Source organism: Symphalangus syndactylus, chromosome Y, assembly GCF_028878055.3.
Source record: "Symphalangus syndactylus isolate Jambi chromosome Y, NHGRI_mSymSyn1-v2.1_pri, whole genome shotgun sequence".
Taxonomy (NCBI): Eukaryota; Metazoa; Chordata; class Mammalia; order Primates; family Hylobatidae; genus Symphalangus; species Symphalangus syndactylus.
In genome coordinates this window covers 8,870,898-8,938,164 of record NC_072448.2, presented here as the reverse complement: position 1 = coordinate 8,938,164, position 67,267 = coordinate 8,870,898, and the positions used below count along the sequence as shown (strand labels likewise).

Below are 67,267 nucleotides of genomic sequence, written 5' to 3'. Positions count from 1 at the left end.
AATCTAAGTTCCCATCAATCAATGCGTGCATAAACAAAATGTGGTATATATACACCATGGAATACTACTCAGAGATAAAAAGGAATGAAATAATGTCTTTTGCAGCAACTTGGATGAAGCTGCAGGCCATTATCCTTTTTTTTTTTTTTTTGAGATGGAGTTTTGCTCTTGTTGCCCAGGCTGGAGTGCAATGGTGCAATTTTGGCTCACTGCAACCTCTGCCTCCTAGGTTCAAGCGATTCTCCTGCCTCAGCCTCCCGAGTAGCTGGGATTACAGGCATGCGCCACGACGCCCAGTTAATTTTTTTGTATTTCTAGTAGAGACGGGGTTTCTCCATGTTGGTCAGGCTGGTCTCAAACTCCCGACCTCAGGTGATCCACCCGCCTCGGCCTCCCAAAGTGCAAGGATTACAGGTGTGAGCCACTGCGCTTGGCCCTGTAGGCCATTATTCTAAGTGAAGTAACTCAGGAATGGAAAACCAAATATCGTATGTTCTCATCTGTAAGGAGGAGCTAAGCTATGAGAATGCAAATGCACAAGAATAATATTATGGAACTTGGGAGGCCGGGCGCGGTGGCTCACGCTTGTAATCCCAGCACTTTGGGAGGCCGAGGCGGGCGGATCACGAGGTCAGGAGATCGAGACCACGGTGAAACCCCGTCTCTACCAAAAATACAAAAAATTAGCCGGGCGTGGTGGCGGGCGCCTGTAGTCCCAGCTACTCGGAGAGGCTGAGGCAGGAGAATGGCGTGAACCCGGGAGGCGGAGCTTGCAGTGAGCCGAGATCGCGCCACTGCACTCCAGCCTGGGTGACAGAGCAAGACTCCGTCTCAAAAAAAAAAAAAAAAAAAAAAAAATATTATGGAACTTGGGGACTTGGGGGTAAGGGTGGAAGGTGGGTGAAGATAAAAGACTACATATTCGGGCTGGGCGTGGTGGCTCATGCCTGTAATCCCAGCACTTTGGGAGGCCGAGACAGGCAGATCACCTGAGGTCAGGAGTTTTTGAGACCATCCTGGCCAACACGGTGAAACCTCATCTCTACTAAAAATACAAAAATTAGCTGGGCGTGGTGGCATGCGCCTGTAGTCCCAGCTACTTGGGAGGCTGAACCAGGAGAATTGCTAGAACCTGGGAGGTGGAGGTTGCAGTAAGCTGAGATCACGTCACGGCACTCCAGCCTGGGTGACAGAGTGAGATTCCATTTCAAAAAACAGACAAACAACAACAACTACATATTGGATACAGTGTACATTGTTCAGGTGACAGGTGCACTAAAATCCCAAAAATCACCACTAAAGAATTTATCCATGGAACCAAAAACCACCTCTACCCCCAAAACAATTGAAATTAAAAAAAAAAAAATCTGTCACGCACCAGGGGATGTGTGAGCAAAGGCAGGAAGGAACAGAGCCCTGGGAAGGAGAACGGATCACCGCGATGACAGGGAGGGCAGGATTCTATCAATCCATGTCCAGGCAGGCAGTGGTGGGACGGGCCATTCAGGGGTGAGGAGGCCATGGTCAGCAGCTTCTGTGCTGGGCCTTGGGGCCACAGAGAGCTGAGCTGGGGTGACATGCAGAGCCTGGGCTTGTAATCAGGTGGTGCAGCCGCTGGGAGGGGTGTGCTGCCGCCTGAGGGGCTCCGAGGAGACTAGAGGATATGAATGAGATTCCTGGGAGTGGCATAACAAATAACCACAAACAGTGGTATAGAACAACAGGAACTGATCGGGCATGGTGGCTCACACCTGTTATCCCAGCCCTTTGGGAGACCGAGGTGGGCAGATCACCTGAGGTCAGGAGTTTGAGAGCAGCCTGGCCAACATGACAAAACCCGTCTCTACTAAAAAAAACAAAAATTAGCCGGGTGGGTAGTGCGCATCTGTAATCCCAGCTACTTGGGAGGCTGAGGCAGGAGGATCACTTGAACCCAGGAGGCAGAGGTTGCAGTGAGCCGAGATAGCATCACTGTACTGCAGCCTGAACAACAGAGCAAGACTCTGTCTCAAACACAAAACAACAACAGGAATTTATTCTCTCCCAGTTCTGGAGAGCAGCAGTCTGAGATCAAGGGGTGGGCAGGGCTGTGCTTCCTCTGGAGGCCCTAGGGGAGGATCCTCCCTGCCCCTCCCAGCTCCTGGGGGCTCCAGGCGTCCCTGGGCTTGTGGGCGCATCACTGCAGTCTCTGCCTCCGTCTCCACTGGCCTCCTCTGTGTCTGTCTTCATCTCCTCTTGTTATAAATACAGCAGTCACTAAATCAGGGCCCACCCTAGTGACCTCAACTGCAAAGACTGTTGTGAGCTGAATTCTGTCCTCTAAATTTATCAGTTGACGCCCTAACTCCCAGGACTGCAGGGTGTCACTGTGTTTGGAGATATGGTCTTTAAAAAGGTGATTAATATAAAATGAGATCATTACGGTAGGTCCTAATCTGATATGATTAGCGGCCTTAGAAGAAGAAGATATTGGGACACAGACATGAGCTCCCTCCAGGAAAGTCCCTCCTGCCCCTCCTAGCTCCTGGGGGCTCCGGGCGTCCCTGGGCATGTGGCTGCATCACTCCAGTCTCTGCCTCCGTCTCCACGTGGCCTTCTCCTCTGCATCTGTGCCTCCTCTTCTGTCTGTTACAAAGATACCTGTCATTGAGTGGAGGGTCCACCCTATGCCATGATGATCTCATCTTGATTGGTTGCTGTAGTTGCTATTGTTTTGAGATGGAGTCTCGCTCTGTTGCCGAGGCTGGAGAGCAGTGATGTGATCTCAACTCAAAGCAACCTCCCCCTCCCAGGTTCAAGCGATTCTCCTTCCTCAGCCTCCCAAGCAGCCGGGACTAGAGGCGCCTGCCACCATGCCCAGCTGATTTTTGTATTTTTAGTAGAGACAGGGTTTCGCCATGTTGGCTAGGCTGGTCTCGAACTCCTGACCTCAGGTGATCCACCCGCCTCGGCCTCCCAAAGTGCTGGGATTACAGGCGTGAGCCACCACGCCCGGCCTTCATCTTGAGATTCTTAACTCAATCACATCTGCAAAGACCCCTTTTCCAAATAAGTTCTCATTCGCAGATTCTGGGGATGAAAACATGGACATATCTTTTAGGAGGACCACTGTACAGCCCACTGCAGTTGTATCCAGTTGCTTCCAGAGGCTCTAGCGGAGGCTCCTTTTTGCCTCTCCCAGCCCCTTGTGGCTCCAGGAGTCCCTGGCCTTGTGGCCATCTTATGTCAGTCTCTGCCTCCATCTCCACATGACCTTCTCCTCTGTGTCTCCGTCTGTGTCTCTTCTTCCGTCTCTTAGAAGGATGCCTGTCATTGGATTTAGGGCTCACTCTCATTCATCTTAACAAATGCATCTGCAAAGACCCTATTTCCACATAAGGTCTCATTCTGAAGTCCCTGGGAGACAGGAGTTTGGAAGGGCCACGGTTCACCCTGATACAAGTTTTACTGTCAAATTTCAGTCCCCTAGATTGGCCAACACTATTTACAAACTCACAGGGCTGAGTCCCTCTGATATAGTCTCCAAAAATCAACTCCCAGGGGAGAAAGTGGACATCGAAGGGTAAAGAGGACTATAGTCCAGGGATATAGATTAAGCACAAAAATTACATGTCAAGGGCCGTCCCTCCTTTAAAGTCACAGGACAGGGCTGGGTACAGTGGCTTACACCTGTAATCCCAGCACTTTGGGAGGCAGAGGCAGGTGGATCACAAGGGCAAGAGTTTGAGATCAGCCTGGCCAATATGGTGAAACCCTGTCTCTACTAAAAATACAAAAATTAGCCAGGTGTGGTGGCATGGGCCTGTAATCCCAGCTACTCGGGAGGCTGAGGCATGAGAACCGCTTGAACCCGGGAGGTGGAGGCTTCAGTGAGCCGAGATCATGCCACTGCATTCCAGCCTGGGCGACAGAATAAGACTCCATCTCAAAAAAAAAAAAAAAAAAAAAAAAAGTCATAGGACTAAGAATGAAAAGCCCGTTCAACTGGGGTTCTATCTTCTAGTACTGCTGTGCCAGGAAAATTCAACTCTTGAAGACAGGTAACTATAAAAGGCATTGACTTCTGCCTCTGATTCCTAGAATGTTGCTGTTCTGCTTTAAAAGTCAAATTAAAGCCATTTTGTCTGAAAGCCTTCTCATATGCTTTTTGGAATAAATGGAGTAAGAATAGATAAATACAGAAATAAAACATTATTCTGGCAGAGGACTGATTGTATTCCAAATTATCCTCAAGAAGAGTAAATAAAATATAGAGATGAATTTGGCAGACAATTTTCTTCACATGACGTTTCAATGTTTGTACGGTTTTGAACTGGGAGTTTTCACGTGAAAACATGGGGCTTAATTTCTTACTGTCAGCATTTTCTGTTGGGAGAGATCACTTTTCTTCTCGTCTGTCTGCGGAGATGCTGTTGTACTGCATGTCACTGTTGCACTGCATGTCACTGTTGCAAAATTCAGCCTCTTTTTTGTTTAATTTACAGAAGAGTGCTTGAAATATTCTTTATACTTAACATATAAAGAATATTTTTAATGTACAGAAAAAAATTTAAAGAAAATGTAGTCAGGGGAGGAAAAGTATGGGAAAAAAAAGAGCATAAGAAGCAAAATATTGCAGCCAAAAGTCACAGAAAATGTTTTGCGATGGAAACCATTTCCTTTTTAGATGCCACTGCAGGGCTGGGCACGGTGGCTCACGCCTGTAATCCCAGCAATTTGGGAGGCTGAGGCGGGCAGATCACTTGAGGTCAGGAGTTCAAGACAAGCCTGGCCAACATGATGAAACCCTGTTTCTACTTAAAATACAAAAATTATCTGGGCATGGTGGTGCATGCCTGTAATTCCAGCTACTCGGGAGACTGAGGCAAGAGAATCACTTCAACCCAGAGGCGGAGGTTGCAGTGAGCTGAGATTGCGCCACTGTATTCCAGCCTGGGTGGCAGAGCGAAACTGCGTCTCAGAAAAAAAAAAAGGAATATTTTTAATGTAAAGAAAAATTTAATGTAAAGAAAATATACGCAGGGGAAGGAAAGTATGAGAAAAAAAGCATAAGCAGCAAAATATTGCAGCCAAAAGATATCAACATTCAGACCATAGCAAACTTTATATGCTACTTCCTAATAGGCTTACAATCATTTTTTTTTAAAAGATCATTGAACTCCCATGAAATTCCTTATCACCCCTTTGACTTGGACATCTAATCTGTTTTTTAATATTTCATTTAAAATAGGAAGTTTGTCACCTCCTGGGACCACACATTCTACCTGTTCAATGTTTTTGACAGGTAGGCAGTCAGGAAACATTGGTTAATAACCATGCATGGGGAATACCGTTACTCAAGTCATCTCGCTTCTTTGCCTTTAAAATTACCTTTTCTGGGCCGGGCGTGGTGTCTCACGCCTGTAATCCCAGCACTTTGGGAGGCCAAGGCGGGCGGATCACGAGGTCAGGAGATTGAGACCATCCTGGCTAACACAGTGAAACCCCATCTCTACTAAAAATACAAAAAATTAGCCGGTGTGGTGGCAGGCACCTATAGTCCCAGCTACTTGAGAGGCTGAGCCAGGGGAATCGCCTGAACCTGGGAGGCAGAGGTTGCAGTGAGACGAGGTTGCACCACTGCACTCTAGCCTGGGTGACAGAGTGAGACTCCATCTCAAAAAAAAAAAACAAAAAAATTTACCTTTTCTTTCTTGCTACTCTCTCTGCTGAAAACATTTAGAGGTGAATCACACAAAACTGTTTGAACCAATTGATGACTTTAAAAATTCCTATTAGCAACGACAACGTTTGCTCAAGACAAATTAAGAACCAACATCTAGGTTAAATTATCTTTTCTAAAGGGAAATTAAGTTTTAAATACATATCTGCCCTCGGCCAGGCGCGATGGCTCATGCCTGTAATCCCAGCACTTTGGGAGGCCGAGGGGCGTGGATTGCCTGAGGTCAGGAGTTCAAGACCAGCCTGGGCAACACGGTGAAATCCCATCTCTACTAAAATACAAAAAATTAGCTGAGTGTGGTGGCACGCACCTGTAATCTCAGCTGCTCAGGAGGCTGAGACAGGAAAATCACTTGAACCTGAGAGGTGGAGGTTGCAGTGAGCCAAGATTGCACCATTGCACTCTAGCCAGGGCAACAGAGCAAGACTCCATCTCAAAAAAATAATAAAAAAAAATCCTCACACTGGGATGAGACACCCAACACCTGGAAGACATTGGGTCTCACCAATTACATAAAAGATCACGTGTCCTTCATACCTCATGGCAAGCTGTTTGGGAACCAAAGGAATCCAATAAGCCTGACACATGTCTATTGCTCTCCTTGGAAGAAAACATTTTGCAAAGTCAGGGGGAAATTTCAGATTTTATCTACTTATTGTGATGACCAAACATGATCAAAAGCAACCAAACATGATCAACTTCCTCTTTTTTTTTTTTTTTTGCATTTGCAATTCTTCCTTAACAAGAACATGGTAACTGCAGGTATATAACAGGAAGGCAACCACTGGGGGCTAGTTCCAAATACATGGGCCTAATAAGGAATGGAAAAGCCATTTCTTCTCCAGGAAGGTAACTGCCATTTTTAACATTTTTATCTCATTTTCCCCAACCTCCCTGCTATGGACCATGTTCAGATCCTCATCAGCCTGGGCTCTTCCAGCAGCTTCTCAGCATTGCTCTCCAAGGTGTGGTCCCTGGATCAGCAGCACCAACCTCCCCTTGGTGCTTACTGGAGATGCAGAATCTCAGGGCTCATGTCCCAGGCCTCCTCAATCAGAGTCTGCATTTCAGCCAGACTCCCCAGTGATTCCTGCACCCAATAGAGACTGGGAGTCCTGAGAGCTGTCCTGGTGCTGTGGAGTCCAAAGTTCCTGAGGCTCACTGCATAACAGCCAATCATTCAAGAGACAAAAAGTTAGAGCAAGAAAAGCATCTTTATTTGGAGAGCCAGCAAGTCAGGAAGATACTGGACCCATGTCCTAACGAACCATCTTTAAAGGCATGAATCTCAGGCTTCTTTGTACATTGGGAAGGAGAACAAGGAGGAGACTGAGGTGAGAGGGGTGGCTGGTGACCACAGACACTTGGGCATCAGCAGGGGCCCAAAGAGATTGCAAAACTTCTTTGTCCTTGCTCAGGTCACAGTGCTCCTACAAATCTTCAACATAACATTGTTACTTGTGTGCATGCCCTTCTTATCTCCTCAGAGGTTAGTTTTGGAAAGGAACTCTTATCATCCTTGCTTTCCAGTTAAACTGTAATCTAGGTTCTTTCCATGATTAACTTGGCCCATGTGCAGAAGTGCCTAAAAGCAGTTAGCTTGAGGAGTCAGAAGCAAGATGGAGTCAGCTATGTTCGATTTCTCTCCCTATTACACTGGCAACCCATTCTATCCTCTTCTGAGAGGCTGAGTGTTTCAAAATGTGGGCCTCTCAGTGGCTTTCGGGATAAAATCTAGGTGTCTTTAGAACTAAGCAGGGTGCAGCCCTCTGCTCAGAACCGTGCATGTGTGGCATGGTATCCTCACTCTCTCCTTACAATAAAGGTAGACAAAAAATAAAAACAGTGCTTTTCTCTCTACTCTCACTCATTAAAACAAACAAAATGAAAGAGAGAGAGAGAGAGAGAGAGAGAGAGAGAGAAAGAAAGAAAGAAAGAAAGAGAAAGAGAAAGAAAGAAAAAAGAAAGAAAGAAAAAGAAAGAACGAACGAATGAACACAGAAAGAAGGAAGAAACAGAGGGGGGTGAAGGAGGAATGGAGGGAGGAAGGGAGGAACGAAGGAAGGAGGGAAGGAAGGAAGGCAGGCCGGCCATTAAGGAAGGAAGGAAGGAAGGAAGGCAGGCCATTAAGGAAGGAAGGAATGAAGGAAGGAAGGCCGGCCATTAAGGAAGGAAGGAAGGCCGGCCATTGCTGGCACATGGCACCTGCTCCCCTCTGCAATTTCAACTCCTATCACCTAAGAAAACATCCCGTCCACATAATTCCTAAAACATAGAAGTCCATTTTCAAATCACGAAGTAAGTAAATGTTTCTACGGGAAGGCCATCGTTCTTCCTTTTTCTCTAAACACGGCGCCAAAGTAAGTATTTATCTTTCTCAGGGGAGAGTCCTTCTCCTATAGCCTGATCCAATGAAGGCTTTCCCTCTGGGTGAACTCTGTGGGGCTTTGTTTCTTTGTTTTGGGGCCTCTGAAAAACAGACGCATCATGCAATGAATTTACAAAAGCAGCAGATAAAACCCACCCACGCTGTCTCGCAGCCCTGCTCTCTTCCAGCTGCCTGTTTTGTCACTAGAACAGACTCTGCAGGCCACGGGGCTCAGGGGGCTTCCCACTGCGTTCTTGCCTTTGGCAGATGTTTTTGTTTTTACTTTCTCAGCAGATGTTTTCTTCGGCTAAACTTGGCTTAGACAAAGGATGAGGAGCTGAAGTTGAGTAAGGATTACTGTTGTGGTGTGGGTGTTTTAAAAACTATGACAGAGGCTGGGCGCGGTGGCTCACGCCTGTAATCCTAGCACTTTGGGAGGCTGAGGCGGGTGGAGTTCCAGACCAGACCGGGCAACAACAGTGAAATCCTGTTTCTACTAAAATACAAAAAATTAGCCGGGCGTGGCAGCATGCACCTGTAGTCCCAGCTACTCGGGAGGCTGAGGCAGGAGAATTGCTTGAACCCAGGAGGTAGAGGTTGCAGTAAGCCAAGATCGCATCACTGCACTCCAGCCTGGGCAACGGAACGAGACTCCATCTCAAAAAAAAAAAAAAAAAAAAACTATGACAGAACTGAAAAGTTTTAGATCAGGTGGCAAGTTTATATTTTCAAAGCTACATGCCATTTGCAATGGATAATTTTAAGACATAGCACAGAAATAGAAGAGTAACTGCAGAAATAAAAATAGTGTATGTGTGTTTAGCCTAGCCAGTCACAATGATGAGGACTATTTTCTTTTTGTCATTGACAAATAAAAATTAGATATGCTTCTGATATACAACATGATGTTCCATTCATATACTGAAATATGTATCCATTATGGGATGGGTAACTAAAACTAATTAACATATTACCATACATACTTTTTTTTTTTTTAGACGGAGTCTGGCTCTGTCACCCAGGCTGGAGTGCAGTGGTGTAATCTTGGCTCACTGCAACCTCTGCCTCCTGGGTTCAAGCAATTCTCCTGCCTCAGCCTCCCAAGTAGCTGGGACTATAGGTGCCTGCCACCACGCCTGGCTAAATTTTTGTATTTTTAGTAGAGATGGGGTTCCACTGTGTTAGCCAGGATGGTCTCAATCTCCTGTCCTCGTGATCCACCCCCCTCACCCTCCCAAAGTGCTGGGATTACAGGCGTGAGCCACCATTCCCAGCCCATACTTATTTTTTTAATGTGGTGAAAACAGTTAAAATCTACTGTCTTAGTGGTTTTCAAGTATGCAGTACATTGATATTAACTACAATCACCACATTGTGCAATATTATCTCTTGAATTTATTCCTTAGGTCTAACTGAAATGTTCTGTCCTTTTATTATAATGCGGTGGAAGGTATCTGAGTTACCAGTGGTGAATCCATACAGGCCTGCAGCCACTGGAATTCTTGCCTCCTCAGACAAAAGAATTTGACTGAGGGCCATAAGGCAGAGAGAGAGACCCAGGCAAGTTTCAGAGCAGGTGTGGAAGGTTTTTGTTTTTGTTTTGAGACAGAGTCTCACTCTTGCCGCCCAGGCTGGAGTGCAGCAGTGTGATCTCGGCTCATTGCAACCTCCACCTCCCGGGTTCAAGCGATTCTCCTGCCTCAATCTCCCAAGTAGCTGGGATTACAGGTGTGCACCACCATGCACGGCTAATTTTTGTATTTTTAGTAGAGACGGGGTTTCACCGTATTGGCTAGGCTGGTCTCGAACTTCTGACCTTCTGATCCACCCACCTCAGCCTCCCAAAGTGCTAGGATTATAGGCATGAGCCACTGCGCCTAGCCGAGTGGAAGTTTATTTTAAAAGCTTTAGAACAGAAAAGAACGGAAGTACACTTGAAAGAGACCCAAGCAGGAGCCCTGAAGAACAAGTGTGGTGCTTAACTTTATAGGACCTTATAGGCTGGTCCACTTCAAGCATCTTGTATCCCTTTCCCATGATTCTTCCCCTAGGGTGAGCTGCCCACATACACAGTGCCCTCCTTATGCTTGAGCATGAGGTTTAGGAAGTTGTAGCGTGCCGCTCTTCCTGTTTCCAGTGGAGTAACCTCAGAAGGTCATATTCCGCCATGTTTTCTCCTAATGTGCATGCTTAGGAAGTTGTGTCTCCACGGCACTTGCACTCAATGAACAATTGAGTGTGACAGGTGTGGAACATCAGGAAATGGTCTCTCCCTGCCACGGGCTGCCAAGTTATCTTTTTTTTTTTTTTTTTTTTTTTTTTTGACACCGAGTCTCACTCTATTGCCCAGGCTGGAGTGCAGTGGCACGATCTCAGCTCACTGCAACAACCTCCGCCTCCCGGTTTCAAGCAATTCTCCTGCCTCGGCCTCCCGAGTAGCTGGGATCACAGGCATGCACCATCATGCCTGGCTAATTTTGTATTTTTAGTAGAGATGGGGTTTCACCATCTTGGCCAGGCTGGTCTTGAACTCCTGACCTCGTGATCCACCTGCCTTGGCCTTCCAAAGTGCTGGGATTACAGGCGTGTGCCACCGTGCCCAGCCGCCAATTTATCATTTTTTAGAGAGGCAATGCGATCATCGCTGAACCATCACCTGGCATTGCTGGTGGGTGGGAGAAAAGCCCTCTCCTGCCCGCCCATGCCTGTCTAGTGGCCTGTAATACTCTGACCAACATCTTCCTATGCCCCACCCATGCCCATCCCCTGGTAACCACCACTGTGCTCTCTGCTTCTGTGAAATCAAGGTTTCTAGACTTTTACATAGGAATGAGATCATGTGGTACTTGTCTTTCTGGGCCTGGCTTATTTCACTGAACATAATATCCTTCACATTCACCTGTATTGTTGCAAATGACAGATGTTCTTTTTTTTTTTTTTTTTTGAGACGGAGTCTCATCCTGTTGCCCAGGCTGGAGTGCAGTGGCATGATCTTGGCTCACTGCAACCTCCACCTCCCGGGTTCAAGCACCTCCCTGCCTCAGCCTCCCAAGTAGCTGGGATTACAGGCACCTGCCACCACACTTAGCTAATTTTTGTATTTTCAGTGGAGACAGGTTTCACCACCTTGGCCAGGCTGGTCTCCAACTCCCGACCTCAGGTAATCTGCCCGCCTTGGCCTCCCAAAGTGCTGAGATTACAGGAGTGAGCCACCGTGCCCAGCCGCTCTGACACTCTTGAATCACCCACACTCATGGGCCATTGGACCCTCCCTGCAGGGCCACACCTTGGGCTCCCATCCCCCTGTGGCTCACTGCTCCTTCCCAAACACCGCACCTGCAAAGGAGGATGCAGGCACACGTGCAAATCATGAAGGTTTCCGAGAAGCAGGATCTGTCCCTCCTATATCACCAATGTAAATTGCAAAGTCAATTATTCTGCCAACACATATAATCTATTGATGTCTCAGAATATAATGAAGAGCCTCAAATAATGCCTCTGGCCCTAGTGGGTATTGATACAGGGTGTTTGTTTAAGGTGGGGGTAGTAGGTGGGCAAAAGACAGAGAAGGGATTTGGGAGGTGGGGCTGGAACTCTGCATAGTTCAATCACTCTCTGGTCTGCTGTCATATCCAGGGTCTGGGACGCTTGTATGAAAACATGGTCAGCCAGGCGTGGTGGCTCACACCTGTTAATCCCAGCACTTTGGGAGGCCGAGGCAGGTGGATCACCTGAGGTCAGGAGTTCGAGACCAGCCTGGCCAATATGGCGAAACCCCGTCTCTACTAGAAATACAAAAATTAGCCAGGCATGGTGGTGCACACCTGTAATCCCACCTACTCAGGAGACTGAGGCAGGAGAATCGCTTGAATCCGGGGGGACAGAGGTTGCAGTGAGCCAAGATCACGCCACTGCACTCCAGCCTGGGCAACAGAGTGAGACTCCAACTCAAAAAAAAAAAAAAAAAAAAAAAGAATAAAAAACGAAGAGCCTCACATAATGTGTCTGGCCCTAGTGGGTATTTCTACGGGGTGTTTGTTTAAGGTGGGGGTAATAGGTGGGCAAACGAGAGAGGAGAAGGGATTTGGGAGGTGAGGCTGGGACTCTGCATAGTTCAATCGCTCTCTGGTCTGCTGTCATCCCCAGGGTCTAGGACGTTTGTGTAAAGGCATGGTCAGCCAGGCGAGGTGACTCACGCCTGTAATCCCAGCACTTTGGGAGACCGAGGCGGGCGGATCACCTGAGGTCAGGAGTTTGAGACCAGCCTGGGTAACATAATGAAACCCCGTCTCTACTAAAAATACAAAAATTAGCTGGGTATGGCGGCGGACGCCTGTAATCCCAGCTACTTGGGAGGCAGAGGCAGGAGAATTGTCTGATCCCGGGTAGTGGAGGTTGCAGTGAGCTGAAATCGAGCCATTGCACTCAAGCCTGGGGGAGAAAAGCAAGACCCCTCTCAAAAAAATTTTAAAAAGGCAAAAAAAAAAAGAAAGAAAAGAAAATAATATCTCTGAGTGTGGGGGTGCATGTCTGTCATCCCAGCACTTTAGGAGGCTGAGGTGGGAGGATCACTTGAGCCCAGGAGTTCAAGACCAGCCTGCGCTACATAGTGAAGCCCCATCTCCAGGAAACATTTAAACATTAACCAGGCTGGGCATGGTGGTTCATGCCTGTGATCCCAGCACTTTGGGAGGCTAAGGTGGGTGTATCGCTTGAGCTCAGGAGTTCGAGACCAACCTGGACAACATGGTGAAACCTTGTGTCTTTAAAAAATAAAAAAAAAAATAGCCGAATGTGGTGGCTAGTGCCTGTGGCTGCAGCTACTTAGGAGGCCAAGGTAGGAATATCGCTTTAGCCCAGGAGGCAGAGGTTGCAGTGAGCCAAGAGATTGTACCACTGCACTCCAGCTTGGACATGAAAACCTGCATGAAACCCTGTCTCAAAAAAATATAAAAATTTAAAAAATTAGGCAGGCATGGGGGTGTGTGTGTGTAGTCCCAGCTACTCAGCTACTCAGGAGGCTGAGGAGAGAGCATGGCTTGAGCCCAGGAGGTCGAAGCTGCAGTGAGCCATGATCACTTCACTGTACTCCAGGCTGGACAACAGAGTGAGATCCTGTCTCAAGAAAAGAAAAGAAGGGAAAAGAAAAGGGAAGGGGGACGGGAGTGGAGGGGGAAGTGGAGGGAAGGGGAGGGGGCAGGGGAGGGGAAGGGGATGGGGAAGGGGGCAGGGGAGGGGAAGGGGAGGGGGAAGGGGAGGGGGAAGGGGAGGGTGAAGGGGGGGGAAGGGGAGGAAGGGGAAGGGGAGGGGGAAGGAGGAAGGGGAGGGAGGAGGGGAGGGGGAAGGGAAGAGGAATAGGAGGGAAGGGGAGGGAGAAGGGGGAAGGGGAGGGGGAAGGAGGGGGAGGGGAGGGGAGGGGAGGGGGAGGGGGAAGGGGGAAGGGAAGGGGGAAGGGAAGGGGGAAGGGAAGGGGGAAGGGAAGGGGGAAGGGGAGGGGAAGGGAAGGGGGAAGGGGAGGGGAAGGGAAGAGGAATGGGAGGGAAGGGGAGGGGGAAGGGGGAAGGGGGAAGGGGAGGGGGAAGGGGAGGGGGAAGGGGAGGGGGAAGGGGAGGGGGAAGGGGAGGGGGAAGGGGAGGGGGAAAGGGAGGAAAGGGAGGAGAAGAGAGGAGGGAAGGGAAGGGAGAAAGAAATGAAGCAAGAAACAAAGGAAAGGGGGAGGGGTATAGAAGGGGAAGGAGGAAGGAAGGAAGGAGAGAGAAAGAAAAGAAAGAGCTTGATCATGGCTGATGTCCACATTGATTGAGATCCACAGAGAACAATGGGCCATCCTGATAATATAGACAATTGTCATTTCTCTCTCATATCACCACGGAACTAGAAATACGCTTTCTGGAGGAGCGAAGGTGCTTGAGAAATGTGGAATCCCGGCACTCGCAATGAGAAGCTTTCTCAGAAGCGAGCTCAACAATGTGCTCATCTGTTTTGTTTTTGTTTTTTTTTCCGAGTTATGGGTGATGGGCTTTGTAAACAAAAAAAAAGAGAGAGAGAGAACGCAACTGTGAATAGAGAGATTGAATGTGTCTGATGCAAGGTTGTCGCAGTTCCTGTTTTCTGGTTAGGCCTGCATTTCCTTATGAATCGCAGGGAATGGAGAACTTTTCTGGATAATAATGGCTTATTCTATGCAGAGCAGGACTTGAGATGTTACGATAAATGTATAATTTCTCAAAAGTGGTCTACTTGAGAACACAGTTTCAAGGAGTTCCTCTCCATATTTGTTCCTGGGTAAAGTAGCTCTTCCTAAGGCAATTCAGCTTTCAATTTATTTGAATCAGCACTTCAGCTCAGGCCAGCAATGTCCTTATGCTTTCCAGCCAGGATGGTCCCAGGATGCCTCAGACACTGAGACAGAGAGGAGTGTGAAATGACTGTCACTGAGGGGTAAAGTAGAATCTGATATGAGAAAAAAACAGAGATATGTAGAAATCACAAAAGCAGCATACTATATTTCCAGTGCAATTCCATTTTAGGTGAATATAGAAAATAATTGCAAAATTTCACATATGCCTTCATTAATTTCTGCTATACTAATTTTCACATATGCCCAAGTTAATTCATACTAATTTACACTAACTACCATCAAGGCCATACAATGCTGCCCAAGGTAAAATTTACCCACTGTCAGAAGCAAATGTGCTGTTTTAAAACGAATTCTACAGTCAAGAGATCCCCACTAACCACACTTCTTAAAACCAGATGAGCAAGTTCTATCAGATTAACTCTGGAGCTTAAAATCCAACTACACAGAGAACTTTTGAAAACCTTGAATGATTAGTCCCACCTGCTGGAAGTGGTTCCCTTCACCGGGACAACTGCTAAGTCATTGTTTTATTTAGTGTAATGGAAACACAGTAACGTATTAGATATTCATAAGATTAAAATATTTTGAGGCAGGTCCAAGGAGCACAGTAACGCTGAAGTGGTCATGAGCATAAAGGATATTTCATCTGCAACTCGTGTACAGTGATAGGAAAGTATTTGTGATAATGGTTGGTGAGAAATCTACAGGCAATGCTGAATTGCAGTTACAAGTGAGTGAACGCAGAGATGCAGACTTGGTCCCATCTGAGCTGATGGAGCCCTGGAATTTCACTCACAGACCTCTGGGTTCTCTCAACATATACCAAGGCAAAGAACAAAACCTCCAACGATAGGGTAACAGAAGAGGGAACGAGTGGCCAGCCTTGTTCATTTGAGATACCATTTAAATAACAAACTTAAAGCAGAAATAATTAAAATGAAATTGCATGTGAAACTGCTCCTCTATATGCTTATTCTTGGTTTCCCTTGTTCCTCTTTTATTTATTTTTCATTATTATTACTATTATTATTGAGACGGAGTGTTGCTCTGTCACCCAGGCTGGAATGCCGTGGCGCCATCTCGGCTCACTGCAACCTCCACCTCCCAGGTTCAAGTTATTCTCCTGCCTCAGCCTCCCGAGTAGCTGGGACTACAGGTGCCTGCCACCACGCCTGGCTAATTTTTGTATTTTTAGTAGAGATGGGGTTTCACCATATTGGCCAGGCTGGTCTCAAACTCCTGACCTTATGATCCGCCTGCCACTGCCTCCTAATTTTCATTATATTTTTAATCAGTAATAATTGCATATGTCTCTGGGGTGCAATGTGATGTTTCTCTGTATCTTTCCTATTGGATTCATCCTCAGCGTCAGTGCAAAAACCATCATGTTTGCAGACACTTGATTTGAAGAGATCCAACGCTCAATGGAAACGCCTATCAGACAATGAGTGAACGGCTGTGCCTTCCATATGAAAGCACGATAATGATGCGTTCTGAGTGGAGGCATGCCTCTGTGGTTTTACACCTCTCCCAGCTCAGCTGGGACCCAGATTCTTTCAGATTTACACCTCTCTGAGTAAAAAAAAAAAAAAAAAACGCTGGGACCCAGACTCTCAAGAGTTAAGTATAGCCTTTCTGCAAGAGGCTCTTTGTCCACATCAACAGTGAGATAATTTGCTGTCTCAAAACTGCTAGACCAGCTGAACTTTCCTTGTTTGCTTTCTTGTTAGAGTGCCCGTGAAAAGGCAGATTGGAGATAAAATTGATTCAAGAGAGGCCATGGGTAAGAGATGTTTTGTCTTCAGTTGCATCAGAATCACAAACTATTCCAGGGGAAGGTACACAGAAGACATTTCTGTAGGCTATTCTGTGCCGAAAAGGATTATGAATGACATTTGTCACTGTGGTTCATGCATATTGTTTCTGGTATCTCAACAGCGATGTGACACCCACGAACACAGTCAACATCGTAGAGACTGGGATGCGAAGAAGAGCACAGGAGAGCACAGTACCTTTGGAAAGCTCCCAGGTCCCGTATCAACTCTACATTCCTTCAGCCTGTCTCTCTCTGATGTGTCCCTCTTGTCAAGAGAGGGAAATGCCATTAGAGGGAGTCCATTTAATTTTTGTTGAGTGAGTGAAAGAATGAATGCATGATGAGTTCTCGTCTGTGGCCACATGCCTCTCTGCCAAAATCTATTTCTTCAAACTTAATTTCTGTCTGAACATCTCTATTCATGCTCCCTGTGGCTTTGGTATTTCAGCAAAAATCCTCCCTGGGTTCTGACTCCAGGAGACATGAACCACTCAAGTAATCTTTAGAAATCCTTCAATTAATTTTTAAAAATTATTTGTAGAGACAGGTCTGGCTATGTTGCCCAGGCTGGTCTCAAACTCCTGAGGTTCAAGTGCTCCTTCTACCTTGGCCTCCAAAGGTCCTGGGGTTACAGTTGTGAGCCACTGCACCTGGCCCCAATTCTGTCTTCCAAATTTACCCTCACTGATGATCCAGTCACCTGCTCACTCTCCTCTTTGGGTCATGAGAGCTGGTGACTATGCAGCCAACAGGGTACCTTCTGCAGACTTCAACAGAGTCCTGCCCTTCCATTTACATTTAACCTCATTGTTTATCGGTGGCCCCCAGGAACTCTCAGAAACAAGTTAGAGTGGGGGGGTCCTAAGGGGAGTGGGGTGAAGTTAGACCTGAGCTTCTAAGTTATCCTTCCTCACTTCTCCTCTGTCCCTCCCTTCTCTCACATTCCCCCTCCCCTTCTCTATCTCTTGACCCCCATCCCTTCTCTCAATTCCTCTTTTTTCTCAAGCTCTGAGAATGTTTTGGCATCTTCCACCATACAGAGAGTATGGTAGGAGGTTAGGAACTAATGGCTCTGGAACCAGTGTCTCCTTCAGGTGACATTTACTTTCAATCAGCATCTCCAAGTCTGTTCATGTTCCTATGACATCAGAGACGGAAGCAAGATTATTTGGTGCCCAGCCAGTCTCCCCCTCTTCTGGGAGATGTCCAGCCTCTGCGTCCTCTCTTCTGTCTGCACCCAGGGGACCAGGTATTTGGAAGCCACACACAGAGACTCAGCTTTAGGGGGCTGGCTCCCCATCTCAAAGACATCTGGTGGTTGAGGTTGGTTGACCCAACCAATCAGTGGTCTTTCAGTTGGTAAGTTTTTTGGTGGGGAGAGGGAGTAAGCTTATGAAGAAAAAGCACCAGATCCCTAAGAAGAAAAAGCACCAGATCCCCGTGCTTTTCAGTCTCTCATTCCTGACTCAGACCAGGGAACTGATCTCTGGGGGACTTTGAGCTGGGAGGAGCTGACAACGGCTGCTATTGATTCGGGGCTGAGACCTCTCCGGGTTTCTGACGAGTTTGGAACTTGTTGACTTCGGGTAGGACCAAAGGCAATGAATGTTAAGGGGTGTTTAGGCTTCTGGAGGGGGTCTTGGAGAGGTGCCTGGGGCTTTTGGTCAGGGGTGATTCCCAGGAGATGCTTCTACAGGAAAAGGGAGAAGCAAGAACCTATAGATGGTTCTACGGCTCTGGAGACTGACAGGTGAACTGGACAAAATGAAGATAGCAGGAGTCGCTGGGCCAGCAGGTGGAGGACAAGGTCAGAGGTCAACATCCACTAAGCAAACAGCCTTTACCAGGCGTGCTACCAATTAAAGGGACAGCTTTGTGGGGCTCCAGAAGCATGTTGGTCTGCCACACTCCTGTCTTCTCCACTGAGATTTCTGTAGGGAAGGATGTTGTTGTGGAAAAATACCCATAACATTAACTTCATCATTTAACCTTTTCATTTGTGTATATATGTATTTTTTGTTTTAGAGATGGGGGTCTCCCTCTGTCACCCAGGCTGCAGTGCAGTGACAGAAACATCTCTCATTACAGCCTTGACTTCCTGGGCTCAAGTGATCCTCCCACCTCAGCCTCCAGAGACGGGACTACAGGCACATGCCACCATGCCCAGCTTATTTTTAAAAATTTTTTGGTAGAGACTGGATCTCACTGTGTTGCCCACTCTGGTCTTGAACTCCTAGGGTCAAGCAATCCTCCCACCTTGGCCTTGCAAAGAGTTGAGATTACAGGTGTGAGCCACTGCACCCAGCCTGTTTTCACTTTTTTTTTTTTTTTTTTTCGAAACGGAGTCTCATTCTGTCACCCAGGCTGGAGTGCAGTGGCGCAATCTCGGCTCACTGCAACCTTCGCCTCCCGAGTTCAAGCGATTCTTCTGCCTCAGCCTCCTGAGTAGCTAGCAATACAGGCATGTGCCACCAGAAAAATACAGGCATGTGCCACAAAAAAAATAATAATTTTTGTATTTTTAGTAGAGGCGGTGTTTCACCATGTTGGCCAGACTGGTCTCGAACTCCTGACCTCATAATCCGCCTGCCTCGGCCTCCCAAAGTGCTGGGATTACAGGCATGAGGCACCGCGCCTGGCCTGTTTTTACCATTTTTAAGTGAACAATTCAGGCGCATTTAGTACATTCACAGTGTTATGCTGCCATCACCGCTATCTAGTTCCAGAACCTGTCATCACTGCAAAAGGAAACTTCGTATCTATCAGGTAATCACTCTTCATTTCCGCCCCCCAGCCCTAAGCAACCACGAATTCAATTTCTGTCTTGATGGCTTTAACTATTCTGGACATTTTATATAAAGTGACTCCTACAATACGTGACCTTTTGTGTCTCTCTTTCTGCACTTAGCATAATGTCTTCAAGGTTCATTCATGTTGTAGCATGTGACTATTTCATTCCTTTTCATGGCTGAATAATATTCCATTGTATGGATGGAACACATGGGGTTTATCCATTTAGTATTAGATGGACATCGGATTGTTTTCACCTTTTGGCATTTTGGATATTGCCACATACATTTGTGTACAAATTTCTGTTTGCACATCTGTTTTCAGTATCTTTAGGTATTAGGTAGAAGTAGGATTGCTATATCACTTGGTAATTCTGTGTTTAATTTTCTGAAGAGCTATAAAACTGCCTTCCATAGTGGCTACACCACTTTAACTTCCCACCAGCAAAGTAGGAGAATTCTAGTATCTCCACATCCTTGCCAATAATGATTCCTTTCCTTCTTTGTAAAAACAATGATCAGAATTCTAGTGATGCTTTGAGGATTTAAACGCTGCTCAGGCGTGGCACGGTGGCTCACAGCTATAATCCCAACAACTTTGGGAGGCCGCATGGGTGGATCACCTGAGGTCAGGAGTTCAAGACCACCCTGGCCAACATGTGAAACCCTGTCTCTACTAAAAATACAAAAAATTACCCGAGTGTGGTGTCACGTGCCTGTAATCCCAGCTACTTGGGAGGCTGTGGTGGGAGAATCACTTGAACCTGGGAGGCGGAGGTTGCAATGAGCCAAGATTGCACCATTGCACCCAGCCTGGGCGACAAGAGCGAAACTGCATCTCAAAAGCAAACAAACGAACAAAAACATCGTTCAGAACTCTGGTTCTGTGCATTCAGGGGTGTGGGAAACAAAGGCTCAGGTTGTCTTATTTGTAGTCCCATATTAAGAACCGAAAATACAGAACTGTGGACAGGTAGTCAAACATATTTTTCTGTCTGGGTAATCTGCAATCTAAACCACTTGAAGGGCACATACAGAATCTGCTGTCCTGGGTTTGCACAGTTAACTCTGCAGAAAAGCTGTTCTGAACACAAGAAAGAGTGCATAGTCACAGACCCCATAGTTAGCAATTTGCTTATTATCAGCCTTTTATTTATTTATTCATTTATTTTATTTATTTATTTTTTGAGATGGAGTTTCCCTCTTGTTGCCCAGGCTGGAGTGCAATGGTGCGATCTCAGCTCACCGCAACCTCTGCCTCCCTGGTTCAAGCGATTCTCCTGTCTCAGCCTCCCAAGTAGCTGGGATTACGGGCATGCGCCACCACGCCCAGCTAATTTTGTATTTTTAGTAGAGATGGGGTTTCTCCATGTTAGTCAGGCTGGTCTCGAACTCCAGACCTCAGGTGATCCGCCTGCCTTGGCCTCCCAAAGTGCTGGGATTAGATGTGAGCCACCGCACCCAGCCTTATCAGCCTTATTATAATCAACTCAATGGGTGGTGCATCCATCACAAATGAAGTAAAGTAGGAGAGGCCAACAGCCAGGATATGTCTGTGCCATCATTATCCATCTCCATTATGTGACCTCCCACAGCGGGCACTACGTGGGGAAAAGAACACACACATGGACCCCCAAACACTGGAGTCTCTTTCTCCCTCTGTTGTCCCCTGGACCAGCAGGAGGAAAATACACCTTGTCATCCACCAGAGATGAAAAAGGATCCCCAGCCAGGTGCAGTGGCTCACGCCTGTCACCCCAGCACTTTGGGAGGCTGAGGCAGGTAGATAGCTTGAAGTCAGGAGTTCGAGACCAGCGTGGCCAACGTAGTGAAACCCCATCTCTACTAAAAATACAAAAATTAGCCGGGCGTGGTGGCAAGCGCCTGTAATCCCAGCTACTCGGGAGACTGAGGCAGTAGAATGGCATGAACCCAGGAGGTGGAGGTGGCAGTGAGCCAAGATCACACCACTGCACTCCAGCCTGGGCGAGAGAGTTAGGCTCCATCTCAAAACAAAAAGAGAGAGAGAAAGATGAGGGAGGGGGTATGGCAGGAGTTTCCTTGAGGAGACCAGCATCATTAGTTTGTTCTCACATTGCTATAAAGAAACAACTAAGACTGGATAATTTATAAAGAAAAAAGACTCCGTCTCAAAAGAAAAAAAAATGAGAAAAAGAAACCCCAAAGCTTCAGGAGATCCAGGGTATGAAACTGCAAATCCACTGGGCAAGGAAGATGATGCCTCAGTATCCCAATTCTTCAGATCTTCTTCTTCTTCTTCCTTCTTCCTTTCTTCTTCTTTTTTTTTTTTTTTTTTTTTGGTTGTTGTTGTTTGAGATGGAGTCTCACTCTGTCGCCCAGGCTGGAGTGCAGTGGCATGATCTCGGCTCACCGCAACCTCCACCTCCCAGGTTCAAGCGAATCTCCTGCCTCAGCCTCCCGAGTACCTGGGATTACAGGCGTGTGCCACCATGGTCAGCTAATTTTTGTATTTTTAGTAGAGATGGGGTTTCACCATGTTGGCCAGGATGGTCTCAATCTCCTGACTGATCTACCTGCCTCGGCCTCCAAAAGTGCTGGGATTACAGGCGTGAGCCCCCACACCCAGCCCAGACCTTCCTCTTATCAGTCACCAACTCAGCTTCCCCTGGGACCACTTCAAAAATCAGCTGTTCATGAGCCCTGGTGCCCAATGCCTGGCTTCTAAGAGATAGATAAAGACCCTGATTCCCCTTTTCATGGGGAAGACATCTCTGTCCACCCAGTGGACAGCACAGACAGCTCCTAGCACCAGAATGGCAGGGCAAGGGTAAGAGCGTGCCCAGTGGGGAGGCGGGAATGTATATACGTGCTTCCAGACAGGATGTACAAGACAAAGAATTTGAATGACTTTTTGAAACAATGTCATACGGTCGCCTGTGCCAAGCCAATTCCCACTCAGGAGACGGCACCTACTCAGTGTGCTGAAACAAGCATCCCTGTGTGAGGAAGTGACTGCTGCCGGCAAGGGCAGCTCACTTGGCAGAGAGGAGAGGCTGGAATGAAGACTAAAGGCATTTTCAGGGTGTGGACTCCCATCAATGACTTCTACAGAGGAATCCTGAACCCAATCTGGGGTCTGGAGTGGGGGCCAAAGGGACAGAGGGGAGGCAGGAAGGGGCTCCCTGGGAGATTTGGTGGATGACAGAGAACCACAGACACAGAAAAGGCAAAGGCCTGAACCCACCATTTGAAAATCAAGGTTAGGGAGACCCAACACAGGAGAGGATTTGGTAAAGGTCACCCAGGACAAGAGGCAGGCAAGGCTCCCTGATCAGAGCTCTCTACACCTGCATTTCTCTTTGTCCTGGTCACCAGGAGAGAGAAAAAGAGAGCCTCCACCTGACTCAAATGAAAGATGTCTCCGTGGGTAAGGATTTAATTTTCCCCTGATGACCTAAGGAGAAAAATTCTCACTTTCATCCTCACAAATCTATCCTTCTCTTTGAATTCACCTTTGCATCTATCTACATATCTAGCCAGCCACCCACATCCATCCATCCATCTATCTACTCATCCACCCATCCATGAACCTGTTTATTCATGCATCCATCCATCCATTCAATCATCTACTTATCTACCTATCCATCTATCCATCCATCCATCCATCCATCCATCCATCCATCCATCCACCCATCCACTCATCTACTCATCCACTCATCTAACCATCCATCCATCCATCCATCCACCCACTCATCCATCTACTCATCCACCAAACCACTCACCCATCCCACCAATGATACATCCCCCTATTCATTGACACATCTATTCACTGATCCATCCATCCATCTACCCATCCATCTACCCATCAATCTATCTATCCATCCACCTTTCCACCTACGCATCCACCCAAACACCTGTCCATCCATGTATGTGTCTATTCATCCATCAAACACTTATCCATCTCTCCATCCATCCGTCTACCCATCCACTCAGCCATTCATTCATCCATCCACCCACCTATATCCATCCATCCACCCATCTACCCATCCATCCAAATATCCATCCAAACACCCATCTATCCCTCCATTTTACCCACCAATTCACCATCCATTCATGCATCTATCCATTCGTCCACCTTTCCATCCATTTATCTATCCATCCATTCACCCATCCTTCCCTCCTTCTCACTTTCCCTCAGTTCCTGCATATGGACACCTAGACAGTTCTAGACATCCATGTAGCCATGAGCCCACCTGTAACATCATTCCTGCACAGCCTTGCCTGCTGTATTGTAGCCAATGATCATGACTATGGGTGGCAGAATATCAACGGCAGGGTGGGAAACCGGGGGCCACCGGAATTGGGCACATCTGTGAAAATGTTCGTGGATCTTTCCTTTGTGTCTTATTTCTTAGAGGGCTCAGGGACTGTAGCACTTGTGTTATTTATCAAGTTTCTCTACTGCTGGCCTCTGCTCAAGGGAGTTAGAAGAAACGGCACAGCAGTGAGTCTACGGAAAGCCCTTAACTCAGAGCCCCACACAGATGAAGACGCTGGTCTTAATTGAGACCTCAAATAATAATTATAATGTGAAAATAGATCAAAGTAATATCTCTGCCCTGCAAAATATTGAGAGGGGAAAAACACGTATTACATTTTCTAAAGATACAAACACTATTTTCCATTGGGCAAAACAGTCTAGAAAGACTACTTGAAAGAGCCAGATAATGTTGTAAGATTTATTTGCCTAAACCAGGGCCCCGGAAAACCTTGTTTATCTGTTTACACTGCTCCCTGCTATACCGGACTAGAATAATTCCCATGTACTACTTGCTGGGGGTCCGGGAAGGGAAACTGAGACTGATTCACCCCTAGGATATCAGGGCCATAATCTAGTTGCAAGCAGAGACTTTCAGGACAAATGTCTTGATATTTGAATTTCACTTCTGCTGTTTATTAGCAGTGCATTAGCTGAACACGTCACCAATCTGATCTTCAAGTTTCTGACTTGTAGAATGACAGCGATCATTCTTACTCTAAGTTTGGTGCAGATTTTCTGAAAGTGCTTGCAAAGCACCTGCCATGTAGAGAGGGTTCCATCAAGCAGCATGGATGTTGTTATAAATTTCATTCCTGCCCCTAAAAAGGGAATTCTTGACAAGCCATCCCCAGCCCCTGACTTGTGGATTGAGCCTGCTGATGTTCAGTCAGTGGTGGGAAATGAGACCTGCTAATGGGACCCTGTACTGCACCAAGGTGCTGAACTGTTGGGAAGATAAAGGAAGAAGTCAGACAAGGTCGGGTGAGCCAGCTGACTCACCATGAAAAACATCTACAAGGAGCTCTCACGTATCTGGAACTAAATTCTGAACTTATTCATGAGTTAAAAAGAAAAACAGGCTGGACACGGTGGCTCACACCTGTAATCCCAGCACTTTGGGAGGCTGACGTGGGTGGATCACGAGGTCAGGAGTTCAAGACCAGCCTTGGCCAAGATGCTGAAACCCCATCTCTATTAAAAATACAAAAACTAGCTGGGCGTGGTGGCGGGCACCTGTAATCTCAGCTACTTGGGAGGCTGAGGCAGGGAACTGCTTGAACCCGGGAGACGGAGGTTGCAGTGAGCCAAGATTGTGCCACTGCACTCCAGCCTGGGCGACATCTCAAAGCACACAAACAAACAAACAAACAAAAAACATGCTAGGGGAGATAACTGCATGCTCCTTGCACCCATAAAAATAAGCTATACAAGCTCATGTTTGCCCATATCTGCACAGAAACAACAGACCTTGTTGGATCATTTAAAATGTTGCTAAGATTTCTGCATGATTTCTTCAGCCATGTAGTATTTTTTTTTCTTGGTTAGCATGTTCTCATTGGTTTTGTTTTTTAGCATTTTGAATTTATCGGCCTACTGCCTTCTGACTTCCAAAGTTTCCGATGGGAAGTCTGATGATAATCTTCTTTAGGATCCCTGGGATGGGATCAGTCACTTCTGTCTTGTGGCTTTCACTGTGCTTCAGGGTGGATCTCTGACTTCATCCCACCTGAAGTTTGCTGACTTTCTTGGATGTTTATTTCAAATAGTTGCACTGACAGGTCTAAGAATTTCCCCTGTACCATGGTGAGTGAAATGGATGAGCATGCCCATGAGAGCTCTCAGATTTTCCAACCACCCACGTGTGGGTTGTGTTCAATTTCCTCCTCCTACAACCATTTTCCTTCCTAACGAAAATGCCTGGGTCACCTCACAATGTAATCACATGACCAAATCTGGTCACACAGCCTATGCTTGGCGCCCGTCACATCTACTTTGCCCCCAGCCTTTGGAGTCCCTACTCCTGAGGTCCTGAGCATTCATAGAGAACAGATCTCATTAAGAGGGGCGGAAAGGATTTGCAAGATTAAGTGGGCCAAGTCTTGTAACACCAGTTGTAGGCAGAAGCAATAGCAGGATCCAAAGACATCCATGTCCTGATTCCCAGAACCTGTGCAAGGGAAATGAAGGTTGCAGATGGAATGAAGGTTGCTGATCAGCTGAGCTTGAGATGAGAAGACATTACTGGATTACCCAGGTAGGACCAATGTTATCACATGGGTCTTTATCATTGAAAGAGGGAAGCAAGAGGGTCAGAGTTAGAGAGAGATTGGAAGATGCTACACTGCTGGCTTTGAAGATGGAGGGAGCAGCCACATAACAAGGTGTGTGGGCAGCTTCTAGAAGCTGGAAATGTGAAGCAAACCCTTTCTCTCCTAGAGCCTCCAGAAGGAAGCCAGCCCTGCTGACACCTTGATGGGAGCCCCGGGAAACCCATTTCAGACTTCTTACCTCCAGAACTGTAAGCAAAGAAATGTGTATTGTTTTAAGCTGCAAAGTCTGTGAGCCTTTGTCCTAGAAGCAAGAGAAAACTTATCTAACCCCCGGCAGCAGTTGAAGGAAATCAAGTCAACAGCAAGTGAAGTCATTAGAGTGATGTCTCGGATTCCCATGGGGAATTTTGTTCCTTGCTCTTGGTTTTGCTGAAGACCTAGGATCTGATTTTGGCTGGTGCAAAAGCCACCAAAGTTACCGAGATTGGGGGAGTGGGATTCAGGACTGAGAGGGGACATAAGAAGCCCGGAGCAGAAGCTGAAGAGCCAACAGACGTCAATCTAAAACACAGCATATTCTTAGCATCGGGCGATGTGCCTGCAACTAAGTGATCGGATGGTGTGTGTTTTCTGTGTCTTTTTCAATATCTTAAAGGCAAAATCACAACAGCGCGTAAGGGTGACCGCACAGCAAAACTGTTCTTCTAGACTCATCTTGCACCATAGTGGCAGCTGCAGGAATTGTGCGCCACGATGCATCCCTGGGGTCAGGAAAGACTTCTAGGATGCCTGGGAGCTGAACGAGGTGCTAAATGATGGTGTTGGCGTTGAAGAGAAGTGCAGGGTAGGCATTCCAGGTGAGAGGAAGGAAATAAGGAAGCCAAGCAATGTGGTGGTGAGAAGCAGCACAGGTTCACCCATGTGTGTGGACCTCTGCTTCTTCACACCCAGGAACCCAGCCAGTCCTGGAGATGCACAGATGAGCAAACCATGGCCAGACACTCACTCTCATGTTGCTTAGCGTCTAACGAGGAAAGCAGACATTTAAACAAAATTGCCCACAGGACATAAAAGTAGTGCTGTGGTCAGAGCAGCAGTAAAGTGAGGCTTCTAGATGCTTATAATGTGGTCAACTTGGGTCAGACAGGGACACAGATGCGAACTTTTTTATTTTTTTATTTTTTTTATTTTTTTGAGACAGAGTCTCACTCTGTCGCCTAGGCTGGAGTGCAGCAGCACGATCTCCGCTCACTGCAACCTCTGCCTCCCGGGTTCAAGCGATTCTCCTGCCTCAGCCTCCTGAGTAGCTGGGACCACAGGCACATACCACCACACTTGGCTAATTTTTTTGCATTTGTAGCGGAGACGGGGTTTCACCATGCTAGCCAGGATGGTCTCGATCTCCTGACCTCATGATCCGCCCACCTCAGCCTCCCAAAGTGCTGGGATGACAGGAGTGAGCCACCGCACCCGGCCACAGATGTGAACTTTTAAGGAGAAGTGACAGTGGAGCTGACAATGGAAGTATGAAGACAGCACAAGGTACAGGCAGAAAGGAGTTTTGTGCAGCAAGTGTGGTACGTGCAAAGGGCCTGTGGTCAGTGGAACTGAGGATCCCGTGGGGCTCAGTGAGGAGGGAAAGAGGAGCTCAGGCATGGCGTGGCATGGAGGGGACACAGTGAGGCCACAGTCAGTCCTCAACCTTGAAAATGGCCCTTTGACTGTCCTCAGGGGCTAGACTTGCTTGCCATGTTCATTGTGCCTGTCACCCTCTCTTGCTCCCAGACAGCTTTCTCCTGCCTCCCAGCTCTGTGTCTCTCAGATCCTGGCTCTGATCCCACGCTGCTGTTGCTTCCACTCATGTACCCATTGCTAATGGCATCATTTCTTGGAGTAATTCATTGCAAAGTTCATTTCCCACTATAAACGCACTCTGTGCTCATTACAGTCAACAGGGTTGCCCAGAAGAGTTCAGTTAAAGGAAAAAAAAAAAAACATCAAAATTTCCCTTGAAAAGAAGCCAGTGATATGGCTTGGGTCCACCTTCCTGAAGTTTGAAAACTTCTCTGTTAGTGTTGGTTGCTTTTAGGCCTGGTCCTGCTGCATATACAACGTGTGTCTTTCTCTCTTTTTTTTTTTCTTTTTTGAGATGGAGTCTCGCTCTGTCAGCCAGGCTGGAGTGCAGTGGTGTGATCTTGGCTCACTGCAACTTCCGCCTCCCGAGTTTAAGTGATTCTCGTGCCTCAGCCTCCCAAGTAGCTGGGATTACAGGTGTGTGCCACCACACCCGGCTAGTTGTTGTTTTAAGACTTGAGTCTCGCTTTACTGCCCGGGCTGGAGTGCAGTGGCGTGATCTTGGCTCACTGCAACCTCCGCCTTCTGGGTTCAAACAATTCTTCTGCCTCAGCCTCTCGAGTAACTGGGATTACAGGCACCCGCCAGCACGCCTGGCTAATTTTTGTATTTTTGGTAGAGACGGGGTTTCACCATGTTGGCCAGGCTGGTCTCGAACTCCTGACCTCAGGTGATCCACCCACCTCAGCCTCCCAAAGTGCTGGGATTACAGGCAGGAGCCACTGTGCCTGGCCTTTCTCTTTATATGTAGACGGTGCCCTCTCCTGGTGGGAGGCTGTCAGTGCCTGGCTCCAAATCCATGACCCTAGAGGTGGAGAGGTCCCCAGCTGCCCCCCTTACTGCTCCCAAGCTGGTGCCCTTGGGAATCACCAACTTTCTGTGCCCACCTGTTCTAGCTACTTTGTTCACTTTGACCCAGCCCCTCAGGGGTGACACCCTCCCTCATCAGGCTCCCAGATCCCATCAGGTGTTCAAACCCTATGTGGCAGGTACAATCCTGGTCCCCAGAGATGCCCACATCCTAATTCTGAGAACTTGTGACCTTTTAGGACAAAGAGGAATTTGCAGATAGGATTCAGGTAAGGTTCTTAAGATGGGGACATTTTTTGAATGATCTATGTAATCACAGTGGGGTTCCAGGGCTTTTATAAGAGAGAGGAAGGGAGATATTTAACCGCAGAAAAAAGGGATGTGAGGATGGAAGCAGACGTCAGAGTGATGTGCTTTGAAGATGGGGTAACGGCTAATGAGCCAAGGGTGGCAGGTGGCTTGTCAAAACTAGAAAAAGCAAGGAATGAATTGTCTCCGAGAGATTCTGGAGAGACTGCAAGCCTCCCAACACCTTGATTTTAAAATAGTGAAATCCATTTCAGACTCCTTACCTACAGAAATGTAAGAAAATAAACGTGTTGTTTTCAGTGTTGGCAGCCCGTTACCACAGCAACAAGTAATGCACACACTTCCTCAATTCATCCTTCTTCCTCCACACACTCAGGAATAAAGCTCCCTCTCTTCAAAATGGCCTTTGTCTGCAGTGTATCAGGAGTGTGAATACAGGTGTCATGATGTGTATTTTTGTGTGTTTTTTTAGAGATGGGGTCTCACTATGTTGCCCAGGCTAGACTTGAATTCCTAGTCTCAAGCAATCCTCCTGCCTTATCCTCCCAAAGTGCTAGGATTACAGGGATGAGCAACTGTGCTCAACCTATATCTTTTTTGTTTTGTTTTTTTTGTTTTTGAGACAGAGTCTCATTCTGTCGCCCACGCTGGAGTGCAATGGCACGATCTCAGCTCACTGCAACCGATGCCTCCTGGTTCAAGCAATTTTCCTGCTTCAGCCTCCCAAGTAGCTAGGATTACAGGTGCCCACCAGCCTGCCCAGCCAATTTTTGTATTTTTAGTAAAGACGGAGTTTCACCATGTTGCCCAGGCTGATCTCAAACTCCTGGTCTCAGGTGATCCTCCTCTCTCAGCCTCTTGAGTAGCTGGGCTTGCTGACATAAGCCACTGCACCTGGCCTTTGAATCCTTTCGAGAATTAAGTCAATGGTCTGTTTCTGCAATTCTACTCACTTATTTCCCCACAGCCCTTCTCCTCCTTTTTCCCTTTTTCCACCTCCCACACGCTTCATGCCTCACACACCCTACCTATGAGTCTCAGCATCCATGCATCCTTGCACCAAAGCGTGAGAGACATGGGGTCAGTCTTGGATGGAGAAGGAGCTCCCTTCTACGCTTTCCCGAGCTCCTGGAGCTGATGTTACTGGTGCCCCATCCTCCCTGTCAATCACCTTCGCCTTCTGCCATCCCTCCCATGAAAGTCGGCCCCACCTCAGGCTATCCCCTCATACCCCCGACCTCCGTTACCACTTCTGTGCCCCCCTCCAGCCCTGTGCTCACTGCTTCTCATGCTCTATACCTGCAGTCTTTCACTGCTGCCCTTGAATTACTGGGTTTGCTCTTTCCTGTGATCTGAAAAAGCTGGAGAAGCACAGGGGTTTTCCTTCCTCCCCTTTGCTGTGGTGTGAACCCCCACTCCCTTGCCACGCAGGTCTGGAGGGTCTGCCTAAGTAAACCACTAGCATGATTGCATGCCAGAGTTGCATATTGTTGTGAGTCATAAAAAGATACGTGCGGCTGGGCACAGTGGCTCACGTCTGTAATCCCACCACTTTGCGAGGCTGAGGCGGGCAGATCACGAGGTCAGAAGTTCGAGACCAGCCTGAGCAACATGGCAAAACCCCGTCTCTACTAAAAATACAAAAATTAGCCAGGTATGGTGGTGGATGCCTGTAATCCCAACTACTCGGGAGGCTGAGGCAAGAGAATCGCTTGAACCCAGGAGATGGAGGTTGCAGTGAGCTGAAATCGTGCCATTGCACTCCAGCCTGGGTGACAGAGTGAGAGTCTGTCTAAAAAAAAAAAAAGATGTGCATGTCCTCACCCTCAAAATGTAGAAATAGGATCTTATTTAGAAATAGGTTCCTTGTAGACATACTTAAGTGAAGGATCTTGAGATGAGATCATCCCAGATTTAGGGTGGGCCCTAAATCCAATTACTAGTGTCCTTAAAAGGAGATAGAGATTTGGAGACACAGAGGCGGCGGCCACGTGGAGATGGAGGCAGGGACTGGAGTGATGTGGCCACAAGCCCAGGGACACCTGGAACCCCCAGGAGCTGGGAGAAGCAAGAAGGGTCCGGGGTAGCGCAGCCCTGCTCATGCCTAGATCTCAGACTTCTGGTCTTTGGAACCGTGACAATGTCAATTTCCTTTGTCAATTTCCAACGTCAATTTCCTTTCCTGAAGTCACCCAGTGAGTGGTGACTAGCTGTGGTAATGTGATCAATTCCCACTTCAGAAGACATCAGAGTGACCCCATCTGGGTCAAGGTATCCTGAGGTCTGTGTGGCATTTCTTGTAATCATACCCGTGAATGACCAGTGTGTGAAAAGCTTCCCTAGCTTGCCCTCCCTAAGATGACAATTTCTTCCCTTGCAAAATTCTCCAGAGCATCTCTTTAGTGTAGCATCCATTGCGGCATCTCCTCTTTCCATAATTAAGATGTTTGAGCCCAAAAATGTGATCATTAGTATTAGTTGTTTTTTTTGTTTGTTTGTTTTTCTGAAACAGTCTCACTCTGTTGCCAGGCTGGAGTACAGTGGCGCGATCTCAGCTCACTGCAACCTCCACCCCCTAGGTTCAAGCGCTTCTTCTACCTCAGCCTCCTGAGTAGCTGGGACTACAGGCACCCGCCACCACACCTGGCTAATTTTTTTGTATTTTTTTTTAGTAGAGATGGAATTTTGCCATGTTGGCCAGGATGGTCTCGATCTCCTGACCTCGTGATCCGCCCACCTCAGCCTCCCAAAGTGCTAAGATTACAGGCATGAGCTACTGCGCCCGGCCAGCATTAGGGGTTTTTAATAAATAAAACTGGAGAAGCATCATTTTAGCTACAGGATACTAAGAAAAAGTTCATTCTTGAGCTGAGGAAAAAAAAAACAAAAACCTGGCTGGGCATGGTGGCTCACGCCTGTAATCCCAGCACTTTTGGAGGCTGAGGCAGGCGGATCACCTGAGGTCAGTGGTTCAAGAGCAGCCTGGCTGACGTGGTGAAGCCCTGTCTCCACAAAAATATAAAAATTAGTCAGGCATGATGGCAGGTGCCTGTAATCTCAGCTATTCAGGAGGTTGAGGCAGGAGAATCACTTGAACCTGGAAGACAGAGTTTGCAGTGAGCTGAGATCGTGCCACTGCACTCCAGCCTGAGGGACAGAGCGAGACTCCATCTCAAAAACAAAACAAAACAAAACTCTGACACTAGAACAATTGTGTTGTCAAGTAAATTAGAGGATGCTGGGACAGTGACATTCTTTCCCTCTCTCCTGGACCCTGGCAGTAAAGCACTAGAGGGGTTCACATGCACCTGAATCATGGGGCATGTGACCCAGGGCCGCTTCTTCAACCAAGGACATTTCCAGCCTCACAATGGCACTGTGGTTAGAACTTCATCAACAAGACACGTGCGTAACACCAAGGAACGCGGCACAATTCAGCAGTCCCGAATACAGCGGCATGAATGGTGCCTTCTAAGAGCATTCAGAGCAGCTAACCAGCAAGAGATGACGGCCGGCATTTCTCAATAAACAACTGCAGTACGTTACCCTTTGTACATCAAGCAATATTTTTCAACATCTCCTGGTGAGAAACTTAGATAATGCCTGATAAGAACACACATGGCAGCATAGAATGCATTCTTCCATTTGCTTCCTTTAGGCAGGGATGTTTTTTTCTCTTGGAACTGACCCCAGAGTTCTAGCAGAGGCTTTGTTAAGTGGGGTGGGATGGAGAATTGTTGAGAAACACTAATGACCAAGGCATGCATTTTCACATTTATAGTTGTTCTCTCCGGAGCTACCAGACACCCAGTGCAACAAAACCAACCCAACTCTATGGAAAGGAAGGGAAATGCATTAGCCACACGCCTGTGGGCTCCAGGAATTCTGGCTCCGTAGCTGCCTGCATTCCAAAGTAAGAGCTGCAGTTAGGATGGGCACCGTGGCTCACGCATGTAATCCCAGCACTTTGGGAGGCCGAGGCAGGCGGATCACCTGAGGTTGGGAGTTCGAGACCAGCCTGACCAACACGGAGAAACCCCATCTCTAGTAAAAATACGAAATTAGCCAGGCGTAGTGGCGCATGCCTGTAATCCCAGCTATTCAGAAGGCTGAAGCAGGAGAATCGCTTGAACCCAGGAGGTGGGGATTGCGGTGAGCCGAGATCACGCCATTGCACTCCAGCCTGGGTGACAAGAGCGAAACTCCATCTCAAAACAAAAAAGAGTTGCAGTCACTCGAATCTTCTGTCCTTAGTCGGTTGCATGTTTCTCCAAGTTACATGGTTCCGTAGATGTTGAGATGTTTGTGACATCCATGTCCCTTTCGATTTTGGTCCTTTGTTTCTGACAGGGGTTGTATGGTTGACTCCAATGACCAATCACCAAATTTCCATTACGCCAAAGTTGCGTGTGTGTGTGTGTGTGTGTGTGTGCGTGTGTGCGTGTGTGTATAACTAGATGCGAGTACGTACGTGTGTATGTGGGTATTTGTGTGCATGTGCATATCCCTGTGTATGTGTTTGTGTATATGTGTTTGTGTAGGTATGTAGGTGTAAGTATGCATGTATGTTTGGTATGTATGTACATGTGTATCTGTGTATGTGTGTATGTATTTGTGTGCATGTGTGTATGTGTATATCTCTGTGTTTGTGTATGTGTGTGTATAGGTTTAAGTATGAATGTATGTCTGGTATGTATGAATATGCATATCTGTGTGTACATGTGTGTATCTGCAGGCTTGTGGATATGTGTGCATGCATGTGTTATGTGTGTATATGTGTATGCACATATCTGTGTCTATGTTTGTATACCTGTGTATGTATGTTACATATGTGTATATCTGTGTATGGTTTATGTGCATAGGTATATGTGTATATCTGTGTGTGTATGTCTGCATACATGTGCATGTGAATATGTATCTGTGTATGTGTGTCTACATTTGTGCATGTATGTGTGTGTATATCTGTGTATACATGTACACGTATGTATTTGTACGGATGTGTGTAACTGTGTGTATGCAAGTCTATGTGTGGTATATGTGAATGTGATTGTGTACACACAAGAGTTTAAAACTTAGTGCAATAGAACCTTTGTGAATAACCATGGGAAAACAATTGTGCTTCCTACTGGTACCAGAGAGAAAGAGGAAGAACATTTCATAAAGCTCTCTTTTGTTAGTTTTCATCGTATAATGGTAGGAAGAAGTATGGCATGAAGGACAGTTTTGTACATGCTGCAGGAATTTCTACCCATCCAGGAGAAACCTGGGACCATATAAATCTCAAAAATAACCAAGGAAATATCTGACTCATATTTTAGACACTGACCAAAGAAGAAAAACTAGAAGAAAAACTTAACAATTTTATAAGCTCTTCAATGCATCTCTAGTGTATATTAATGGTTTTTATGCTTATATGCCTGATAACAAAAACTATCGTAACAGACTGCAAAAATCTCACCCTTGCAAAAAAAAATCCTTCCACAAGGACATCTGCCCCAAAACTGGCTGTCCAAACTCAGACTGGTGTCACCATGTTATTGATCTTTTTAGCCAAGGACAATCATTTCAAAAGAATTATGGAATCCTCTTCATTATTTCCTTTAAAATCCTTTTTTCCCCTTTACCTCCCTGAATATGCACATAGTTTAATATGGCACATCTATTTTCATGGCACTACTATACTCCCAAATAAACATCTTTTCTATTACAGAGTGTATTAGTCAGTCCTTACACTGCTATAAAGAAATACCTGAGACGGGGTAATTTATAAAGAAAAAGAGGTTCAATTGGCTCACGGTTCCACAGGCAGTACAGGAAGCATGGCTGGGGAGGCCTCAGGAAATCTACAATCGTGGCGGAAGGCAAAGGGGAAACAGGCACGTCTTACATGGCCACAGCAGGAGCAGGACAGGGGTAGGGAAGTTGTTGCACCCTTTAAACAACCAGATCGGATGATAACTCACTTCCGCCACAACAGCACCATGGGGAACAGTGGTAAACCATGCAATGGAAACCACCCCCATAATGCAGTCACCTCCCACCAGGCCCCACCTCCAAACCGGGCATTCCAACTCAACCTAAGATGTGGTGGGGAACCAGATCCAAACCATCTCTTTGTTGACACCAATACTTAGGTTGACACCAATACTCTGTAGCTGTATCTGTTTCATCCAATTTTACTGTTTTTCATAAAAGCAATGCAGTAAAGATACAACTAAATGTGGACCCTGGGAACAAGGAGTCCGGAGGTTGCCCAAAGACTTGCAAAGTGCATCAGGAAACCTGAACGTGAAGATGGGTGATCGAGAGCCTGACGCCAGCCTCCTCTTGGGTCCTGACTGAAATCTTCCCAGGTTGCTACTGGATTTGGCACGTACGAACCTCCATCAGAGGACAGACTTAGGCATATGGTTTGCCCAGCGAATTGAACGATCTCCAGAGTTTATGAATTGAAGAGTGGGATGAACACAATACACAGAGCACCGAAGCAAACACATCAGAGTCGAGGCAACTCCCCCGGGAGAAAAAACGGAAAGCTTGAGCTGAATAGTTCAGAACAGGTTGTGACAAACCGGGCATCTCGGGGACCTTTTACCCCCAAGAACCGGAATCTGGAAAGATCTTTGCCTGTCTACCATGATTTATTTTTCTTGGGAGGTATAAATTCCCAGTGCCCTCCCCTCTATCTTACTGTGGAGGGTATTAGCTCAGTTTTTCAATTTTTAAACAGGTACCGCCAAAAAGTGTCTTCTCAATGCTTCCCACGCTATTCCACATGGACTTTTGGCTTCCAGTTTACTTGCATTTTACCCACTTTTTATCTATCATCTAATGTCAATCAATTGCCTATTAATCATCTCTCTCTCAAAATATCTTCTATCATTCATATATCTATATATCCATTTCTATCATTTATCTATCTCTGTGTATATTTATCTATCCATGTATTCATCTGTCTATCCACCTACCCTGTCTACGTATCTATGTATGTATTGGCTCTATCTATATCATGTATCTAGCCACTTATTGATTTATCTATCCACCCACTCTGTATATATAGCTATATATCTATCAGGTCTAATCTACGTATCTATGTATCTAATCTCTATCATCTATCAATCAATCATGTATCTATACATTTATTCATTTATTTTTTATTTTTATTTTATTTATTTTTTTTGAGACGGAGTCTCGCTCTGTCACCCAGGCTGGAGTGCGGTGGCGCGATCTCGGCTCACTGCAAGCTCCGCCTCCCGGGTTCACGCCATTCTGCTGCCTCAGCCTCTCCAAGTAGTTGGGACTACAGGCACCCGCCACCGCGCCCGGCTAATTTTTTTGTATTTTTAGTAGAGACGGGGTTTCACCGTGGTCTCGATCTCCTGACCTCATGATCCGCCGGCCTCGGCCTCCCAAAGTGCTGGGATTACAAGCGTGAGCCACCGCGCCCGGCACATTTATTCATTTATCTATCCACCCACCCTGTATATATCAGGTCTAATCTATGTATCTATCATGTATCTATGTAATATTTATCTATCAATCATCTATCATGAATCTATCTATCTGTATCAATGTATTTGTCTGTCTGTCTGCCTGTCTTTGTTAACTTATTGACCACAAGTAACTTGAACAAGATAAATTCACAAATTTCCTGGGAGAAAATTTCAAGTTGATTCCAGCAGGTAGCAAACATAGAAGCTGTCTTACACCAGGAAACAGGGTTAAAGACCCAAAGGAGGAGGAACTTTTTCATCCTTTGATAAAAGACCAACAAGTCTGATGGGGAAGCTGTAGCTGTGCCTTAAAGTGCAAAGTGACTCAGAGAACAAGGTGCAGGTTAAAGAAGAAAGCTCGTAAGCTCAGAGGTGGGAGAACCAACAGAGCTCGCTTAGATGGAAACTCTTTTCTTTTTTTTTTTTTGAGATGGAGTCTTGCTCTGTTGCCCAGGCTGGAGTGCAGTGGTGTAATCTCAGCTCACTGCAACCTCTGCCTCCAGGGTGCAAGTGATTTTCCTGCCTCAGCCTACACAGTAGCTGGGATTACAGGTACCTGCCAGCACGCCTGGCTAATTTTTGTATTTTTAGTAGAGATGAGGGGTTCTCCATGTTGGCCAGGCTGGTCTTGAACTCCTGACCTCAAGTGATTGACCTGCCTCAGCCTCCCAAAGTGCTGGGACTGCAGGCGTGAGCCACTGTGTCCAGCCAGATGGAAACAGATGGAAACTTTTTTTTTTTTTTTGAGATGGAGTTTTGCTCTTGTGGCCCAGGCTGGAGTGCAATAGCACGATCTCGGCTCACCACAACCTCTACCTCCCAGGCTCAAGCAATTCTCCTGCCTCAGCCTCCAGAGTAGTTGGGATTACAGGCATGTGCCACCACACCCGACTGATTTTGTATTTTTAGTAGAGATGGGTTTCTCCATGTTGGTCAGGCTGGTCTCGAACTCCTGGCCTCAGGTGATCCGCCCGCCTCGGCCCCCCAAAGTGCTGGGATTACAGGCATGAGCCATCATGCCTGACCAAAACTTTTAAATCATTTAAACGAGCGCCCTGTCTGTAGCCCAATGTCCTCTGCACCTTTTCATCCTTGAAGGGTGACAGCCAAAATCCCACTCTAGGCTGACGGAATGAGGAAGCTCCATGAAATCTCTGTTTTCAAGCTGTCCCTGAGTGAAATGATCTATTTCCTTGCTTTCTTCACTGGTAGAGATGACTGGGCCAGCCAAAACCCTCCGATGCCCTCAAGCCAATGCTGAATATGAATTTTACCATTTAGTTAATATATTATTTTAGTCATTTAAAAATAAAATCCGGTCAATAGCCAGACATGCTAGCCAGAAACAAGCTAAGGCAATGCACCATCTCTGTTCTGTGTGTCTTGAAAGTGTGCCTTCTTTGGATAACGAAAATCTCTACAATATTTTCTTGGGCTAATGAGAAGTCAAGTGTTTATTTGTATTTTTAATATGAAAGAGAACATCTTTGCCCCTGGGAAATATTTCTGAGGAACATAACTAAATGGAGACTAAGCTTTCCTTTTCATTTCCCTTCTGCGTCACAGATTCTTGTGTTTCTTCAAAGCACTAATTAAATATTTAAAGCTGTTGTCAATGCAGAAACGTTCCTCCCTAAAATGTTTCAATGAGCTGGAAAAAAGCGGAGAATAATTTGCTACTGTCTACATATTCACAACATAAGGATTTCAGGAGGTATCAGAGTCACTTTCGACGTGTCTGACTACACAGCATTGGTAATATTACAACACTTCCAGCTTTCAAGGTGTAAATTTTTCACCTCCTCCTTTTCACTTCCTTCCATTGGTATCCAGGCCCCTTAGAGAGGTGGCTGCAGGTCACTTTTTTATTATTTTTTTATTTAATTTTAATTGTATTTATATTTATTTTTATTTATTTATTTTTTTGAGACAGAGTCTTGCTCTGTCGCCCAGGCTGGAGTGCAATGGTGCGATCTCAGCTCACTGCAACCTCCACCTCCCAGGTTCAAGTGATTCCCCTGCCTCAGCCTCCTGAGTAGCTGGGACTACAGGCGTGTGCCACCATGCCTGGCTAATTTTTGTTTGTTTTTGAGATGGAGTCTCGTTCTGTCGCCCAGGCTGGAGTGCAGTGGAGCCATCTCAGTTCACTGCAACCTCTGGCTCCCAAGTTCAAGCAATTCTCCTGCCTCGGCCTCCTGAGTAGCTGGGATTACAGCCGCCTGCCACCATGCCCAGTTAATATTTTGTATTTTTACTAGAGACAGGGTTTCACCATGTTGGCCAGGATGGTCTTGATCTCCTGACCTCAGGTGATCCATCTGCCTCAGCCTCCCAAAGTGCTGGGATTACAGGAATGAGCCACCACTCCCAGCTGGTCACATTTATTTTTTAGCCAGTTTCTGTGCACCAAAGAAGGGACAGCCTTCTGGAAGCATTTTAAAAGGGAGGCAGTAAAAAGCTATATGAAGTTCATTCCAAAACATATCTCCCAGATTTCTCAAAGAACTAAAAAGAGAACTATCATTTAGTTCAGCAATCCCATTCCTGGATACATACATAAAGGAAAATAAGTTATCCTACCAAAAAGACTCCTGCATAGCATGTTGATCACAGCACTATTCCCCATAGCAAAGACATGGAATCAACCTAAATGCCCATCAACGGTGGATTGGATAAAGAAAATGTGGTCCATAGACGCTGTGGAATACTACACAGCCACAGAAAAGAACAAAACCACGTCCTTTGCAGTAACATGGATGGAGCTGGAGGTTCTTATTGTAATCAAACTAATCCAGAAACAGAAAACCAAATATTGCACATTCTCATGTATAAGTGGATCTACATACTGGGTACTCATGGACACAAAGATAGGAACAGACACTGGGGGCTTCTAGAGGGTGGAGGGAGGGATAGGGTAAGAACTGAAGAACTACCTATTGGGTGCCATGCTCACTACCTGGGTGATGGGATCGGTCATACCCCAAACCTCAGCATCACACAGTCCACCCAGGTAACAAGCCTGCATATGTACAACAAGTCAGCAAAATAAATCATGATGAAAATAATCAAATGTTCTTAGTTTTATTTTAACCACAAATTAGAAATCAGACATTTTTCAACTATCTGCCTTGGACCTGATTCTAGGGAAAATATCCTAGGTCTGTGTTTTATAAAGATATGTGTAAATATATGTGTGTATATGTGTGTGTGTATATATATATATATATATTACATATATGTACATAATGTGGGTATGCTTGTATATGTATATATATATATATATGCTTGTATATGTGTATATACCTATACATATATGTGTGTATATATACATATATATGTGTATACCTATACATACCTATACATGCATGTAGAGGTATACGCACATATATATGTATATATATATACACAAACCAGCATACACACATAAATAATCAACAGTGTCTTAGTCTTCACATTGAATTTATTGTTCTGCAAATGGAATAACTGTTGATATTTTAAAATAGAACATGCATTTGCTATTCTATTTCATCCATATTTTTTTAACCCCTTCTGTGTTTCAGGCAGTGTCCTAGATAGAGCTGGGGATTTTGGAGTTGAATAAAACACAGTTCCTTCTTGAAACTGACATTTAGAGACCCATATCTGAGAGATAAGCAAATAAGGTCAAGCATTAATAAGGCTATGAATAAATACATCAAAACACTGAATAAGAAATATTTATTTAAGTATTACTCATCTACTTGACAGAGAAGAAGAAAGCACATGAAAACTTGAAAGCCAACCTATCTGGTCATCAGGGAAATGCAAATCAAAACCACAATGAGATAGCCCATCATACACACTAGGATGGCTCTTATGACAAATATGGACAGTGACAAGTGTTGGCTCAGATGTGCAGAAACTGGAGCACTCTTTTTTTTTTTTTTTTTTTTTTCGAGACGGAGTCTTGCTCTGTGCCCCAGGCTGGAGTGCAGTGGTGCGATCTCGGCTCACTGCAAGCTCCACCTCCCGGGTTCACGCCATTCTCCTGCCTCAGCCTCCCGAGTAGCTGGGACTACAGGCGCCCGCCAACACGCCCGGCTAATTTTTTTGCATTTTTAGTAGAGACGGGGTTTCACCGTGTTAGCCAGGATGGTCTCGATCTCCTGACCTCGTGATCTGCCCGCCTCAGCCTCCCAAAGTGCTGGGATTACAGGCTTGAGCCACCATGCCTGGCCGCACTCTTATTGTTTGTGGGATGGTGCAATGGTGCGGTTGCTTTGAAAAGCAGCCTGGCGGATCCTTCAATGGTTAAACATAGAGTTATCATATGACCCAGCCATTCCCCTCCTGGGTATTTACCCAAAAAATTGAAAACAGTTACTCAGACAAGTATGTACATAGAAGTCCTAACTGTATGCTAAGTGCTAAGCATTATTCATGGTAGTCACACGGTGGAAAGAACCCAATGTCCATCAACAAGTGTGTGGATAAACAAAATGTGGTCTACCCATACAATGGAATGTCATTCGGCCATCAAAAGGAATGAAATTCTGATGCATGGTACAAAATCGATGGACCTCAAAAATATTATGCTGAGTGAAAGAAGCCAGGCACAAAACCACGTGGGAGGCCATTTGCTTCAAATGCCCCTGATAGGCAAATCCATGGGATAGGAAGTAGACTTGTGAGTGGCTGCATAGGACTGGAGCAGATGGCAGGATGGGGGTGATGACCCAGGGACTGTTGCAACTATCCTTATGAACCAGGAAGTGCTACAATTATCCAGATGAACCAGGAAGTATGGCAATGTCCCTACGAACCAGGAAGTGCTACAATTATCCCTATGAACCAGACGGTTCCAAATGTCTTTATGAACCAGGAAGTGCTACAATTATCCATATGAACCAGAAAGTATTACAATGTCCCTGCAAACTAGAAAGTTCTACAATTATCCGAATGAACCAGAAGTGTTGCAATGTCCCTGTGAACCAGGAAGTGCTACTATTATCCATATGAACCAGGAAGTGCTACAATTATCTGGATGAACCAGCAAATGTGGCAATGTCCCTATGAACCAGGAAGTGCTACTATTATCCATATGAATCAGGAAGTGTGGCAATGTCACTATTAACCAGAAAGTGTCACAATTTCCCTATAAACTGGGAAGTGCTACAATTATCCAGATGAACCAGGAAGTGTGGCGATGTCCCTATGAACCAGCACTTCCTGGTTCATAGGAAAATTGTGACACTTTGTGGTTCATAGTGACATTGCCACACTTCCTGGTTCATATGGATAATTGTATCACTTCCTGGTTCACAGGGACATTGCCACACTTCTTGGTTCATCCGGATAACTGTAGCACTTCCTGGTTCATAAGGATATTGCAACACTTTCTGGTTCGTATGGATAATTGTAGCACTTCCTGGTTCATATGGATAATAGTAGCACTTCCACAATATCCCTAAAAACTAAGAAGTGCTACAATTTTCCGTATGAACCAGGAAGTATTGCAATGGCCCTATAAACCAGAAGTGCTACAATTATCCATATGAACCAGGAAGTGTGGCAATGCCCCTATGAACCAGGAAGTGCTACAATTATCCATATGAACCTGGAAATGTTACAATTTCCCTATGAACCAGCAAGTGCTACAATTATCCATATGAACCAGAAAGTGTTACAATATCCCTGCAAACTAGGAAGTTCTACAATTATACGAATGAACCAGGAAGTGTTGTAATGTCCCTGTGAACCAGGAAGTGCTACTATTATCCATATGAACCAGGAAGTGCTACTATTATCCATATGAACCAGGAAGTGCTACAATTATCTATATGAACCAGAAAGTGTTGCAATATCCCTATGACCTAGGAAGTGCTACAATTATCTGGATGAACCAGGAAGTATGGCAATGTCCCTATGAACCAGGAAGTGCTACTATTATCCACACGGACCAGGAAGTGTGGCAATGTCACTATGAACCAGAAAGTGTCACGATTTCCCTATGAACCAGGAAGTGCTACAATTATCCATATGAACCAGAAAGTGTTACAATGTCCCTGCAAACTAGGAAGTTCTACAATTATCTGAATGAACCAGGAAGTGTTGTAATGTCCCTGTGAACCAGGAAGTGCTATTATCCATATGAACCAGGAAGTGCTACAATTATCCATATGAACCAGAAAGTGTTGCAATATCCCTATGAACCAGGAAGTGCTACAATTATCTGGATGAACCAGGAAGTGTGGCAATGTCCCTATGAACCAGGAAGTGCTACTATTATCCACACGGACCAGGAAGTGTGGCAATGTCACTATGAACCAGAAATTGTCCCAATTTCCCTATGAACCAGAAGTGCTACAATTATCCAGATGAACCAGGAAGTGTGGCAATGTCCCTACAAACCAGGAAGTGCTACAATTATCCATATGAACCAGAAAGTGTTACAATATCCCTATGAACCAGGAAGTGCTACAATTATCTGGATGAACCAGGAAGTGTGGCAATGTCCCTATGAACCAGGAAGTGCTACTATTATCCACACGGACCAGGAAGTGTGGCAATGTCACTATGAACCAGAAAGTGTCACGATTTCCCTATGAACCAGGAAGTGCTACAATTATCCATATGAACCAGAAAGTGTTATAATGTCCCTGCAAGCTAGGAAGTTCTACAATTATCCGAATGAACCAGGAAGTGTTGTAATGTACCTGTGAACCAGGAAGTGCTATTATCCATATGAACCAGGAAGTGCTACAATTATCCATATGAACCAGAAAGTATTGCAATATCCCTATGAACCAAGAAGTGCTACAGTTATCTGGATGAACCAGGAAGTGTGGCAATGTCCCTACGAACCAGGAAGTGCTACAATTATCCCTATGAACCAGACGGTTCCAAATGTCTTTATGAACCAGGAAGTTCTACAATTATCCATATGAACCAGAAAGTGTTGCAGTGTCACTATGAACCAGGAAGTGTCACAATGACCCTAAAAACTAAGAAGTGCTACAATTATCCATATGAACCAGGAAGTATTGCAATGTCCCTGCAAACCAGGAAGTGCTACAATTATCCATATGAACCAGGAAGTGCTACAATTATCCGTATGTATGAACCTGGAAATGTTACTATGTCCCTATGAACCAGGAAGTGCTACAATTATCCATATGAACCAGAAAGTGTTACAATGTCCCTGCAAACCAAGAAGTTATACAATTATTGGAATGAACCAGGAAGTGTTGCAATGTCCCTGTGAAACAGGAAGTGTTGCAATGTCCGTGTGAACCAGGAATTGCTATTATCTATATGAACCAGGACTACAGTTATCCGTATGAACCAGAAAGTATTACAATGTCCCTATGAAACAGGAAGTGCTACAATTATCCCTACGAACCAGGAAGTGTTGCAATGTCCCTGTGAACCAGGAAGTGCTACAATTACCCATAAGAACCAGGAAGTGTCACAATGTCCCTGTGAACCAGGAAGTGCTACTATTATCCATTTGAACCAGGAAATGTAACAATGTGAGCCAGAAAGTTTTACAATGTCCCTATGAATCAGAAAGCATTACAATCTCCAGATAAACCAGGAAGTGTTACAATGTCCCTATAAACTAGAAAGTGCTGCAATCTTCCAATGACCCAGGAAGTTCATTTACCATGTCTAGGAAGCAGGAAGTGCTACAACCTCCCCAGTGACCCAGGAAGTTCTCTTACGATCCCCAGGTAACAGGAAGTGCTACAAACTTCCCTAGTGACCCAGGAAGTTGATTTAACATCTCCAGAAAGCAGGAAGTGCTACAATTTTCCTAGTGACCCAGGAAGTTCATTGACCATCTCTAGGAAGCAGGAAGTGCTACAACCTCCTCAGTGACCCAGGACATTTATTTACCATCTCCAGGAAGCAGGAAGTACTACAACCTTCCCAGTGACTCAGGAAGTTCATTCACCATCTCTGGGCAGCAGGAAGTGCTACAACCTCCCGTGTGACACAGGAAGTTTATTTACCATCTCCAGGAAGCAGGAAGTGCTACAAATTTCCCAGTGACACAGGGAGTTCATTTACCATGTCTAGAAAGCAGGAAGCACTACAACCTTCCAGTTGATGGGGTACAGGACACCCCACCCTGAATAGGAATGTAGATCATTATGTGACACCCTGAAATATGACACCTTGGCATACTGATTGCCTCGAGCAGAAATAAATCAAGAACCAGCCAAAGCACAACCCATGGTCTCTTGACTTCGTCACAGTGCTCTTGTCTGACGTTTCTTATTGGCTTTAAAAATGTCCTGTCTCTGACATTTCTTAGGTCCAACAGGAAACCCCAAGCCAGGTAGTGAGAGCCAGGCCAGCCTCTGGATGTCAGCGGCTGCCTGCTTCTCTCACCATGCACTTTATCTTGCAAATTTGCTGTGACCTTATGTACAGGGGGGGAAAGCTGTTTTTTCCTTTGACACGCACACCCCTCTCATCCTTCACTTCTGACACTGAATGTGTAGGAACAACTGCTTTTTTCTATACATACACTCAAAATCTCTGTGACCAGAAGTCACAGAGATTCTGGGACTCTGTGCTGATAATCATTTTTTCCAGCCCTCTCATCCCTGTGACCCAGGGCCCAGGTAGCCAGGAAAACCAGCAATTACTCAGCAGTAAACGACCACTCATTCAATCCTTGTTGTCATGTATTGGATCCAGGTTACTGGGTCCTCACAGGTTAGACCCACCCTCCAACAGCTGCATCTAAGCTATCCAATGGGCTGGTGCATCTTCCAGGGAAAGATCATTAGGGGCTTTAGGAGAATTTGAAGGGCTGGGGGCAGCCATGGCAACCTGGGTGCCAAAGTCTTTCAATGACTTTTTTTTCAATGGTCCTCTCCACTTTTATTTCTGTCTCTTTCCACATGTGAAACCTCCTTCATCCTCTGACGCACGCCTCTCTAACGAACCTATGATTCCATCGTAATTACACAGCTCATCCTAAATAATCTTCCCATGTCAAGATCTTTAATGTAATCCCATTTGCAAAGTCCCATGTGTTGCATAAGGTCACACACTTACATGATCAAGGGGTTAGGATGTGAGAATCCCTGGGGACCAGTATTTCACCTATCACATGGGGTTTCAACACCTGATGGGAGCTGGGAGCCTGATGAGGGAGGGGGTCACCCCTGAAGAGCTGGCTCAAAGTGAACCAAGTAGCTAGAACAGGTGGGCACAGGAAGTTGGTGATTCCCAAGGGCACCACTTTGGCAGAACTAAGTGGGACTGTCGGGGACCCCTCTACCTCTTGGGTCATGGATTTGTAGACAGACACTGAGAGCCTCCCACCAGAAGAGGGCACTGTCTGCATATAAAGAGAAAGATACACCTGGCTAATGCAGCAAGAACAGGCCTAAAAGCAACTGACACTAACGAAGAGGCTTTCAAACCTCAGGGAGGTGGACCCAAATGGTATCACTGGTTTCTTTTCGAGGGAAAGTTTGAATTTTTTTTTCTTTAACTGCACTCTTTTGGGTCTCCCAGTTGATTGTTATTAGTACAGACTGCTTTTCTAATGGGAAATTAACTTTGCACTTAGCTGCTGAAGGGAATGATGACATTAGCAATGGATACATGAGTGTAAGCAACAGCAGCGTGGGATCAGAGCCAGGATCTGAGAGACGCAGAGCTGGGAGGCAGGAGAGAGCTCTCTGGGAGCAAGCAGAGGGGAGCAAGGGTAATAAGCACTGAAAACAAGGATGGCCCCTAGGGACACTCAAAGGGACATTTTCAAGACTGGGCACTGACTGTAGCCTCACTCTGTTCCCCTCCATCCCATGCCATGCCTGACTTCCTCTTTTCCCCCTCACTGAGCCCCACAGGCCCTTTGCACATGCCACATTTGCTACACAAAACTCCCTTTGACCCACTCCTTGGGATATAAGTCATCCTCACTCCTCAGCTGTCATCTCAACTGTCATGTCCCTCCAGGGGTCCACATGTGTGCCCCTGCCTGAGCCCCGGGCAACTAATATGGAAGCATCTAGAAGCCTCAAACCTTCATCACTGCTCTTCCTACAGCACTCCAAAAACACAAACAAACTATATGCAATTCGGCAACAGAGGAGACTTTAAAGAGTTACTCACTGTTTCATTCACCATGAAGAAACATCTGTGAAATCAAAGTCATCCCCTAAAGAAGGGAAACAGGCTGTTAACACCAAAGTTCTGAGAGAAATGAGGAACAAATGACCTGGAAGCAGATGGAGAAAACGTCACAGGCCTAAGTTTCTAAGTGTTTTCTAAGTATCACTGTGACCAGGACCTCATAAGAAAAAGTGAATTCCTGATCATTTTCACATCACTCTTCTCTCAGATGTAAAGAACAAAAGATGACAGCAAGAGTCAGGGGTGGAAAGAGAGGGAGAGAGACAGAGAGAAACAAAGTAATTTATAAATGAACTGTGCTGGCTGGACGAAGTTGGAACTCTAACTCTGACACGATTCCCTCCTGTTGATTTCCCATCCCATCACCACCTCCCTTCAGGTAACCAACACCTTCCGCCACAGAGGCCCTAAGAGGTGGGGACACATGATTATGATCAGATTTGGGCTAGAGGGTGTCTAAAAAGTGGCTCTATCAACCGAGACGTACTGGACAAACTGACATGAAAATTCACCATGGTTTCAGAGGTTGCCTTCTAGTTTTAAGCTTTTCAAATCCCGACTAAGGCTGGAGAAATTTTTATACTGAAAGGCGATAATAAGGAGGCTTAAATAAAAGAAACATGGCCGGGCGCGGTGGCTCACGCTTGTAATCCCAGCACTTTGGGAGGCCGAGGCGGGCGGATCACGAGGTCAGGAGATCGAGACCACGGTGAAACCCCGTCTCTACTAAAAATACAAAAAATTAGCCGGGCATGGTGGCGGGCGCCTGTAGTCCCAGCTACTCGGAGAGGCTGAGGCAGGAGAATGGCGTGAACCCGGGAGGCGGAGCTTGCAGTGAGCCGAGATTGCGCCACTGCACTCCAGCCTGGGCGACAGAGCAAGACTCCATCTCAAAAAAATAAATAAATAAAATAAATAAATAAATAAATAAAATAAAAGAAACATGAGGGGCTACAGCAAATCCAGTATTTTTCCAAAACCATGTAAGAACATGGTTTCAATGAGTGATCAATAACTTACATGGTTTTAATGAGTAATCAATAAAAACCAGATGATTATCCAAATATATATATATAAAGAATTAAGAAACCTCATGGTATGAAAACCAATAATATTATATATTTGGGGAGAAAAGTATACCAGAATAGAATGACCCTTCCTGAAATGACTACATTTTTTAAAGGCAATTTATTTTATTTAAAAGTGAATATCTTTGCGTTTTTGCTTTAAAGTCAGGAATTTAAAGTATCTGCTCTCTTCACTCATATTTAAACCTGTCCTGGGTTTACTATCAAAGGTAATACAACAAAAATACAAATAAAATGTAAAGAGAACATATAAAGATAGAAAATTGAAAAATATTTAAAAATCATGTGCAAATAATGATTGTCTTCTTAGAAAGGTAAGAAATGAGAAAAAATAGAAATTTCATAAGGGATCATAGTTTGGGATATAGTAAGGAAAAATATATTAAATTCTTTCTATGTAACAAAAATAAACAGAAAGATAGTGGGCATAAAAATATATCCAGAAAAATGAAAAACAAGAAAAAATTAGAAATGCATTAAAAGAAATCATCAGGGAAAGAGGTATATCGAATATCAAGAAAAATCTCAATTTTGCAGGCATGTTGGTTCTGAAGTTCAAAGGAAAAAATGTCAGCTGGGCATGGTGGCTCACGCCTGTAATCCCAGCACTTTGGGAGGCTGAGGCAGGTAGATCATGAGGTCGGGAGTTCGAGACCAGCCTGGCCGATATGGTGAAATCCTGTGTCTACTAAAAATACAAAAATTAGCTGGGCATGGTGGTGGGTGCCTGTAGTCCCAGCTGCTGGGGAGGCTGAGGCAGGAGAATCTCTTGAACCCAGGAGGGAGAGGTTGCACTGAGTCGAGATCGTGCCACTGCAGTGCAGCCTGGGCGACAAAGCAATACTCCGTCTCAGACAAAAAAAAAGTCACCAAAATCAGAAAGCTCAGACAAATATAAGACACCACGAATAAAAATTTGAAGACTTGCCTGTCAAAAAATACTGTTAAACTATCCAATGGCAAAAATAAGATGAAAAAGCATTTTCATAGTAAATGGTTGGCAATATTTAATGTCTATAAAAAAATGAGGAACGCTTATAAAACAATACAGACATATCGGAAGATAAGAATAAAGGCAAAGTAATCAATACATATAGAAGAAGTAGGCTGGGCACAGCTCAGGAGTTGGAGACCAGCCTGGGCAACATGGTGAAACCCCACTCTACTAAAATACAAAAAAACAAAATTAGCCGGGCGTGGTGGTGGGCACCTGTAGTCCCAGCTACTTGGGAGCTGAGGCAGCAGAATTGCTTGAACCCGGGAGGCGGAGGTTGCAGTGAGCTGAGATGGTGCTCCTGCACTCCAGCCTGGCGACACAGCGAGACTCTATCTCAAAGAAAAAAAAAAAGTATACGTGGCAAATTGATGTACTATTTACTATTTTTCTTAAATTGCAGAACTAAAGAACTGAAACTAGGCAAAGATTAATGTTACATGTGATAGTACATGACAAAGGTTTTCTAGGTGATCATCAGCAGTAACGATGGTGGGAAGAAAGGGACATTTGCACATATCCCTGGCATCAAAATAAATTCATATAATTCTGGGCCAATTTCAGAACCAGGTCAAAAGCTATAGAAGTACTCATACACATTGATCTAAACAATTTGCATTCTAGAAATTGATTCGAAGGAATAAAAACAAGTGCATAAAGTTGATTCAAATTGGCTTTGAAGTCCATAATTCTAAAATGTTAGAAGAAACAGAACATTTTCAAAATTAAATATTGAAGTATATAATTATGTGTGAAATAAATAAGAATATAAAATTGACAGTAAAAGTCATGTTAGACTTAAATGACATGAGAAAATCATCAAGAAATATGAATATGCCAAAAATAATGTTACTAGCACAGAACTATCAAAATGTCAACAGGATTTGGACACTATTTATATTTTTCTGTGTTACAAGTTAAACAAGCATGTAAACAAAAAATTCACTAACGATCTAACTATTTGAAAAGCACTCACTTCTCCACTGGGAATGCAAATATCCCTTCCTTCATATCATGTCTGTATTTAAAACCTCATATTCAACTTTTTAGAGGTGGAATCCAAAAAATCTCAGAATTTAAGATTCTATTTAAGATTTATGACTTCAATCTTAAAATCTCAGAAGTAAAATCAGGACACTAAAAATATAATCCAAATCAAAATTATATAGTTGAAAACTAGGTTTTGTAATTTCCTTGTACAAGGAGTGAAGAGTGAGCACAGGTTTCATGTGAAATCTCCTCCCAGCTGACATGGACATCACTGTCCTGTAAACAACATACAGATGACCCATAGGGTTAGTGGAATCAGGCTGCGTGGGGTTTGGATTTGGCTTTGGTTCGGGTGGGTTCGGTGGTGCTGGTTCATCTGTTTGTAAAAGATGAGAGTTGCGATTGTGAGTGCCTTGCAGTGAAGAAAATGAAACAATTTGCATACAGACGTTCACTAAACAGATAAAAATTGGACCCTGCTCTTTGTCATGGTGGGGATACCCATACACACAGCCTCCTGCCAATATCCTTCCAACATCTTCCAGCTACAGTACTTATAAAGCATTTTCAATAAAACCTATCCGGCAGCTTTTCAGATCAGCTACAGAATTGGCAAGGTACTGTGTAAAATGAAAATGCAGAAACCGTTGCTCAACTGTATTAAGAATTTCAAGATGACAACTACAGACTCATAAACCAATATGGCACCCTTGTAAGCATGGGTCCCTGGGTGATCGAACAAGTCACACATTCATGAAGCCTAACTTGGCCAGGGGAGTCACATTTGCCTTACATCATTCCAAAGACCATAAGAGTTTTAAAATAAAACTATGCATACTGGTAAATACAAAAACAAAGTCCAACAACATCCAAAACAAACAACCACACACCTACTCCCTAACTTTCCACTGTGCAAACAGGTTTCATTGATCATTCACAAGAGATACGTTTTTTGGAAACGATAATAATTTGGTGATAATAAGTCAGCCACAGAGGAGACTTTAAGGAGTTACTCACAGTTTCCTCTGTCATGTAAGGCATCTGCTAAGTCAAAGTCATCCCCTAGAGGACAGAAACGGGCTGTTAACACCAAAGTTCTGAGAGAAATGAGGAAGGAATGATCTCGTAAACAGATGCAGAAAACACCATAACCCCACGTTCCTAAATACTTTTCTGGATATCCCTCTAACCAGAATCTCAATAGAAAAAGTGAATTCCTGATCATTTTCACATCACTCTCCCTTCTGATGAAAAGAACAAAAGATGAGAGCCAGAGAGAGAGAAATAAAATAATTTATAAATCAATTGTGCTGCCTGGACAGAGATGGAATTCCAACTCTAACCTGCACATGGTTCTCTCCTGTTGATTTCCTGTCCAAATATCAACTCCTCCCAGGTAACCAACACCTTCCACCAGGGAGGCCCTAAGAGGAGCTAGAGGGTGTCTAAAAAGTGACTCTACCAACCCATTTGTGCTGGATAAACTGACGTGAAAACTCACCATGGTTTGAGAGTTTGCCTTCTAGTTTTAAGCTTTTCAAATCCCAACTAAAGTTGGGGAAATTTTTTTTTTTTTGAGATGGAGTCTTGCTCTATTCCCCAGGCTGGAGGGCAGTGGCGCAATCTCGGCTCACTACAACAACCTCCTCCTCCCAGGTTCAAGCAATTCTCCTGCCTCAGCCTCCCGAGTAGCTGGGACTACAGGTGTCCGCCACCACACCCAGCTAATTTTTGTATTTTTAGTAGAAACGGGGTTTCACCATATTGGCCAAGCTGATCTCAAACTCCTGACCTTGTGATCCACCCACCTCAGCCTCCCAAAGTGCTGGGATTACAGGCGTGAGCCACTGTGCCCGGCCAGGTTGGGGAAATTTTTATACTGAAAGGGGATAACAAGGAGACTTAAATAACAGAAACATGAAGGGCTACATCAAATCCAACATTTTTATAAAACCATGTAAGAGTACATGAGCAATCAATAAAAATCAAATAATTAGTCAAACATATTGTATATAAATAAGAAATTTCATGGTATGAGAAACTATACTATTATATGTTTAGGAAAAAAAAGTATACTGGAGTAGAAAGAGGCTTTTTGAAGTGATTTATTTTATTTAAAGGTGAATCTCTTTGGGTTTTTGCCCTAAAGTCTGAAATAAAAGCTGTTTACTGTATTTACAATTCTACATATGAAAAGCTGTCCTGGGTTTATCTAGCAAAGACAGTACAACCAAATTACAAATAAACTGTAAACAAAATGTACAAATATAAAAAAGGGGAAATTAAAAAAAAATTTGCCAACAATTTGTGGATCGTAAAGAAAAAGATACAAAATCCTTTGTATATTATAGTATAGAGATAAACAGAAAAATAGTGGACATAGAAATAGATTCAGAGAAACAAAAAACAAAAACAAAAAACAACTGAGAAATCCATTGACAGAAATCATCAGGAGAAACATGCATCAAATCTCAAGGAGAAAACTCAACTTTGAAAATGCTTCACAACTTCTTTGATCAACTTATGTTTGAAGACAATTCAAATGAAATTAAAAAGACGGTTTTACTTTTCCCAAGCAGGAGACACAATGGCAAAATTATTCTCCATTAAAAAAAAAGTCACAAAACCAGAAAACCAACACAAACATAAGACACCATAAAAAGATAGGTCTTGCTTGTGAAACATTCCTGTTAAAAATATTAAAAGGCAAAAATAAATAGCAAAAACATTTTCATAGTAAGTGGCTGATAATCTTTAATATCCATAAATAACTGAAGACGACTTATAAATCAGTAGGTACATATGAGAATTTAAGAATAAAGGGCCTAACGTCCAATACACAAAAGAAGTATCCGTGGCCAACTGGAATGCACTATTTTTTTTTTTTTATTTCAGAATTAGAGATGCAAAACTAAGACAAGTTTTATATAATCCTTACACTATCTACAAAGGTTTTGCAGGTGATAACCAGTATAGAGATGGTGTGAAGACAGAGACATCTGCACACACCATCATCAAAATAAACTCGGACGATTCTGGGGCAAATGATGAACCAGGTCAAAAACTATAAGAGGACTCATATACGTTCATCTAGACAATTTGAATGCCAGAAATCTCTTCAGAGGAATAATAAAAAAAAAAGTAGATGAAGTTGACTCAAATTTGCTTTGTAATTCATAATTCTAAAAAGTCAGAAGACACAATATTTTAGATATTAGGGATTAGTTAAATAAATTAATGTATTATATATTTATATAGAATAGTATATAATTGACAGTAAATGTCATATGATATAAATGATAAAATGACATGAGCAAATGTTCAGTGACCATTAATAAGTATAAAATAGGCCAGGCACAGTGGCTCATGCCTGTAATCCCAGCACTTTGGGAGGCTGAGGTGGGCAGATCACCTAAGGTCAGGAGTTCGAGACCAGCTTGGCCAGCATAGTGAAACCCTGTCTCTACTAAAAATACACACAAAAAAATTAGCCGGGCATGGTGTTGCATGCCTGTAATCCCAGCTACTCAGGAGCTGAGGCAGCAGAATTGCTTGAACCCAGGAGGCAGAGGTTGCTGTGAGCCGAGATCGCGTTACTGCACTCCAGCCTGGGTGACACAGCGAGATTCCATCTCAAATAATAATAATAATAAAAATAATAATAATGTTACAATGCAGTATGAACAAAAGACTGGCTTTATTACTTAACGTTTGCTTCATTTAAACTGATATATAAAATATAAGCACAAATAACCATCAAAATGCCAAGAGGATATGAACATTATGTTTCTGTGTTAAAAATTAAAAACAAAAATAAAAAAGAACTGAAAACCTGAATGTTTCACAACAATTCAGTTCAAAAAACAGTTGCTGGTCAGATTACCCGAGAATGCTCTCACATGTCAAAATAGCTGATACAAATATTCAAGGGCAAAAACATTGAAAACATCCAAGTTTCTCTACAGGGAATGCACAGGCCATTTTCTCTATACCAAGTTCATATGAAAATCTCGTGCTCGGTGTTTTAGAAGTTCCATACAATCTTGGAAGTAAAATCAGCAAACTAAAAATAAAACGCAAGTCAAATATCTATTTCAGAAAACTGTGTATTTCACTCCCTGCCCAATGGAGTAACTGTACAGAGAGTCAAGAGCAAGCACGTGCTCATCTGAAAGCCTCTCGTCCAGCTGATGTGGATACCACTCTACTGTGGACAATACACAGACAACCTATAGAGTGACAAGCACTTACCAATGAATCCAGGCTGCTCAGGGTTCGCGTTTGGCTTTGGCTTGGGTGAATTAGGAGGTGCTGGGTCATCTGTGACAATGAGAGTTGCAATCGTGAGTGTCTTGGAGTAAAGAAAATGAAACATCAATTTGCACAGAGATGGCTGACGGATCAGGTAAAAGTTGGAGCTTGTTGCTTGTCATGGCAGGGCTAACCGTGCACACAGTCTCCTGCCAAGTTTCTTCCATCATCTTCCGGCTACATTGCTTAATATCAAATTAAACCAAAGCAGGTGTCTAGACCAGTGACAGAGTTGGCGAGGTCCCGTGCAAAATAAAAATGTGGGACCCCTCGTCTCAACTGTATGAAGAAGAGCAACATGGTAACTACAAAGCAGTAAGCCAGTATGGTGCCTTTCTAAGCACAGGTCCTTGGGTGACTTCGCAAGCTGCATGCCCGTGAAGCCTGACCTGGCCAGGGGAGTCACATTTGCATTACATCATTCCAAAGACTGTAGGAGTTTCTAAACAAAAGCAAGTGGACTGGTTAAAAAAAAGTCCAACAACATCAAAAACAGACAACACCACACTTACTCCCTAGCTTTCCACTGTGCGAACAAGTTCCATTGATCACTCTCAAGAGGTAAGTCTCTTGCAGATGATAATAATTGGGCGATAATAAGCAAGTCAGCAACAGACGAGACTTTAAAGAGCTACTCACTGTTTCCTCCACCACGAAAGGCATCTGCTAAGTCAAAGTCAGCCCCTACAAAAACGAAACAGGCTGTTAACACCAAAGTTCTGAGAAATGAGGAAGGAATGAGCTCGTAAACAGAGAAATCACTGGAGCCCCACGTGACTAAATACTTTATTGAACATGACACTCACCAGGATCTCATCAGAAAAAGCAAATTCCTGACCATTTTCACATCACTCTTCTCTCACATGAACAGATTAGAGACCAGAAGGTGGCTGGGGGGAGAGAGAAAGAGAGAGAAAAGAGATAGATATAAAGAGAGAAAGAAATTCATAAATCAATTCTGCTCCCAGACTGAGCAGGAACCCCAACTTTGCCTGCATACTATTTGCTCCTATTTATTCCCATCCCATCAACATCTCATCCGAGACCCCCAACACCTTCTGTGAGGGAGACCCCAAGAAGGGAGGAAGAATGACTGTGATCAGATTTGGGCTAGAGAGTGTCTAAAAAGTGGGTCAACCCACCCAGGTGTGTTCCACAAACTGCTGTGACATTCTTGATCATTTCACAGGCTGCCTTCCACTTCTAAGGTTTTCAAATCCTAACTAAGGTCGAGGAACCATTTTTGTTTTGTTTTGAGACAGGGTCTTCCTCTGTCACCCAGGCTGGAGCGCAGTGGTGTGACCACAGCTCACTGCAGGCTCCGCCTCCTGGCCTCAAGCAATCCTCCTGCCTCAGCCTCCCAAGCAGGTGGGACAGCAGGTATGTGCCACCATGCCTGGCTAATTTTTCATTTCATCGTAGAGAGGGGGTCTTGCTATGTTGCCCAGGCTGGTCTTGAACTCCTGGGCTCAAAAGATGCTCCCATCTCAGCCTCCCAAACTGCTGGGATTATATGTGTGAACCTCTATTCCTGGCCATCATGAACTTTTTATATGGGGAAGGGAGAAAAAAGAGGTTTAAATGAAGGAAACTTTGAATCCAACACTTTTCAAAACCATGTAACAGTACGTTAGTAATCCCTAAAAAACCAATGATTTTTCAAATATATTGTGTATAAAGAAATAAGAAGTCTCACAGTATGAGAACCTATACTATTGTATGTTTAGAAAAAAAAGTATACTAGAATAGAGAGATCTTCTTGGAATGAATATCTGGTTTTGTAAAGACAATTTATTTACAGGTGAACCTCTTTAGGTTTTACCTTGAAATCACGAATAAAAAATGTCTACTCACTTCACTCATACTTAAAGCCATCATGTGTTCTCTCGCAAAGCCAATTCAACAAAAATACAAATGCACTCTGAAGACAACAAAAAAACATAGAAAAGGAGACAAATTTAAAAAATCACTTACAAATAATATGTCGGTCTTAGAAACATAAGAAATGAAGAGAAAACAATTGGAAGTTCATAATGGTTCATCATTCAGTGGAGAGTAAGAGAGAATGCACAAAAATGTTGCTATAGTTCAGAAATAGAGAGACAAATAGCGCACATAAAAATGTACTCACCAAAACAAATCAATACTGACGGGAAAACACCTTAGAAATCCGTTTAAATAAATCACCAGGAGAAAAAGGCACACAGAAGAATGTGAGTCCCAACGAAAATGCTCGATTTTACAAATATTTTAGCGCTCTATAAATCAATTCATAGCTGTAAGTAATTCAAATGAAAAGAAAAAGATGGTTTTCTTTTTCCCAAGAGAGAAGAGAGACAGCGATAAAATAGTTCTGAAGTTAAAAGGAAAAACCTGTTACACAAAGGTGGAAACTCACACAAACCTAAGACAACATAAAAAAGAAAAATTCAAGCCTTGCTTGTAAATGGTTCTGTTCAAAATGTTTTCAGAGGCAACAATAAAGTGGAAACACATTTTCATAATATACTGGGCAATGTTTATTGTCTATAAATAATTCAAAAATGACTAGAAATCAGGGAGGACATACCAGGATAGAAGAATAAAAGACACAGTATCCCATACACAGAAGAAGAAGTCTCCACGGCCCACTGATGCATTGTTTTTGTTTCAACTTTCAGAATTAAAGACGTGAAACTAAGACAAGGTTAGCATGACATTTTGCACTACGGGACAAAGATGTTTTGGTGAACACCAATATCGGAGATGGCGTGAAGAAAGGGTCATCTGCGTACCCCACCGCCATCAAAATAAAATGGTGCAATTCTGGGACAATTTCAAAACCATGTCAGAAGCTACAAAAGTACTCACACACATCGATCTAAACAACTCGCACTCTAGAAATATACCTTCAAACATAAAGGAAAGTGCATGAAGGGCAGTCAAATTTGCTTTGTAATTTATAATTCCAAAACATCAGAAGAAACATAACTTCAGAATTAGGGATTAAAGAAACCAAAGTATGTAATTAAGTATGTAGTATAATAGTGTAAAGTCGTATGATACAAATGATTAAATGACATGAGAAAATGTTCAAGGAATATTCTTATGCCAATAACATTACCAGCAAAAAACCATAAAAATGTCAACAGGATTTAGACCATCTTGATAGTTTTCTGTGTTAAAAATTAAACAAACATGTAAAGAAAAACACTCAGTAAAAATCTAATTATTTAAAACAAGTTGGCCTCTCCATGGGAAACACACAGATTCTTTTCCTCATATCAAGTCTACATCTAAAAGCTCTTATTCAATTATTTGGAAGTTCCATTTATCTTTGAAGTAAAATCAAGAAAAGGAAAATAAAATCCAAACCAAAAACATGTTTTCATAATCTAGGTTTTCCACTACTTGAACACTGGAATTACCTTGTAATTCAACAGTAGGAACAGGCTCACCTGAAATCTCCCCTTCTCAGATGACACGGACATCACTGCCAGGTAAACAACATGGAGACCACCCCGTAGGGTTAGAGGCTCTTATCAGTGAAACCAGGTCAGTTGGGATTTGGATCTGGCTTTGGTTTGGGGGGATTAGGTGATGCTGGGTCACCTGTTTGTAAAACATGAGAGTTGCGATCATCAGTGCCTTGCAGTCAAGCAAATGAAAACTCAATTTGCATGGAGACCGTTCACTAAACAGGTAAAAAATGACCCTTGTTTTTGTCATGCTGCGGATGCCCATACACATAGCCTCCTGCCAACTCCCTTCCATCATCTTCCAGCTACAGGATTTAATTTCAAGTATTTTCAAAGAAAACTAAGCCAGGTGTCCAGACCACCTCCAGAATTTGAGAGGTCCAGCACAAAATGAAAATGCAAGATTCTCTTCCAATTTTATGAAGAATTTCAAGATGGCAGCTACAGAGTAATACACCAATATGGTGCCCTTGTATGCACAGGTCCCTGTGTGACGGCACAGGTCACATGCCCATGAAGTCTGATCTGGCCAGGGAAGTGACATTTGCCTTATATCATTCCAAAGACTGTAACAATTTTAAAATAAAAGCCAGCATATTGGTGGGAAAGAAAAACAAAAATCCAACAACAACAAAAATAAAGCACAACAAGGCATACACTTCCAATATTTCCACTGTATAAACCCAATCCATGGATTATGCAAAAGAGGTAAGTCTCTTGGAAATGACAATAATTTGGTGACAATAACAAATCAGCAACAGAGGAGACTTTAACGAGTTACTCACTGTTTCCTCCATCACCAAAGGCATCTGCTAAGTCAAAGTCAGCCCCTAAAGGAAGGAAACAGTCTGTTAATAGTAAAGCTCTAAGAAATGAGGAAGGAATGACCTTGGAAACAGATGGAGAAATCACCAGAGACCCACATGACTAAAGACTTTTCTGAATATCACACTGACCAGGATCTCATTTGAAAAAGTAAATTCCTGACCATTTTCACATCATTCTTCTCCCAGATGAAAAGAGTAAGAGATGACAGCAAGAGAAAGAGGGAGACAGAAATAATGTCGTTTGTAAATCAACTGTGCTGCCTGAACCCAATTGGGACTCCGAATCTGCCTGCACACAACTCTGTCCCATTGATTCCCCATTATCTCTTCCCAGGTCCCCAACACCTTCAGCAAGGCAGATCATAAGAGATAGGGCAGGTGACTGTGATCTGATCTGTGTCTGACAAGTGGCTCTACCCACCCAGCTGGGCTCCACAAACTAATGTGACATTCATGCTAGTTTCAAAGCCAGCCTTCTAGTTTTTGTGTTTTTTTTTTTTTCATATGGAGTTTTCTCCTTTTGCCTGGCTGGAGTGCAGTGGTGTGATCTCAGCTCACTGCAACCTCCACCTCCCAGGTTCAAGCCATTCTCCTGCCTCAGCCTCCCGAGTAGCTGGGATTACAGGCATGCGCCACCATGCCCAGATAATTTTTGTATTTTTAGCAGAGGCAGGGTTTCTCCATGTTGGTCAGGCTGGTCTTGAACTCCTGACCTCAAGTGATCCAGCCGCCTCGGCCACCTAAGGTGCTAGGATTACAGGTGTGAGCCACCTTACCTGACCCAGCCTTCTAGTTCCAAGCTTTTCAAATCCCAATTAAGGTCGAGGCACATTTTATATTGGGAGTGATCAAGGAGGCTCAAATGAAAGAAACATAAGGGGCTACATCAAAATGAATCTTTTTTTCAAAACCATATTAAAATACACAAGTAATGAATAAAAAGCACAGATTTTTCACATATATTGTATAGAAAGAAATAAGAAATCTCATGGTATGAGAACCTGTGTTCAGAAAAAAAGTATACTAGAAGAGAAAGACACTTATTGAAATTATTTATTTTATTTAAAGGTGAATCTCTTTGGGTTTTTGTCCTAATGCCTGGAAAAAAAGCTGTCTACCATATTTACAACTCTACATATTAAAAGTCCTGAGTTTTCTAGCAAAGGCCATAGAACTAAATTACAAATAAACTGTAAAGAGAACATATAAATCTAAGAACAGGGAAAATTTAAAAAAATCCATTACCAAATAACATGACTGACTTCTTAGAAAAGGTCAGAAATGAAGAGAAAACAATTGGAATTTAACAAAGGGTCATCATTTCATGGACAGTAAAAAAATATATACACAATCTCTTCTACATGACAGAAATAAACAGAAAAATAGTGGACACGAAAATGGATTCAGAGTAACAAAAACAAGGAAAAAAACACTTTAGAAACCCATTGACAGAATCAACAAGAGAAAGAGACAAATCGAATCTCAAAGAAAAAGCTCAGGCCAGCATGGTGGCTCACCCCTGTAATCCCAGCACTTTGAGAGGCTGAGGTGGGCGGATCACCTGAGGTCAGGGGTTCAAGATCAGCCTGGCTAACATGGCAAAATCCCATCTCTACCGAAAATACAAGAATTTGCCGGGCATGGTGGTGCATGTTTGTAATCCTAGCTAATTGGGAGGCTGAGGCATGAGAATCGCTTGAACCCAGGAAGTGGAGGTTGCACTGAGCCAAGATCATGCCACTGCACTCCAGCCTGGGCGACAGAGACTCTGGCTCAAACAAAAAAAAAAAAAAAGAAAAGAAAAAACTCAACATTGAAAACACGTTACCAGGCAGGGCGCGGTGGCTCAAGCCTGCAATCCCAGCACTTTGGGAGGCTGAGGTGGGCGGATCACGAAGTCAGGAGATTGAGACCATCCTGGCTAACACGGTGAAACCCCGTCTCTACTAAAAAATACAAAAAAAAATTAGCTGGGCATGGTGGCGGGCACCTGTAGTCCCAGCTACTCGGGAGGCTGAGGCGGGAGAATGGTGTGAACCCGGAGGTGGAGCTTGCAGTGAGCCGAGATCGTGCCACTGCACTCCAGCCTAGGGGACAGAGCGAGACTCTGTCTCAAAAAAAAAAAAAACAAAAAAAAAAAACACGTTACCATTCCTTGAATCAACCTACAGTGATAAACAATTCAAATGAAATTAAAAAGAAGGTTTTACTTCTCTGAAGAGAAGGGACAATAGCAAAATGATTCTCAATTTAAAAGGAAAAAAAGTTACAAAAAGCAGGATATCCACACAAACATAAGACACCATAAAAAAAATAAACATACCACTTGTAAAACATTCCTGTTAAAAATACTCAAAGGCAAAAATAAAGTGCAAAACCATTTTCATAATAAGTGGCTGGTAATCTTTAGTATCGATAAATCACTGAAGAAGGCTCATACATCAGTAGGTAGGGAGGCTGAGGCAGGCGGAACATCTGAGGTCAGGAGTTTGAGACCAGCCTGGCCAACATGGTGAAACCCCATCTCTACTAACAATACAAAAATGAGCCGGGCCTGGTGGTGGGCACCATGAATTGAAGGATCAAAGCCAAAGCATCCAATACACAAAAGAAGAAGTCTCCATGGCCCATTGGGATGCATTATCCTTTTTACATTTCAGAACAAGAGATGTGAAACTAAGACCAGTTTGATATAATAATTACACTATTTGACAAAGGTTTTGTAGGTCATAATTGTTACTGGAAAAAGTTGGAAGACAGGGACATTTGCAGACACCCCAGTATCAAATCAAATTGGTGCAATTCTGGGGCAAACAAACAACCAGGTTAAAAGCTATAAAAGTACTCATGAGCATTAATCTAGACAATCTGAATGCCAGAAATCTCTTCAAAGGAATGAAAAAGAATAGACAAAGTTGACTCAAATTGGCTTTGTAATTCATAATTCTAAAATGTCAGAAGACACAATGTTTTCAACATTAGGGATTAAAGAAATTAATGTATTTTATTATATATTTAGATAGAGTAATATTTAATTGTCAGTAAATGTCATATGATAGAAATGAGAAAACATGAGAAAATGTGAATATTCTTATTAATAAGTATAAAATAAAGTTACAATAAACAACAGAGACCACCCGTAGGGTTAGACGGTCTTACCAGTGAAACCAGGTCGGTTGGAGTCTGGATCTGGCTTTGGTTTGGGGGGATTAGGTGGTGCTGGGTCACCTTTGTATAAAACATGAGAGTTGCAATCATCAGTACCTAGTAGTCAAGAAAATGAAAACTCAATTTCCATAGCGACCAGAAAATGAAAAATCAATTTCGATAGCGACCAAAAAATGAAAAATCAATTTCCACAGCGACCAGAAAATGAAAAATCAATTTCCATAGCGATGAGAAAAGAAAATGAAATACCAATTTGCACAGAGACTGTTCACTAAACAGGTAAAAACTGGCCCTTGTTTTTGTCATGGTGGGGGTATATACCCATACATGTAGCCTCCTGCCAATTCCCTTCTGTCGTCTTCCAGGTACAGGACTTAACTTCAAGTATTTTCAAAGAAAACTAAACCAGGTGTCCAGACCAACTCCAGAATTTGGGAGGTCCTGTGCAAAATGAAAATGTGCAACCCACTGTTCCGACTGTATGAAGAATTTGAAGATGGCAGCAACACAGCAATAAAGCAACATGGCACCCTTGTGAGCACAGGTCCCTGTGTGACTGCGCAGGTCTATGCCCATGAGGCCTGACCTGGCCAAGGGAGTCACATTTGCCTTACGTTGTTCCAAAGACTAACCTTTTTAAAATAAAAGCGGGCATACTGGCTGAGCGTGATGGCTCGCACCTATTATCCCAGCACTTTAGGAGGCCAAGGTGAGTGCATAGTTTGAGTTTAGGAGTTTGAGACCAGCCTGCTCCACATGGCAAAACCCAGCCCCTACTAAAAAGACAAAAATTAGCCGGGCATGGTAGTGGGCGCCTGTAATCCCAGATACTCAGGAGGCTGAGGCACGAGAATCGCTGAAGCCCAGGAGGCGGAGGTTACAGTGAGCCGAGATCGCGCCACTGCACTCCAGCCTGGGCCACAGAGTGAGACTCTGAACCTACACTTAAAAAAAAAAAAAAAAAAAAAAATCAAAAATCCAACAACAAAAATAAACAACACACATACTTCCTATGTTCCCACTGTCCAAACTCAATCCATTTATCATGCAAAAGAGATGTCTCGAAAATGACAATAATTCAATGACAATCAGCAAAGTCAGCAACAGAGGAGACTTTAAAAAGTTACTCACTGTTTCCTCCATCACGAAAGGCACCGCTAAGTCAAAGTCAGCCCTTAAAGGAGGGAAATGAGCTGTTAATACCAACATTCTGAGAAATGAGGAAGGAATGACCCAAAACAGGTGGAGAAAACACCACGGCCTCACGTTTCTAAATACTTCAGAAAAAGTGAATTCCTATCTTCTCATCACTCTCCCCTCAGGTGAAAACAGTAAAAGATGAGCATGAGACAGAAAAACAGGGAGTAAGAGAGAGGAAGAGAGGAAAGAGAGAGAAGAGGGGGAGAGAGAGAGGAGATAGAGGAAAGAGGAGAGGGAGGAGAGAGAGAGAGGAGAAGGAGAGAGTGAGGAGATAGAGGAGAGAGACAGGCGAGAGAGACAGGAGGGAGGAGAGAGGAGAGAGATGGGAGAGAGGAAAGAGGAGAGGAGAGAGACGAGAGAGAAAAGGAGAGAGAGAAGAGGGGGGAGAGAGAAATAGGCGAGAGAGAGAGGAAACAGATGAGAGGGAGAGAGGAGAGTGAGGAGAGAGAGAAAAGAGAGAGAAAGGAGAGAGGAGAGGGGGGAGAGAGGAGAGGAGAGAGAGAGGGAGAGAAGAGGAGGAGAGAGAAGAGAAAGGAAAGAAGAGAGGAGAGAGAGACAGAAAGAGAAGAGAGAATGCAGTATCCATAAGATCGTCACCAGGGTTGGGGGGAATCGGATGCCACCTCTTCCCCAGGTTCCCCTAAATTTAAGAGTTTGCGATTCTGAAAACTATAGAAGGAAAATTAAAACTTGGAACCCCAGTTCACTCTGCCAAAATAATTAATAATAATAATAAAGCTGGAAGCTGAGTCAGGCAAGAAGCTGTCTTTCCTTCTGTTCCCAAGCAGATAGATGCAGAGAAAGAAGAGTGCAACAACTCTCTGTTGACCTTATCTTAGTAAAGTGCCAATTTAGTGAGCCTAAGACAAATACATAATTGACTATTCTACCTGCGCCTTTTCTTTTGCAACAGGTGAATTCGGTCAAAGGAGCCTTCCTCCTTCTTTCCCTCCAGCGTGCTTTCCCCAATTTAAATAGCGAAGCTCTCAATCACATCTTTGGAGAAAAGCACAGACCCGTCTCCCAGGCTCCTTCCTGACCTTCGCCAAATCAACTCAAACGGATTGAGATTTGCCCCAGATACTTTTTGGTTTACAAAAGAAACGCTGACTTTTTCCTCTGAAACGGCTCCCACCTGGCCCAAGGGAAGAGCGTTGGGGAGAAAGTGGGCGCCTCCCCCGGACCTGGGCCCCTATGGGCACAGCGCGTCCCGCCGGGTACGGAAGAGGGGCCGGGTATCCCCGCGGGGTACCCCGCCCCCGCACCCCACATCCCCAGTTGGATCCCTGGGCCCAGCCCGCGCCACCCGCCGCGTCCCCCGACTCGGATCCCGCCGCTCGCTCACCCGGGGCGGCCACCAGAGGGCGGAGCAGGCCGAGGAGCAGCAGCGCCAGCGCAGCCCCGCGCGCCATGGCGCGCCCAAGGCGAGCAGAGACCGTCCGCGAGTGCAGCGAGCGGGCGAAGGCGGCGGGACGGAACCTCCCCCACGGGCCGGGTGAGGCGGAGCCCGCGGAGGACTCGAAGGGGTTGGGTGAGGGGAGCAGCCCCGCAAACTCAGCCCAGGCTGCGCCTGCCCCGCCCCACCCCGGCCTCCACTTGCGCACGGAAGGGGAGGGAACGCCGGGCCCGGGGAGGGGACAGAGGAGGGGCCCGGGGAGGAGACAGAGGAGGGGGCGGACGGAGGTGGTTCGGGCGGCGCCGAGGGGACCACGGGACGCCTCCCTTCCCTTCTCAGGAAACTGTGAGTGCCCCCCGCCCACAAGCTAGTCGCCAGGACGCGGCCAGCTAGAGCAAAGTGCAACCCCCAACATTGTCGGGAAAGTGCGGGTCCTTTCCCCTCTACAGCCCCTTAAATGCACGCCCCAGAGCGGCCTCTACCTGAAGCCAAGAGAAACCGCTGCCCTTCTTGGAGAGGTGGGCCTCTCCGCGCTCGCCCATGCTGTCTCTTCTCTGTTCCTAACAGGCACCCCCCACAGGCAGCCCCAACGGGGAGGAAATGAAACTCTTCCTGCTCCTCTGCTCGGAAAACTATGGGGCCCCCTTCCCGCTGCTCACGGGGCGCTCAGGGCGATCCCCAAGGGGTGCAAAGTGCAGTCCCCTCCCTGCTCAGGAAGGCGTAGGCCTCGACAGGCAGCCACGGCCCTTGGTCCTTTCTGGAGCGTCCGAGCTGGGGGCGCTCAGTGGAGAAGGATGGTGGGGGTGGGGGGCTCTGAGACACACTGCGGATACTCGCTCTGCGCGGGACCAAGGACGTTCCGCCGCAAGCTCAGAGACAGGGTTGGGAGTGAGGACTTGTGGTCGTGGGTTGGGGTTGGGGGTAAGACCCCTATCTGGGTCGCCTGGCTGAGTCCTGGTCCTTGGCGACTTGCCCCAGCAGGCTGCATCAAGGGCCCTTGGGTAACACTGGTCCTGTGCTGTCTCAGGCCTGCGGCGACTCCGTCTCTCCCCAGGCCACCTCTGCCCCTGGATCAGACACGGACAAGGCCAGAGGGGCCGCCCCGCACCCCGGGGCCCACCTCAGGGGTTTGAGGAATGCAGCAGTCTAACTATGCACTCCACTCCTGGAGGCAGAATCATTTTTCTTTTTTCTTTCTTTTTTTTTTTTTTGTCGTTGCTTCATCCTGAACCTGCCTGGGATAATGACGTGATGGCTGGAGTCCCAGCAGCCAGTTTGGAGCAGGAAGTCTCCTACAGGATAGAAGTTGTGTATGTGTTGTTTGTTTGTTTGTTTGTTTTGAGACGGAGTCTTGCTCTGTGGCCCAGGCTAGAGTGCAGTGGCACAATCTTGGTTCACTGCCACCTCCGCCTCCCGGGTTCAAGTGATTCTCCTGCTTCAGCCAACCCAGTACCTGGGATTACAGGCATGTACCACCATGCCTGGCTACTTTTTGTATTTTTAGTAAAGACAAGGTTTCACCTTGTTGGCCAGGCTGGTTTCGAACTCCTGACCTCATGATCCGCCCACCTCGGCCTCCCAAAGTGCTGGGATTACAGGCATGAGCCACCGCGCCCAGCCAGAAGTTGTATTCTAAGCATGGCAGAACACGTTGAGCAAAGGTATCAGGGTGGCTTGTGATAGAGCAGGACGGCTGTGCCAGCCTGACTCACTCTCCCAACTTCTTTTACAGGACAAAGGAGTACATTTTTATCTTACCATTTGCTAAAGTTAGGTTTTCATCAGCTTTCTTTAAATCACTTTTATTTCCGGTTTTCATTACCAAGGTCTGAGCCCAACTTAGAGACCTCCCGTGAGGTTCTTGTAGGCAACCAAAGCACTTAAGAGGTGTCAGAGCATCACACACCATGTCTGCTGCACAGACGATCAAATGAAGCTTTTGAAGTCAGTGGATGATGGGTGGATAGATAGGTCTGGGGGTAGGAAGTGGTGGATGGATGAATGAATGGACAGACAGCCATCTGGATGCATGAATGGATGGATCACTCGCTGGAAGGATGGATAAAGAGATAGATGGCTGGATGAATGAATAAATGGGTGGACAAATGGGTGGGTGGATGAGGGGATGAGTGGATAGATGGATGGAAAGATGAGTGGATGATTGGATGGATAGATAGTTGGGTGGATGGATGAATGGATGGATACATAGATAGATGAATAAATGGATGAATGGGTGGGTGGGTGGAGGAATGGATGGATAAATGGACAAATGAATAAATAGATGGATGAAAGGGGGGATAGATGGATTGATCTGTGGATAGATGGACAGATAGATAGGTGGGTGGATGGGGGGGTGGATGGATGGTTGGAAGGATAGATGGGTGGACAGATTACTGGGTGGCTGGAGGGGTAGAGAGGTAGATGAGTGGGTGGGTGGATGGATGGATAGCTGGATGAACGAATGGATGGATAGATGGGTGGACAGATTACTGGCTGGATGGATGGATAGGTAGAGAGATAGATGAGTGGGTGGATGGATGGATGGATGGACGAATGGATGGATGGATAGATGGACAGACAGGTGGATAGATAGCTGGATAGATGGGTGGGTAGAAGAGTAGATGGATGAGTGAGTGAATAGACGGATTGATGGACAAACAAGTAAATTTTTACCTGACATTTTTGTATTGTCATATAACTTTCTATGTGTTCATTCATTGGGAAACAATTGTGATACATGGATATTGAACTTATTAGCTCACGTCTGCTGATAAGAAAACAACACAGGGCCATAGAGTTCATTAGCAGTGGGCTGGGATCAAAACGAAGGGCTCTTTGATTCTGAGTTCAGGTCATTTGGACCACTTTGCCTTGTGACTGTCCCCAAATCACTGGAATATCCTTGGGGTTCACAGCGCCCAAAGGTAAACAGTATTTGGTAGCCTAGAGTTCATACATTGGAAATTTCATGGTCTGTTCCCACTCAGTGGTGCAAAGCATTTTTACAGCAATAATTAATTTGGCAATACCTTGATGTGTGAGCCTGTGTATGCGTCTTTTCAGCTGGCTAGTACAGTACCAGTGATGCCATGTTCGCACGCTAAATACCAGCCAGAGACATGCAAGAAAAGAAGGGCAGGCCGGGCGCAGTGGCTCATGCCTGTAATCCCAGTACTTTGGGAGGCCGAGGTGGATGGATCACCTGAGATCAGGATTTGAGACCAGCCTGGCCAACATGGTGAATCCCCATCTCTACTAAAAATGCAAAAATTAGCTGGGCATGGCGGTGAGTGCCTGTAATCCCAGCTACTCTGGAGGCTGAGGCAGGAGAATCGCTTGAACCTGGGAGGCAGATGTTGCGGTGAGCTCAGATCACGCAACTGCACTCCAGCCTGGACAACAGAGCAAGACTACATCTAAAAAAAAAAAAGAAGAAGAAGAAGAAGAGGGGCACAGCCTACCAGATCTGCTCAGACACATGTTTTTTATCTGAACTTTTGGGGGTCAACTCAAAATCCAATCAACAGGTGACAATGACATCCTGAAAACTGTTCCCAGATCAAACAGTAAAATTTCACAGATTCTGTCTTTGAGTCATGG

The 67,267-nt window shown here is 44.9% G+C and overlaps 1 long non-coding RNA gene across 12 annotated transcripts; it reads right to left on the bottom strand.

The window, feature by feature from the left end:
• Positions 1-6,917: 6,917 nt before the first annotated feature.
• On the bottom strand, positions 6,918-64,364 carry LOC129475683 (uncharacterized). Of its 12 annotated transcripts, none has more exons than XR_010119807.1 (11): positions 63,617-63,897; positions 62,203-62,245; positions 61,063-61,167; positions 57,862-57,906; positions 57,056-57,209; positions 54,425-54,508; positions 54,258-54,302; positions 53,559-53,627; positions 50,325-50,369; positions 46,215-46,260; positions 6,918-8,191 (listed from the first exon to the last, which is right to left on the bottom strand). It is a non-coding gene; the product is annotated as an uncharacterized lncRNA (long non-coding RNA). The 12 variants fall into 12 exon arrangements; XR_010119809.1 differs by lacking the exon at positions 6,918-8,191 and adding an exon at positions 21,693-25,526; XR_010119813.1 differs by lacking the exons at positions 6,918-8,191; positions 54,425-54,508 and adding an exon at positions 13,714-14,543.
• Between the last annotated feature and the right edge of the window lie 2,903 nt (positions 64,365-67,267).